The sequence below is a fragment of the Hevea brasiliensis genome, chromosome 6 (genome assembly GCF_030052815.1).
Source record: "Hevea brasiliensis isolate MT/VB/25A 57/8 chromosome 6, ASM3005281v1, whole genome shotgun sequence".
Lineage (NCBI taxonomy): Eukaryota > Viridiplantae > Streptophyta > Magnoliopsida > Malpighiales > Euphorbiaceae > Hevea > Hevea brasiliensis.
In genome coordinates, this window is record NC_079498.1 from 2,048,426 (window position 1) to 2,104,031 (window position 55,606).

The window sequence follows — 55,606 nt, forward strand, 5'->3', positions numbered from 1 at the left end:
CTTGTTAGCTAGAGGTAACAAGAAGTAAACAAGCATAACAGAAGAAAAAGATTTGGTGGTTTTGGGGGTGGCAGTGACAGCTCAAACATCTGATTTGCTTGATACTATTTTCTTGGCAAACTCAACTATTGGTGGACACCTATACCTATAATTAACCCTTAATATCTGCTAAGGGAGGGGGAGTTGTTGCAAAAAGCTTGCTTTTGCATTGCTTGCCCCATTCGCTTAAGAAAATTTAAAAGCTTCCCTTTGAAACTTACGGTTCTATTTGTCAAAAAGCCCACCCCTTAACTTGGGTTTCAAGTCTGAGTCAGTCTTCAACTTTTCAAACCGTTCTGCCTGTGTGGGCCTCAATTCAAGATGTCTCATCAATGGTAAATGCATTGCAATTTCATTTTCATATAATGTATTAAAAGAAATTAAAATTAATTCTCCAATTCGGTCATTAACCCACTAAAGATCGAATTTTTCCTTTTCCTTGTCAAATAATATACAAATAAATAAAAGTTCTTTATTATTATTATTATTATTTAAAAAGAAGGACTGAAAAAAAAATAATAATAGAATAAAAAATTTCTTGGTTGCACACATTGACGAAATATATCTGTATATATAGTGCTTTTTGCCAAGCGGTACGCATAGGATTGGAAACCTTTCATAATTTCTTTCTAAAAAGGATTAGCGGCCAAATAAGAAATAAACGTAATTATTTTTTTTCCTTTTCCTACTATAAATAGGATTTCTCCTGTAAATCTTCAATATTAAATTAAATTAAATTTTTTAATTGTTTAATTAAATTAAAATTTCTAATTTAATTATCAATTAATTAATAAATTAAAAAAATTTTTGTGTCCGTCTTCAATTTGCAATTGAGTTGTAACCTAATGGAAACTAAATTTATATGTTAAATACAGCAATGGATTAGAAACAAATTTTAGAAATGCAAAAAAATGAGTTGCTAATTTTAGCACCAAAAAAATTAACATTAAATTTAAAAATGATTAAAAATAGAACAAAAACAGATTTAATTAAATCCATTTCTAATTAGACACAAAATTTTGAAATCCATTTCTAAAATGTAGAAATAAGAAAAAAGCTCCAAAATTTAAAAATCGACTCAGAAATTTATTTCTAAACTAGAAAGATATTTAAGCTGTTGCTAAATTAAATGTAGAGTAAAAAAAAAACTCTAAAATTTAGAAACGAAAGAGTCTTTCTAATTTAGAAATTGATTTAATTTTATTTTTAATTATAAAAGAATTTTAAAATCTATTTCTGAAATAGAGAAATAGGAAAAAGAAAAACTGCAAAATTTAGAAACGAACTTCAAAATTATTTCTAATTTAGAAACAGATTTAATTCTGTTTCTAAATTTAGAAACGAATTTTGAAATTTGTTTCTAAAATATAGAGATAGAAAAAGAAAAAGACTTTAAATTTTAGAAATATTCCAAAATCCATTTCTAATTTAGATATAAATTTTTGAAATTCATTTCTAAAATGTAAAGATACAAAAAAAAAAAATTACTCCAAAATTTGAAAACCAAATCTAAAATCCGTTTCTAAACTAGAAACATATTTAATTTTGTTTCTAAATTTAGAAATGCAATTCCAAATCTGTTTCCAATGATGAAAAAAGAAAAAAGCTCTCAAATTTAGAAATGAACTCTATTAATTCCATTTATAATTACAAATGAATTTTAAAATTTGTTTCCAAAAAGTAGAGATAGGAAAAATCTGCAAAATTTAAAAACAGATTTAATTCCATTTCTGAATTTAGAAACAGATTTCAAAATCTACTATTAAAATGTAGAGATAAAAATAGGCTCCAAATTTTAGAAATACTCTAAAATCCTTTCTTATTTAGTAATAGATTTTGAAATTCATTTATAAAATTTAGAGATAAAAAAATCCAAAATTTATAAATGGACTCTAAACTTAGAAACAAATGTACTTTTTGAAAAAAAAATCAAAAACAGACTTTGTAATCCATTCCTAAATTTAGAAATGGATTTTAAAATTTCGTTTCCAAATTGTGGATTATGTTTCAAATTTAGAAACAGATTTAAAAATTCGTTTCTAATTTGTGGAGAGAAAAATCCTCTCTTTTTTTTTTTTTCAATTAGAAAAGAATTGCAAAGTCTATTTCTAAATTGTTTATAAATAACCTCCTTTTTACTTTTCTTTATCATTTCACTCATTTTTTTCTTTTTTATTTTTCTCTTGTTTCACTCTTCCCTCCATTTTCTTTCATTTTTTTCATCATTCTCTCCCTTTCATCCTCCATTTCATTTTCTTTTTCATTTTTTTATTAATATTCTTTCCATTTCATTTTTCTCTCTTTTCACTTTTTTCTTTCATTTTCTTCTTCTATCTCTCGATTGGATAGAAATCAAGTCACATTTTGCTATATAAATTAATAGCTTTGTTTCATTGACAGCAAAGCATGGATGAAAACAGAATAAAATTAAGTTTTGAAGGAAATCTCTCTCAATTTTTTGAGTTTAATCCCACCGTCTACACCATAAGTAATCTTGTAATGGCGTATTGCGCATGCAATTTCTTTTGTCACGACAATAAAATTCTTGGAAAGAACTTGTCATTTTAATCTTTTTCTCAAGCCAGGATTCGCCTTCTGAACATATCACAGAGACACCAAAGTTGTTTGTCAAATTGTTAGCGCCAGCCTGAAGTGCAATTTCCAATTTTTCTCCGCTTTCAAATGCACATTGAAATGGTAAAAATGTCACAAAAGAATGATAATCACGACATGCAACAGGGTTGAAGTCAGATGCCATCTCCCATGTTGTGGAACCATTGCTCTTGCATGTAGCTGTAATAACTACATTAGCAGTTGTGTCATGTCTTGCACATTTAATCCACAAAATGAGACCCTTGATGTCGCCTTCTGAAACTGTGGGTACATGAAATGATAACGAAGATCCCTCCCCTCGATAACTTAACCACCCAGGTAACTCTTTGCACTGGAGACAAACGGTTCGTGGCTTACCCTGGGATAGTGCCTGTTTCAATGAGAATTTATTAAGTATATATGTCTATAACTTCTCCGTGTGTGTGTGTGTGAAAGAGAGAGAGAGAGAGAACCTGCCAAAGAAATTTCTTGTAATCATTTGCATAATTGATGCTTTCCGGTGGCATATTAATGATAACTGCTTGCTCTGTATCTTCCAATCCCTGAATCTCGGCTAGTTTTGGGCTGTTACCCAGAAAAATTACATCCAGTAGTTCATTTGATTTTAGTGATATTCTTTCCACTGATGTGCAGTTTATTACAAAAAAAGTCCTCAAACTTGACGGAAGCTCTGAGATTGATTTGAGATTTCTGCAGGAAGTCAGCCCCAATAGAGTAAGCTTAGGAAGATATCCAATACCGATGGGAAGATTAAGTAAGTCGTTTCCTTCCAATTCCAAAAGTCTGAGTGATGATAATCTCCCAAGATCAATGGGAACTACATCCTCAGATAAACTACAGTCGTGAAGAAATAGCTGTGTCAATGAACTCAACCCAGACAAGGAAGTTGGCAGCAAAACATTGGAATTTGATCTTCTTGACAAAAGACATGATGCAAATTGTGATAACCAAGTGACAGATTGTAAGGCATCTTTCGATCCACGCAACAATAATTTTGTAAGGTTTTTCAGATGTCCAATGGAAGAGGGGAGCTGCTTAATGGCAGTTCCTGTTAGAATTTGCTATTTTGTTTTAGTCAATAAATCCCTATTGCTAAGGGATTTTCAAGTTGTTTTGATTTGCTGAATTATTCTACAGATTTTTAGCTTTTGCTGTTTTTGTAAGGCTATATAAAGCCATCTACTGCAATTCAATATATGATCTTTTTCTCTCATCTGTCTTCTATATTTCTTTTCTTTGTTTTTTAACATTTGGTATCAGAGCCTCCTTGAGAGGTTAGAAGTAGCAATCTTCTGAGATCTTATTTTCAACATGACGGAATCGTCTTCTTTTGTCCAACCAGCCATTCCAAAATTTGATGGGCATTATGATCACTGGTCAATGCTTATGGAGAATTTTCTGCGTTCAAAGGAGTACTGGAGTTTGGTGGAGAATGGAGTCCCTGCAGCAGCAGAAGGAGAGACTCTGACAGATGTACAAAAGAAGTCCATTGACGATCAAAAGTTGAAAGATTTGAAGGCAAAGAATTTTCTGTTTCAAGCACTTGATCGTTCTGTTCTGGAAACAATTCTGAAAAAGGATACAGCAAAGGACATATGGGACTCAATGAAGCAGAAATATCAAGGTACAACTCGGGTTAAGCGAGCACAGTTGCAAGCTCTTCGCAAAGAGTTTGAAGTTCTCCAAATGAAAAATGGAGAAACAGTAAATGAATACATTGCCCGAGCTCTTTCCATTGCTAATAAAATGAAAGCAAATGGCGAAGACAAGGGAGATGTTGCTGTGGTTGAGAAAATTTTAAGGTCCATGACTCCTAAATTCAATTATGTTGTTTGTTCCATTGAAGAGTCTAATGATACAAGCAAACTAACCATTGATGAGCTGCAAAGTAGCTTGCTTGTACATGAACAGCGTATGAGCACGCAAATTGATGAGGAACATGCCTTAAAAATTTCTCATGGAGATCAATATGGAGGACGAGGTCGCAGTAGTGGACGAGGTGGTCGCGGAAGAGGACGAGGCCGGCAAAATTTTGACAAATCAACAGTAGAATGCTTCCGGTGCCACAAACTTGGACATTTTCAATGGGAATGTTTGCAGAAGGAAGTGAATTTTGCCGAGGGACAAGAAGAATTGTTGTTGATGGCATATACAACTACAGGTATTGCCAACAATGAAGACACATGGTTTCTTGACTCCGGGTGCAGTAATCACATGTGTGGAAAGAAAGAATATTTCTTTGATTTTGATGCAAATTTCAGAGATTCTGTGAAACTTGGCAACAATTCCAGCTTGCTTGTCAAAGGCAAGGGCAACATACGGTTAGTAATGCATGGAATAGCACAAATCATCACAAGTGTGTTTTTTGTTCCTGAACTGAAAAATAATCTACTGAGCATTGGACAACTACAAGAGAAGGGTCTTGCCATTCTATTTCAACATAACAAATGCAAGGTTTATCACTCTGAAAAAGGCCTAATTATGGACACAACAATGTGCTCCAATCGAATGTTTCTTTTCAATGCAGTCACTCAACCTGTAGACTCTGCTTGCTTCAACACAATTACTGAGGATACAACACAACTTTGGCATCATCGATATGGGCACCTAAGCTTTCAAGGCTTGAATCTTCTTCAACAAAAAGACATGGTTCATGGCTTACCACAGTTCAAAACTCCTTTAAGGCTATGCAAAGATTGTCTAGTGGGCAAGCAACACAGAGATCCATTTCCAAAAAGGAGTAATTGGAGAGCTTCCCGAATTCTACAACTAGTCCATGCTGATATTTGTGGGCCAATCACGCCAATTTCCAACAGCAACAAGAGGTATTTGCTCACTTTTATTGATGATTTCAGCAGAAAATTATGGGTGTATTTTTTGATTGAAAAGTCAGAAGCTCTTGATGTTTTTAAGAAATTTAAAGCTAAGGTTGAAAAAGAAACAAATCAGTTTCTTCAAGGCTTGCGCACTGACCGTGGTGGGGAATTTACATCTCAAGATTTCACTAATTTTTGTGATGTTAATGGTATAAATAGACAATTAACAGCTGCATACTCGCCGCAACAAAACGGAGTCGCTGAACGGAAGAATAGGACCATCATGAACATGGTTCGCAGTATGCTTTCAGGAAAGGATATTCCAAAGAATTTTTGGCCTGAAGCTGTTAATTGGGCAGCACATGTTTTGAACCGGAGTCCAACCTTAGCAGTGAAAAATCAAACACCCGAGGAAGCATGGAGTGGGGTGAAACCTTCAGTTGAGTATTTTAGAGTTTTTGGTTGCATTTCACATGTTCATGTTGCAGATAATAAAAGAACTAAGCTGGACAGCAAGAGTTTTCCTTGCATTTTGTTGGGTGTAAGTGAAGAATCAAAGGCTTACCGCCTTTATGATCCTACTTCAAATAAGATCATTGCAAGCCGTGATGTTGTGTTTGAAGAAGACAAAAGCTGGGAATGGAACAAGAAAAATGAAGAAATTGTTGTACGTGATTTGGAATGGGGCGTTGATGAAGAGGAGCTCAATGATAACACAGAAGCTGATCCTATTTTCAGCACTGCAGAAGGAAGTGAATCTGATCCTAATGATGCAGATTTACTCTCTGATTCAGATCAAGTAAGAGCAAGGGTCCCACCAGTCTGGATGAGAGATTATGAAACAGGTGAAGGACTTTCTGAAGGAGAAGCTGATATGGTCATGTTTACAAGTTCCAATAGCGTTGACCCAATCCATTTTGATGATGCTGTACAAAATGAGAATTGGAAACAAGCTATGGATGCAGAAATGGCAGCAATTAAAAGGAATGATACTTGGGAATTAATAGATTTGCCGAAGGGAGCAAAAACAATTGGGGTTAAATGGGTCTATAAGACAAAATATTCTGAAAATGGAGAAGTTAATAAATACAAGGCCAGACTTGTCGTGAAAGGCTATGCCCAACAACATGGAGTAGATTACAATGAAGTATATGCACCTGTGGCACGAATGGAGACAATTCGATTGATCCTGGCACTTGCAGCTCAAAAAGGGTGGCCCATTTATCAGCTGGACGTGAAATCGGCATTTCTACATGGTGAGTTAAATGAGAATGTTTTTGTAGATCAACCTTGTGGGTATGTGCTGAAGGGAGCTGAACAGAAGGTGTATAAGTTGAAGAAGGCTCTTTACGGGCTAAAACAGGCGCCACGTGCCTGGTACAGTCGAATAGAAGCTTATTTTTTAAAAGAAGGCTTTGCTAAATGTGATTATGAACACACTCTGTTCATCAAAAGGGAGACTAATGGTAAAGTATTGATTGTCAGTTTGTACGTAGATGATCTTATTTTTACCGGAAATGATGACATGATGTTTGAAATTTTCAAAAAATCCATGAAACAAGAGTTTGATATGACAGATCTTGGGAAGATGAGCTATTTTCTTGGTTTGGAAATTTCACAAAGCTTAAGAGGAATTTTCATTAATCAAAGGAAATACGCTCTGGACATTTTACAGAAATTTGGTATGGGTGATAGCAATTCTGTTCTTAATCCCATTGTTCCTGGTTCCAAACTTGTGAAAGATGACGATGGCATCAAAGTGGACAAGACTTATTACAAACAGATTGTCGGTAGTCTTATGTACCTCACAGCGACTCGACCCGATATGATGTTTGTAGTTAGTCTAATTAGCAGGTTCATGGAGAATCCTACACAGCTCCATTTACAAGCTGCAAAGAGGGTGCTGAGATATTTGAAGGGGACAACTGATTTTGGGATTTTTTATAGAAAGGGAGGAGATGATGAGCTTATTTGTTATAGTGACAGTGATTATGCGGGAGACTTGGAAGACAGAAAAAGCACTTCAGGTTATGTTTTTTTATTGAGTTCAGGGGCTGTGTCTTGGTCCTCAAAGAAACAACCTGTTGTCAGTTTATCTACTACCGAAGCGGAATTTATTGCAGCTGCCTCTTGTGCTTGTCAAGCTGTCTGGTTGAAAAGAGTGTTGGAAAATCTGGATTTGGTTCAAGGTAGAACTATTATTGTTCGTTGTGACAATAGTTCTGCAATCAAGCTCTCAAAAAATCCAGTAATGCATGGGCGAAGTAAGCACATTGATGTGCGTTTTCATTTTTTGAGAGAGCTTACTAAAGAAGGCACGGTGAAGCTGGTTCATTGCGATTCAAAAGAACAATTGGCTGATTTAATGACTAAGCCACTCAAGATGGATGCTTTCTTGAAGCTACGTGAGCTCTTAGGAGTTTGCTCCAAGTCTGATATAAACTATAAGCTGTAAGCCTTTAGTTTAAGGGAGGAATTGTTAGAATTTGCTATTTTGTTTTAGTCAATAAATCCCTATTGCTAAGGGATTTTCAAGTTGTTTTGATTTGCTGAATTATTCTACAGATTTTTAGCTTTTGCTGTTTTTGTAAGGCTATATAAAGCCATCTACTGCAATTCAATATATGATCTTTTTCTCTCATCTGTCTTCTATATTTCTTTTCTTTGTTTTTTAACAGTTCCATCTACCAGAAGCTCAGTTAAGGCTTCCATGCTACCCAAGCTCTCGGGCAATCTATCAAGTTTTGAGCAGCTAGAAATGTTGAGAGTTTCAAGAGCTTTCAAGTAACAAATGCTTTCGGGAAGATTCTTTAGGCTTTTGCAGCCCTCCATGTTCAAGAAAACAAGTTTCTTCAAATATCCAATGGACTGGTGGACCTCAACTAAACTTGTGCAGCCTTCAAGAATTAATCTCTCCAGACTGGGGAGTCCTGAGAAGTTTGGTGTTTTAGTGAGGTGTACGCAGTGTCTGAGATCAAGAATCTGCAATTTCTTGAGAACCTATATAAGCACAGATAGAGAAAAAGAAGAGGTGAAGGAAGCTTGAAAAATGAAATACATGTGCCTAGAAAAATTTGAACTTAGATAGAAAAACAAAAGGCTTATCAGAGTATACATACTTTGATCCCCTTCCAGATTTCTCTGATGTTGCTAGACTGCATTTCAAGAACAACTAAATTGTCTAATTGTAAATGTAAACTATGCGATATGGACTTCAGAGGGCATTCTTGCCAACAAAGCCATCTCAACTCTTGGAAAAGATTTTCATGCCCTCCTGTAAGACGGACAGCGTTGATTTGGAGCAATCTCAAATGATTCATCTTAGTAAATGACTCTGTGCTCAGAAATACATCTTTTGAAGCACGTGTATCAAGCATGAGACCCTCAACAACATCTGTCCCCTAAAAACCAACAAAATTGGATCGTTTGAAAACTGCAGCATACACAAGTGCAATTCAGGAACAAATGATGCGGAAATAGATCCACTCCTATGTGTGTTAAGCTATTGGCAATGACAAATTAAGTCTTCAACTTCTAGCCTAGCCCTTAAAATTGTGTGACTTCAAGGATAGAATAATGTGAAATGTATTCAAATTTTAAAGTCATAATAAAATGTTCTTACAGTTGAACTATGAGAACTAAGAAACTGAAATTTTGCAAGCCAAATGGAATTACCTTCGAGACAAGGACAAAAGACACACATGCATATATAACTAACCTATTATAAGCTTTTTAGTTGTTAATTTACCTTGTGGTTCTTGAGTACTCCCAAAGCATCCTCATGAAACCAAAGTCTGCTGCGTTTACCAGGATGGTTTGGTGATGCTACTCGGACAATCTCTCTTCCCATATCCCGCAACAGATCATGCATCACTAATCTATTCCAACAATCAATTTTCACTAGAGACCTTTGGATGAGAACACGAATCCCAATTTCTGGAAAGAAACCGCATCCATCCAGTATTTTAGCTACATGATCTTTATCTACACCAGCAAAGAAGCAAGCAATATCAAGAAATATATCCTTTATTTTATCATCGTCCAATGTATCAAAACTTATTCTAAGCTTTTTATGAATTTGGTGGTGAGGGATTTTTCTTAATTTCTCCACCGCACTTCTCCATTCAGGTATGCTTCTTTTGCACAAATAAGAACCTAAAACTTCGAGGGCTATTGGGAGTCCTCCAACATAATCCACCACTTCATCTGAAATCTTAACATATTCATTTGCTGGATGTATTTGCTTGAAGGCATGCCAGCTGAAAAGCTCAAGGGACTCTTCATGATTCAGTTCTCTGACCTCATATTGTAAGACCACTTGGAGTTGATCTAGCAAATGAGCATTTCTCGTTGTAATGATGATTCGACTTCCGGGGCCAAACCAATTTCGGTCTCCTACCAATGCATCCGCTTGTTTCAATTGATCCAAATCATCAAGAACAACAAAAACTCTTTTGTAACGAAGTCTTTCTTTGATCAAGTGGATGCCACTGTCAATACTACTTATATTCTTGAAATTTTTTAATTTCAATGTATCACGAAGTAGTTGCTTTTGTAATTGAACTAAACCATTAGGCTGTTCTGAGACTTCTCTGACATCGGAAAGAAAACTGCAGCTACCTTGAAATCCATGACAAAGTTGGTTGAATACAGCTTTTGCTATGGTAGTCTTACCGATTCCTCCCATGCCACGGATGCCCACAATGTTGGCATTGCTTGCATCAAGACTGAGCATGAAAATCACATCTTTGACTCGTGAATCAATGCCTACTGGGTGTTTGGCAACGTTCAAGTAATTGCAATTCAATTTCCTCCAAACATCTTCCACTACCTTCTGAATAAAATTTGATTCATACCTGTTCACTCACAGTAAAGTAAATTTGTTGGACTACTTTAAAACTAGTAACCAATGTTAAATCAATGATTAGAGCATTTTTAAGAGCCGCAATTAGCAATTTAAAATTATAACAATAATGTTAAAAATTAACATTTTTAATTGTCACTTTTTGAATATTTTATTGCATATATTTGACTATTAAGGATCTCGTAGTGAGATATTATAATTTGAAAGAATATTAATAACACCTCCCAGCGTAAAGAGTGGTAAGACACGTTTTAACGACCGCGTGCTCATACTAATTACTTCATTAAATGTAGACTCAATAAATATGCACCAACTATTCATTCAGGTTAATAAAGTGAGTCTCAAATTTACTGTAACCACGTCGCAATGCCAGAATTTAAAATTAAAGGGAGTAAACTTTCATAGAAAAATAGGGCAAGTTTCATTTAAATTTTAAAATTAAAATTAGAATAAATATTTTTTTCTTATTGATTAAAAAAAATGGTATTTAATTTCCTTTGAATTACTATAATCGAAATAAATATTAAAATATGAAATTTAATTGAATTCTATAAAATTCATATTTGGTATGATTAACTAATTAAAATATATTTATCTTTATATTTTCTAAAATATCATAAATATTAAAATAATAGTGTCTTTTATCAAATTGTTCGATTGTTATATCAAAAGTTTGAGACAATAATATACTTTTAAAATTGTTTGACTATCAAATTAAAAATTAGTTTTATCCACTCTAAAATTGAAATTGATTAACATGAGTATGATGAAATTATAAATAGTATTTCTTATTAGTATGATAAAGGAAAATCTAACTACAAAAACTAACCTATAAGAATTAATCATGAATTTTAATAATTCTAAGAATCAAATATAATAACAATGATTTATTCAATTGCAATAAACGTATATAAGAATCATGATAATAGCATTCTAATTAAGATCAATATAATTACAAGAAGTTACTTAATCATTAAATTTAATAAAACTTTAAAACTACGATATAAATTATTAATTTTTTATTTTATTATATTTACAATAAAAATTAAAATTATGAGTAGAGAAAATAAATTTTATAAAATAGATTTGGGTACTTATGAAAATACATAAAACAATAATAATTTATATTTTCAAATATCAGAAAATAAAACTATGAAAGAATAAAAAAAAATACAAAAATAAAATTACCCATCTTATTTTCAAAATCCACAACTAAATTTTTTTTTTTTATTATTCACTTTCTTTTTATTTGACTTCGTTGAACTATTTAATTATATCTTTTATTTGTAACACCCCTGATTTTTTTTATATATTATTATTGGGCTTCGTGTAGGTATCCTCAATTCGCAGAAATTCGACAGTTGATCGGGTCTGCAAATTTCGGGCCAGACAGACCCGTTACCGGAAAAGTCTCCGAATTGGGCCGAGGTTTTGGCTAGCCCCCCATTGTCAGACGTCCCGAGCGCGTTCCCGAAGTCGGAATCGGCAAAGGTAAACCCGAACCTTGTTTTTTCATAATTTTCTAGTGCTTAAATAGGATTAAAAATCCATAAAATATTCGTGGTAGCTTAGAAAATTACGATTCTTTTTGCAATAGCTTAGTAATATTGCTAAGGACCGCGGGGCAAAGTTTTATAATTTTTAGAGCTTGTTTGGGCAGTTTCTGCAAAAATGATCAATAATAAGGACTAAATTGAAATTTTGCGTGTTGTGATTGTGTGATATGATTGAACTGTTGATATATGGATTGTGAATATAGAAGTGCGTTTTTAGCCCTTTTGCAGGTTGGGTAGGTCCTAGGTATAGGAGAGACTCTGCCGGATTTTCGGCACGACTTAGGACGTACTTGATATTTTTCTTTGTTTGTATTGAGTCAAATTTATTAAATAGATGTAATGTAATTGTCAGGTGAGCTGACAGCCTTCTTCCTCCGCCCGGCCACACGATAATTTGTCGTCAAGTTTGTGAGTAAAATATTAATTTTAATTATAATTTCGATATTATTATATGTTCAGCATGCCCATGCATCACTTATATGCATATATTTATGTAGTTAAACTCTAGGCACGAATTATGTTGCATTGATAACTGTTAATGTGCCATGAGTGTTGTTGTGGTAATTTGGAGCAGTGTGCGTGCGTTGGCGTGCGTGTGATGTGGTGTGGACTATGGATAGGACGGGTAGACACGGCTTGAGTTCTTCGCTGGGACCCGGTCCTTCGGGGTAGACACGGCTTGAGTTCTTCACTGGGACCCGATTTGGTATTTAAGTGGAAGTCCGAAATGAGTTCTTCGGGCACAGTTGGATTTAAGAGAGTGTATAGGGATCGGCTCCATATACTATGAATGATGTTACAGGGTGTGTGAGTGCTCCAAATTACCTTTTTGATGCTATGATGTGAATATGATGTTGATGTTGCATTTCACTCTACAGGTTGCATTAGTTTCAGATAGTTATAGAGATTATAGTTAAGATTGATATTTTACTCTCTGAGTCGAACGCTCACTCCTGTTCAAAAATTTTTACAGGCCGCAGGAGGATATTTTATTCTGGATTAACCTGCTTTTGTACTTCGCAGGTTGTTTATCAATATTGTGTAATTTTAATTACTCCTAGAATTTCCGCATGTGTTAGCAGTAATTATTTGAATTTGGTCTGTAATATTATATTCATGTTGGACCTGTAAACTTAAATATGTTATGCATGTTGATGGATTGGATGAGGGAGCTGAGCTCCCATTTATTTTTGTTGATGAGTATGTGGAGGGTGAGCTGAGCTCCCCAATTGAGTATTTATTGTGTTTACAGGTCGGGTGAGTCAAAAACTCCCCGTTGGAAAGTCCATTTTATGGCCGGACTCTGTCCGTTTGTTTTCTTGAAATTGGGCCCAAATGGGCCTTAGAGTTGGGTTAATGAATAGTTAAGGCTTACTACGGGCCTCGGGGGCTTTAGGCTGGCCCAGGTCCTAGTGCCGGTCCGGCCCATAGGTTGGGTCGTGACAAGTGTGGTATCAGAGCTTAGGCTCCAGATTCTTAGGGAATGTTGTCTAAAGTGTTGGGAAGAGTCTAATAGGAGTCACATGCGGAGTATAGGATTATGTTTCGTCTTTTCCTGTAATTCTTTATTTCTAAATTCTACGTTATATCTTGGAAAATATAAGATTACCTCAGTTAGTGTCTTGATTTTCGTGGAGTACACAGAAATGTGAAATAGAGTTAGTAGACATGTGAGGTCTATCATGAGGATACATACTCCAGGAAATGATATGTTTCTGTCTATATGGGTTTAAATGGTGTGCCCATTTCGTGCAAGGCACGAGTACATAAAAGTGAGTCTTAAAAGTACAGTTGCCCTAGATAAGGATGAGGATACCACTACTGGCAGTCATCAGTAGATGACCCAGTCAGAATAAGTTTGTGATAATAGAAGATTCAGGAGAGATAAGAAATTAGGAGACCTAGTCTGTCAGGACGTATCGTAGTAACTATACAATGTTCTCGATGTCTGCTCTGTAAGCTGCAGATTACAGTACCGACATGAGATTATTGTGTAGAGCTGCGTGCATCCCCGTGGTGCTCCATAATGAGGGTGTTTGAGATGGCTTCTGTTTTGGTACAGTTATGCCAGAACAGAGTTCTATATTTGCAGAGGAGTTGGGAACTCCTGGTTAAGAGTCTAGAGTTAGAATATTGAAAGGTCACAGTTGGGTGATAACTAGAGTCAGTGACTCAGTTACCCCAGCATGAGCTAGAGTTACATCAAGAGTTGCCGTCAGACCAGAGGTTTCGGACTAGTTGCAAAGTAAATGTGACACTTATAGAGTGAGAATAGTATACCTTGTGTGTATCAGTATGGAATAAAGTACAACTCTACTACCTAGAGAAGGTCGAAACTATGAATTGATGATTTATAGAGCTATGATATGATAAAAGAGTCATTAACTTGACATGGTTCTGGCAAGGTGGTAGATGTAGTACATTTGTTGCAGCAAGTTAGGATATAGTCCTATCTTTTCAGAATGGATCGAAGGTTATTACTGATAATGATGACTTATGGAATAGTGTCCCAGATGGGACTGTAGAGTGTGGTAGAGAGTAGTTGGCTCGGGTATCCTGGAGAGGATACAAGTTCCATTATAGGAATCATATATAATCAGATCACGATGGATGTAAATCCTTTGAATTGGATGACGGGTTTGGGTGCCTGAAATCTTAAGTTTTTGAATTGAGTAAACATGGAAAATAATAATAATAATAATAATAATAATAATAATAAATAAAATTATTGCAGAATCAGTTCTCGAGGTAGTAAGGGTATTATGTAAGCTAAAGGATAAGAATAGAAATCATACGATAAAGGTATGACTGCAATTTCCTGAGTTCCTTTCTGACTTCATATTGTTCAAACAGTAGTATAATCTAATTATAATAGTGTTAAGAGTAATAAATTAGCGAAGATAAATCACAGAAGGCCAGTAGATAGAGAAAGTGTAGAATGAAAATTGGGATAATTGATTACAGATGCAATATAATCTAAGTGCCAGTGGGAGTACTAGCTAGAGTGGTCAAAGGACCAAATCTGAGTAGCACAGACATATGATAACGATAGAGACTCGAAAGATATAGTTAGCAAGTACAATTTGTTATGTTAGGAAGAAGAATGGAACCAGGGATAGAATAGTCAAGTTCTATTTTGGGTAAGACAAAGGAAATAAATGAAAGGACAACCTAAAGAGCGCATAATAAAAGGAACAAAGTTAAGATATAGGATAGGCTAAGTGTTATTCTTGGCAAGGAGAATGACAATGATGGAAAACCCAAAATGGGACCACATTAGTGAGAACAGTGATGGAGGTATGGAATATAATAATAATGAGTAAATGTTAGAAGGTGTGCGATGGTATTGCGGACTACCTAAATAGGTAGAGAAAGAGAAGTTAGTAAGCAGTAAGTTGAATAAAAGTCAGTCTAAGGGATCAAATAGGTATGATGAGAGGAAAAGAATGATAGATAATGACACATAGGTTTTAGGTTAGACTTTTGAGATAGTGAGAAGGTATTTAGAGGTTCGTTATGAATGTCAGGCAAACATTTTTAGTGTGATCAACAGAATCACTTTGTAGTGAAGCAATAAAGACAGAACAATAGTAGGGGTAGAACGAAAAGTGACAAGTCTGGATGGTTATAAATCACTAGAAAGTTCAAGGATCAAATTAATGACCCTAGATAAAGGTGGAATTAGTGTTGGAAGAATTTATTAGTGAGAGAAATCTTTCAGGAATCAACAAAAGTTAAGGGCACAATAAAAACGATGATAGATATGAATCATAGGTCGAGTATAAGTAAAGTTAATAAATTATAAAATATTATGTCAAGAAGGAAAATGGTACGGTAAAGGGTTTGTGCAGATGATGTCTTATAGGTAGAGCACAATTGTGCTAAGAGATGATGAAATTTGAAGAGAAAGACCAAGAAAAATAGGTTAAACGTTATTATATGGACAATTGGCATAGTTGAATATAAGAAGATATTTTTCTTTCTTTTCAAGTTTAGCTTGTGCTTTTGGTTCTAGAAGGTTATATAAGGAATAGAAACTGAGTCAAGGAGACCTAGTTATTGAGAGTTTGGTAGGCACAAATTCATACATAATTTCCTGATATGAGAATGACAGTAAGTGCATACCTAGTATTAAGTATGAAAGGACGAACAGAGTAATGACAGGAGTTAAATTGAGTTAGCTACTAAGGCTTGCACTGTTTTAAACTATGAGCTGGAGGAAATACTAATTGTGGATGAGTTTCAATAGATGAAATTATTGCTAATGGGTAATTTGAGGTTGAAGTTTGGAAAGTTGTGGGCAGTATATGTGATTATATTAAGGAGAATAAACACGTGAAGTATCTTATTTAGAATTAAGGCATGACACACATTTCCCACAGCCGTGTTAGTTCAGATGGAACTTATAGTTTCTGGAGCTCCTATCCATCCAGGATGAGCAATTTCCTACTAAGGCTGGTAGGGAATGATAATGTTCTGATAGTTAAGTTGGGATAGGGGTTACAAAAACGAATTTTCTATGTTTAATTATAAGTGTTACAAAAGGTGAAGAATGTGCTGGCAGGAGTAAGCCGTAAGGTTAGAATTTTCGAAGTAATGGAACTAGTAATCAAGATAAGACTAAGAAATAAAAAGAAAGTTAAAGTTGATGATGGGATAGACGTCTTTGAAGGAAAAGGTGAAAGGATGAGATAGGACTAAAATTAAGGAATAAGTACAGCAGGTTGAAAAGATACCAACAATACAAAAAATAGGAAAAGGGAAGTGGATAAGATGCAAAGGACAGGAAGAGAGCTCGATAGAGTCAGTTATAATGACGAGGATAAGGAGTGTCTAACCACTGCCCCTGTGTTAACACTACCTATGAGCGGTGAAGGATACACCGTAATCGTGACGCCTCCAGAGTTGGCCTAGGGTGTGTTTTGATGCGGAATGGAAAAGTAGTGGCTTATGCTTCAAGGCAGCTGAAGAGGCATGAGCAGAACTATCCCACCCATGATTTGGACATGGCGGTTGTAGTCTTTGCACTAAAAATCTGGAGACACTACCTGTATAGTGAAGTGTGCGAGATATACACCGACCATAAGAGTTTGAAGTACATCTTCCAACAGAGGGATTTAAACTTGAGACAGAGGAGATGGATGGAGCTTCTGGAAGACTATGATTGCACCATCCAGTACCACCCTGGGAAGGCTAATGTAGTAGCAGATGCTTTAAGCAGAAAATCTTCTGGCAGTTTGGCGCACATTTCAGCAGAGAAGAGACCGTTGATTCAGGAAGTACATGAATTGATGGATCAAGGTTTAATCCTAGATCTGTCAGATGAGGGGGTATTGTTGGCTCACTTTTCAGTGAGGCCAGACTTGAGGGACAGAGTTAGAGTTTCCCAGCACAGAGACCAACAATTGATGAAGATCATAGAAAGAGTACAGCAAGGTGAAGGTGGTGAGTTTGGGTTTGCCAATGATGGCGCCCTAGTGCAAGGTTCTAGGATATGTGTGCCCGATGTGGACAACCTCAGGAATGAAATCATGCGAGAGGCACACTATACACTGTACAGTGTCCACCCAGGTTCCACCAAGATGTACCATGATGTGAAAGATAGCTACTGGTGGAATGGCATGAAGAGAGACATAGCAGACTTTGTGTCCAAGTGCTTGACTTGTCAGAAGGTGAAGTTTGAACACCGAGACCGCCGTGAAGCTGCAAGAGCTCCCTATCCCAGAATGGAAGTGGGAAATGATCACTATGGATTTTGTGACTGGGTTGCCTCGTACCACGCGAGGATATGATTCGATATGGGTAATTGTAGACCGCTTGACCAAATCAGCTCACTTCTTACCTGTGAAGACTACATATTCTGTGGCACAGTATGCCCGGCTCTACATTCGAGAAATAGTCAGATTGCATGGGGTTCCGGCTTCCATAATATCTGACAGAGGGCCCCAGTTCACTTCTCGGTTTTGGAGAAAGTTGCAGGAGGCACTTGGCACACAGTTGAACTTCAGTACAGCCTTCCACCCTCAGACAGACGGACAGTCCGAAAGGACAATCCAAACACTGGAAGACATGCTTCGCATGAGTGTCTTGGATTTTGGAGGTCAATGGGATGAGCAGTTAGCTTTGGTGGAGTTTGCCTATAACAACAGTTATCACTCCAGCATAGGGATGGCACCCTATGAGGCACTATATGGAAGAAAGTGTAGGTCTCCTCTGTGTTGGACAGAAATGGGGGAAGCAAGGGTGCATGATGTAGACCTAGTGCAGTACACTTCAGAAGTAGTTCCTTTAATCAGGGAACGACTGAGGACTTTCGATGAGAGTAAGAGTTATGCAGACCCCAGACGGAGGGATGTGGAGTTTGCAGTAGGCGACTATGTATTCCTGAAGGTTTCTCCGATGAAGGGAGTCATGAGATTTGGAAAGAAGGGCAAGTTGGCACCTCCGTATATTGGACCTTTTGAGGTTACTGATAGAGTTGGAGCAGTTGCCTACTGGTTGGAGCTACCACCCAACCTCTCTCACGTTCATCCCGTGTTTCACGTCTCTATGCTCAGGAAATACATTGTCGATCCTTCTCATGTACTGCAGCCGGATGTGATAGAGCTAAAAGAGAACTTGACATTTGAGGAGCAACCTGTAGCCATAGTGGACTACCAAGTGAGACAGCTAAGATCAAAATAGATCCCTATGGTTAAGGTTTTGTGGAGGAGTCAGTCAGTGGAAGAGTGCACCTGGGAGTTAGAACGGGACATGCGTAGCAAGTACCCTTATCTGTTCAATGTGTAATAATGTACTTTATTCTGCCTTGTGTAAAATTCGAGGACGAATTTTCTGTAAGGGGGGAAGAATGTAACACCCCTGATTTTTTTTATATATTATTATTGGGCTTCGTGTAGGTATCCTCAATTCGCAGAAATTCGACAGTTGATCGGGTCTGCAAATTTCGGGCCAGACAGACCCGTTACCGGAAAAGTCTCCGAATTGGGCCGAGGTTTTGGCTAGCCCCCCATTGTCAGACGTCCCGAGCGCGTTCCCGAAGTCGGAATCGGCAAAGGTAAACCCGAACCTTGTTTTTTCATAATTTTCTAGTGCTTAAATAGGATTAAAAATCCATAAAATATTCGTGGTAGCTTAGAAAATTACGATTCTTTTTGCAATAGCTTAGTAATATTGCTAAGGACCGCGGGGCAAAGTTTTATAATTTTTAGAGCTTGTTTGGGCAGTTTCTGCAAAAATGATCAATAATAAGGACTAAATTGAAATTTTGCGTGTTGTGATGGATGATTGATTTGATGGGCCCAGGAGGGGCTGTGTGATATGATTGAACTGTTGATATATGGATTGTGAATATAGAAGTGCGTTTTTAGCCCTTTTGCAGGTTGGGTAGGTCCTAGGTATAGGGGAGACTCTGCCGGATTTTCGGCACGACTTAGGACGTACTTGATATTTTTCTTTGTTTGTATTGAGTCAAATTTATTAAATAGATGTAATGTAATTGTCAGGTGAGCCGGGACAGCCTTCTTCCTCCGCCCAGCCGCCACAGTAATTTGTCGTCAAGTTTGTGAGTAAAATATTAATTTTAATTATAATTTCGATATTATTATATGTTCAGCATGCCCATGCATCACTTATATGCATATATTTATGTAGTTAAACTCTAGGCACGAATTATGTTGCATTGATAACTGTTAATGTGCCATGAGTGTTGTTGTGGTAATTTGGAGCAGTTGGCGTGCGTGTGATGTGGTGTGGACTATGGATATGACGTGTAGACACGGCTTGAGTTCTTCTAGACACGGCTTGAGTTCTTCGCTGGGACCCCGATTTGGTATTTAAGTGGAAGTCCGAGCTGAGTTCTTCGCTGGCACCAGATTGGATTTAAGAGAGCTGTATAGGGGATCAGCTCCCATATACTATGAATGATGTTACAGGGTGTGTGAGTGCTCCAAATTACCTTTTTGATGCTATGATGTGAATATGATGTTGATGTTGCATTTCACTCTACAGGTTGCATTAGTTTCAGATAGTTATAGAGATTATAGTTAAGATTGATATTTTACTCTCTGAGTCGAACGCTCACTCCTGTTCAAAAATTTTTACAGGCCGCAGGAGGATATTTTATTCTGGATTAACCTGCTTTTGTACTTCGCAGGTTGTTTATCAATATTGTGTAATTTTAATTACTCCTAGAATTTCCACATGTGTTAGCAGTAATTATTTGAATTTGGTCTGTAATATTATATTCATGTTGGACCTGTAAACTTAAATATGTTATGCATGTTGATGGTTTGGATGAGGGAGCTGAGCTCCCATTTATTTTTGTTGATGAGTATGTGGAGGGTGAGCTGAGCTCCCCAATTGAGTATTTATTGTGTTTACAGGTCGGGTGAGTCAAAAACTCCCCGTTGGAAAGTCCATTTTATGGCCGGACTCTGTCCGTTTGTTTTCTTGAAATTGGGCCCAAATGGGCCTTAGAGTTGGGTTAATGAATAGTTAAGGCTTACTACGGGCCTCGGGGGCTTTAGGCTGGCCCAGGTCCTAGTGCCGGTCCGGCCCATAGGTTGGGTCGTGACATTATTTATGGGTTATGATTAAAAAAAATTGAAATATATATATATATATATATTTTTTATTTAAGTCAAAATTTAGAGAGGTAGATATTAAATTTTAAGGAGAGAATTTCTATCTTTAATATTTTCGAAAGTAATAATTAAATGATAATGCCAGCCAAATACTTATAGGATACAAGGTATAAATCAAATGTAATTAAATATTTTATAACTAAATATTATTTTAAAAATATTTTATTAAAAAACGTTTTTAAAATATATGAATTAAACAGTATAAAAAATAATTTTTAAGTTAAATATAATTAAGATATTTTAATTATAAAGTTTAGAGAGAAATACCCATTTGCGACATTTTGGAGGTCCCATCCGTCTAGCTCTGCTGCTTCCATAAGTGCTCCTCTCCATTCCTTCAATTTGTCTATTTCTTCCTTAAATTCTTTATATCTATCAAAAGCTTCTCCAAAACTACCGGTTTGTTTTCGCACGTCTGAGGGATCAACATCATAGAATATGGGAATTACAATCTGACCGATCATATTTTTACACTTAATAATCTCTGTAAGTTCAGCAAGACACCACCGAGAAGAAGCGTAGCCTTTAGAAAAGACTATAATAGAAATTCTTGATTCATGAATTGCTTTAAGGAGTTCTGAAGAGATATTTTCTCCTCTAGAAATATCACTATCTCGAAATGTGGATATTCCTGCATGGATTAGAGAAGTATAGAGATGATCAGTGAAGTTTTTACGAGTGTCTTCGCCTCTAAAACTCAAAAACACATCATGACTCCATCTAGGTTTAGAGGAGGAAGAGGAATACGAGAAGACATTAGAAGCAACCATTGAAAAAAAGACAAATTAAGCAGGAAAGAGGGAAGGAGTTGCTTAGTGACAGAAGAGGAGCTGGGCTCCTTACCCTATAAATAGAAGAAGAAAAAGTACTGCGGCAGGAAGAAAAAAAATCTAATGCATATTTTGAAGTGTGAATATTATATATTTTAAATATATATAATTTAAATATTTTATCAAATTATTAATAATAATAAATTTGGGATGAGTAAGTATAGTTTATCATGAATTTTAATAAATCTGATAAAATTAATAATTTAATTTAAATATAATAATTTTATGATACTTTACTTATTTTCATTATTAAATGATGTACATAAATTTCAAAAGCTTTTAAAGTGGAGGGTGCAATCAAAATTTGAAGCCCTGACTTTCTACGTTACCAAACAGTCAGTTGACAGCAATGTGATGAAATATAATTTAGAAAAGGGAAGGAATGCGTGTGAATTTGAACTTTGAATTGCTCAACGTAATTACTTCTTGTATCGTCTAAGTTAATCAAAGTTAATATCAATCAGGCAATCCAATTTCCATTTCTAAGTTTTTAATAATTTTAATAAATAAATAATTTTAATTTATATATTCAATTTTTTAATTTTAATATATAAAAGTAAAATTAATATTTTAAATTTATTATTAATTAATTTATATTTTATTTTTATTACTTTTTATGTAGAAAAACTTTTTATCTCACAATTTTTTAAAGAAGATTTCATAATATTACAAAAATTAAAGAAAATATTATTAATAAAAATAATAAAAAAGCAATATTATAAAGTACAAATTGAAGATATATGGAATATTTGATGTTGATTAAATTATATGATCCTTTTCATCATATTAGAATATAAAATTTTTTACATATTCTTAATATATTATTTAAATATTATCTTTATTAATATTATTTCAAAAAATTACAAATAATCAGAATATTACTCGCCCAAATCTAAGTTAAACAATCAATGCTCTGAATGTGTACTAATTATGTATATTTTAATTAATTTTAAATAAATATGTATATAAATATTTAATTTAAAATTTATAAATTTTTTTTTTATAAAATCAAATTTAAATTAGATATACCCTAAAAAAATAGTTGCTAAAAATTGTTTTTCTCCAAGGGGAGTTGACCTCCAAGTCTGGGGAAAAGAATTTGGTAATTAAGGAATTATGTAAATCTAAATAATTTTTATTTTAATTATAATTTTATTAAGGAAAATAAAATATGAAAACATAATTTTATTTATATAATTTTTCATAAAAATTTGTAAATTTAATTTTTTTTAATTTATATTTATTTATTAGACTTATTATATTAAAAAGATACTATTTTATATTATCATGTGATCATACAAATGCTATCAGAACAAAATTTACCATGAAACCCTTGATGATATTAAATTATTTTCAATGTTGTCCTTACTAAATTTATTAATTTTGCCTCCATAGTTCATTTAATCTTTTATACTGTTTTTTATTGTTCTTGGTTTAAGTAAAAATAATTATTTTAATTTTATTTTTCAAGGGTAGATCATATAATGTATCATAATTTCTTGCAAATCCATTTTTAAAAATTCCAGCTTCTAAATGGGATTTTGTAAAATCCCTTATTTAAAAATTTAAAGTATCCTTTTATATTCTTAAAAGCCAAATAAAGTTAACCATGTATATTTTATATAAAATAACTATTAAATTTTATTAATTTTCAAAACAATATCACCTTAGAGTAATATAATAATTCACAAAAAGGAAAAAATCACATTATAAATACAAATAATTTATTTAATTTAATTCCTTCAAGATTTATTCCTAATTTTCCATTAAACTTTCTTCCAAAATTTTTATAAATTCACTCTCCAATTTCTAATATATCCATAATTATTATTTTTTATTTTATTGTATTTTCAAAAATTGGGGTGTTACGCAGAGAGTTTCAATCTGTTGTATGGGAACACATTCAAGGCCAAATCTAAGTCAAGAATGAAAAGGCTAACTGTTTTGAGTGTGGGGAACAAGGCCACTATAAGAGAGACTGTTCTAAGTTGAAAAATAAAAAAGGAAAGCAATAAGAAAGTTCTATGAATGTGGTTGACAGGTTTAGCGATACTGATGGTGATGACAGTGCTGAGAAAATTTTATCTGTGAGTTTAGATCATGGACTCATGGATAAAATATGAGTGGTAAGGTGTTTCTGAGTAATGTTCGTGCATTACCTGTTGAGGGAATTGGTAACATTAGATTGAGAATGTTTGATAGCATTGCCAAAACTATAGAGTGTTGGCATGTTCCAGGACTAAAAGGAACCTGATTTCTCTTGAGACACTTGACTTTTATGGATTCAGATACCATGCAGAGAATGGAGTTCTAAAAGTGTGCAAGGGCTCTATGGTACTCATGAAGAGCAGTTTGGTTTCAGGATTGTATTTTCTTTAGGGCAATACAGTTTTAGGGGAAGCTACAATCATCCAGAAGTAATAATCAAAATCAGACTCAATTGTAGCATCTTCATCTTAGTCATATGAGTGAAAAAGGGTTATCTGTGTTGAGCAAGCAGGATTTGTTGGACAACCAAAAAAAAAATCTATGGACTTTTGTGAACTTTGTGTGTTTGGCAAACAGACCAAGGTGAAGTTCAACAAAAAGGCAGTGCGCAAGACCAGAGGAATGGTGGATTATATCCATTCAGATCTATAAGGTCCTAATAGAATCCTTCCGGGAGTGGTGCTAAGTACTTCATGACTTTGATTGATGATTACTCTCAGATGGTTTGGGTGTATTTCTTGAAAACAAAAGATCCGCAGCAAAGAAGCAGATAGAAGCAGATAGAAAAGAAGGTCAAGCATACTAAAACTGATAATGGGTTGAAATTTTGCAATCGTGAGTTTGATACATTCTGCAGCAATGAAGGTATAGTGAGACACCGCACTTGTACAAGGACACCACAATAGAATAGTATTGCAAAACACATGAACAGAACACTTTATGACAGAGCATGAAGCATGCTCTCACATTCAGGTTTAAGAAAGGACTACTAGGCTAAAGCAATTAATACAGCCTATTTCTTGGTTAATAGATCTCCATCTACAATTATTGAGTACAAAACTCCTTTTGAGATTTGGTCCGATTCACCTGTTGATTACTCTTAGCTAAAAGTATTTGGTTGTCCTGCTTATGCTCATGTGAGGGGTGGTAAACTTGAGCCGAGAGCAAGAAAATACATATTTCTAAGGTATGCATCTAAGTGAAATGCTACAGGTTGTCTTGCAATGATCTAAAGTCACCAAGATTAATTATCATAGGGGTTATGACATTTAATGAGTTTGCTTCATTGGATAGTCAGAAGGAGAAGTCAATAACAGAATCAGATCACAGTGTTAGAATAGGTGGAGCTTGATATTGATACTTCAGCAGTTCAATCCAGTGATTCAGAGGATGAGGTGCAAAATCTTAATCAACAAGAGGATGCACCTCAACAACAGCAATAGAAATCGTATAGTATTGCAACTGGTAGAGAGAGAAGACAAATTAGACCCCCATAGAGATATACATACACAAATCTAATTGTGTTTGCCTTGTCAATTGCTGAGATAGTTGATGTGCATAAATCTATTTCTTATTCAAATACAGATTAGTGGGTCAGTGTTATAGGTGAAGAAATTGAATCTCTTCACAAGAATCAGACTTAGGAGCTTGTAACATTGCCTAAGGGACAGAAAGTGATAGGCTACAAATGGGTGTTCAAGAAAAAGGAAGCCACTCTAGGGGTTAAAGCATTTCAATATAAGGCACAGTTGGTAGCAAAAAGCTTTACTCAGAATAAGGGGATTGACTTTAATGAAGTTTTTTCTCCAATTGTGAAGCACAGTTCTATCAGGGTCTTACTTACTATAGTTGCTCTTCATGATCTAGAGCTCAAGCAACTAGATGTGAAGACAACATTTTTGCATGGTAAGCTAAAGGAGCAAATTTATATGAGTCAGCCTAAGAGATTCATCATTCTAGGTATGAAAACCATGTTTTCTTGCTTAAAAAATCTTTATATGGTCTAAAATAGTCGCTTAGACAGTGGCGTAAAAGATTTGATACATTCATGGCTCGTAATGGCTTTATTCATAGTTCATATGATAGTTGTGTGTATCATAGAAACCTTTCAGATGATTTCTTTGTCCATTTACTATTGTATGCGGATGACATGCTTATTATTGCTAAAAGCATGTCACAGATTAACATTCTGAAAAAGCAGTTGAGTGATGAGTTTGAGATGAAGGATTTGAGTGCTGCAAAGAAGATATTGGAAATGGAAATTACTAGGGATAAAAGTGTTGGAAAGGTTTTCTTGTCTTAGCAAGCCTATATTGAGAAAGTGCTTAAGTGTTTTAACATGAATAATACTAAACCTGAAACTATTTTGTTTGCTGCCCATTTCAAGTTATCTATAGATATGTCACTAAAAACAGATTAGGAGATGAAGCACATGTTCAGTGTTCCTGATTCGAGTATTGTTAGTAGCATCATGTATGCTATGGTTTGCACTCGACCTAACATTTTACATACAGTTAGTGTTGTGACTAGTTATATAACGTGTCCTGGGAAAGAGCATTGGTAGGCAGTGAAATAGATTCAAAGGTATTTAAAGGGTACTATAGATATTGGTCTAACATTTGATAGGGCTAAGATGAGTGATACAGTTATTGGCTATGTGGATTCAGATTTCGTAGGGGACTTAGATAAAAGGAGATCTCTGAATACTCTCTCTGGAAGTGCTATCAGTTGGAAGGCAACATTGTAAGCTACAGTTGCTTTGTCCACCATAGAGGCTAAATATATGGCTTTAGCAGAGGAAGTAAAGGAAGCTTTATGTTTAAAGGATTTAGCAAGTAATCTTGGGTTGATACAGAATAAGCCAACAATGTTTTGTGACAATTAGAGTATAATACATCTTACAAAAAATCAGATGTACTATGCGAACTAAATACATTGATATCAGATATCACTTTATTTGGGACATTGTATCTCAGGAGATTGTAGTTGTACAGAAAGTCTCTACACATGATAATCCAGCAGATATGATGACCAAGGGAGTTTCAGTCAGCAAGTTTAGGCTTTGCCTAGACTTGGTTGGTGTTTATAGCTCTTATTAGTGCCCTTGCGAGGGCATATGGAAAGACAAAGTTATTGTGGTGATTTTGTTGATGATGGCGAGAATTCAAGTCAAGGAAAATAATTATTATTTTTATGTGGCTTGAATTTTGGATGTCTTTATGGACCCAACTTGAAAGCTTTCCGTTGTGATCTAATTGGGATAAAAAGTGAGATCTGTGGTGGTAGCAAAGGGCACAGGCTGATAGAGTTGTGAGATATTTGAGAAATACACTAGGGCTAGGTTTTGAGAGTTTTGAGTGATTGTATCTTGCTTTTTCATCATAGTGAAACTTTTTCTCTTGTTTTGCTCGTATCTGTATACTTTATAGTCGAACCATGTTAAATCCTATGTTATTCTTCTTCTCTTTTCTATATTGTGTAATTATACGATTTATTGTGTGCCTTAGATTTGCATGCCTACTGTAACAAACTAGTATCAAAGCTGATGGTTCTGTAAGGACGAGTATGGAAACGGTGGTCAGTAATTCTCATAGTGCTCTGAAACATGCATGAAAGAGTCGGGAGACCCTTACTAGGCCCAATGAAGTAGGAAAGCACTCTTTTGGAGAAAAGCAAACTGATGGAGTAAAGACTCTTGGTACACGTGGTGGTGGAACATGTGATGGCTCTGCCGTGGTCCTTAGAGGTGCATGCTCGAGTGGGTTTGGGGGAGCAATTGAGACTATTTGTAACACCCCAAAATTTTAAATAATTATTTTATATGTAAAATTATAATATTTTAATGTATTAAATATTATGGTGTTTAATTTGAATTTTCTGAGTTTTCAAAATCGAGTTTGATTTCTTAAGATAATTAATTTTATCAATTTTTAAAAATTAATTTAAAGACCACGTGACAAGGTTAAAAATATATATAGACTTCACAAATTTTTTTTATTTTTTTGTAATTTTTTTTAGAGTTTTCGAGCCTTATTTTGGGTCCCAAAGCAAAGTAAAAATCGAATTTTAGGTCCCCTAAATCAAACCAGCCAAATCAAATTAGATTGAATTAGACGGATCGAATTGGACTGATTGAATTGGACCGGCCTTCTTTTTTCCTCCACCTTCCTTTCCCCGCACGTCACCTTCCTCCTCCCTTTTTTCTTCTCTTTTCTTTCTCTCCTCCCTCCCCCACCGTCAGCTGGCCACCCCCCAGCCTTCCCCACACGCCAATGCTCCATCAGCTGCCCTTCCCCTCCACTGTCGCCTCCTTTTTTGGTCAAAATTGCCACCCAAAAACTCCCCCTTTTAAGGCATGTTGTTTTATCTTCTCTCCCTGAATCCAGCCAATCCGACCACCAACTGGACCAAGTCCAGCCCCCAATGTGTTCTACTCTTCGAGAGCTTTCCAAAAACACCTAAAACATCAATTTTCATTAAGCGATTTGTCTAAATTAAGCCTAGGAAGTTTTAGCCAATTTCAATTTTTGGGCTAGGTTTCTCCCAAATCGGGAACTCCACGGCGATTCCGAGACTATTAGCACGCTCTACTCAGCGAGAGCTTCGCAACAACATAAATTTCAAATCTTTTTGGCATCGAAAATTCAATGGGTCTCATGAGCTTTGCAGTGTTATTTTGAGTCTTTAATGAGCTTGATTAATTAAATAAAAATTATTTTCTAACTCCTGATGTTGTGGGCTTTGCTTAGGTATTATCGTTTTGCGAAAATTCCACCAGTGACTAGGACCGCATTTTCTACCGGACCCACTTCAGAAGTAGGTCAATATTACAGTCCTTCTCACCATTTTTAGATGCTCCAGATGCCTTCCAATGTCAGAATTGGCATAAATAGACCCAAACTTTAAGTTGCTCTTTTTGCGTGATGCTGAGTTTAGAAGAAAATTCATAAAATATTTGTGAGTTGCCAGAAATTTATAATTCTTTTTGCAATAGCCTTATAGTATTGTTAAGGACTATGGAGCATATTTATAGAATTTTTGAAGCTGGTTTGGATGGTTTTTGAAAAATATTAGTTTTAAGCTTTATAGCTAAATTGTATGATTGTTTGAGTTTTGTCTGATTTGGTAGGCCCAAGAGGGGCCATATGATGTTGTTGAAATGTGGGCTTGAGGCTTTTGGTTGTAGAAGTGTTGTTTGGATTACTTTGTAGGTTGATTAGGCCCTACATGCAGGAAAAATTTTACTGAAATTCTGGCATAAATTAGGGTCTCTTTGCCTCTTTAGATTCTTGTTTTGGGTTAGTAATAATAAATTCATAATATAATTATTTAGGTGATCAGAGTCAACCTTCTTCTTCCACCTAACTACCACAGTGATATCTGGTGGATCTCCAAGTAGATGTTGATTTTATTTATAATTTTTATACTATTATATATTCAAGGCTTACCCATGCATTTACTTATAAATATATGTATATAGTTAATTACTAGGCACGCCTTGTATTACATATCTATATGATGAAATTATTATGAATGTCACCTTAAGATAATTTCAAGCTGTGTGAGCATGTCTGCATGCGTGTGGTGTGATTATGAATATGGGTAGGACGAGTAGTTACGGCTGGAGCTTAACTCACTAGAACTCGATCCGTTTCGTGAATAAGTCGAGATGAGTGCGGCTTTAAATTGATCTCACTGACCCCTGTATTTAGATTATTAAGCGAAAGTCTGACTAGAGTTGATCTCATTGTCAGGTGTTGGAATTAAGAGAGTTGTATAGGGGATCAGCTCCCATATATGTACATACATTGATGTGTCACACGAGTGTGTGAGTGCTCCAAATTATCTTTTGTGTGAATATTATTTGATTTGTTTGGATTTATGTGTGTATGTTGCATTTCATAATTAAGAATATATTAGACTTAGATAATTATAGAAATTATATTTAAAATCAATATCTTACTCTATGAGTCGAATGCTCACTCTTATTTTTCATATTTTTTCCAGGCAATAGAAGGATCTCTTTTGAGAATAACCTACCATCTTTCTCGTAGATTTAGTCAAAGAAGTTTAATCAAAAAAGTTTATTTGTATTCTTATTTTTCCTTATTTCCATTTTAGAACTCTGCATGTATCAATAGTGTAATATTTATCTGGGTTTGTAATAACTAAATTTTGGAGTTGTAATATTATTTATGTGAATGTGCATGGGTACAAGAGATAGATTATTCTGTGGATGAGGGAGCTGAACTCTCATTTGATTATTTATATGTTTGAGGATTGTGAGTGTGAACTGAGCTCTCTAAATTGAGATATTTTATGTATTATAGGTCGGTGAGTTATTGCTCCCTGTTAGATAGTTTAATTTATGATCAGACTTTATCCGTTTATTTTCTCAAAATTGGGTTTTAATTATGGGTCTCATTGGTGGGCTAGAAATAGTAGGCTTACTACAGGCTTTGAGGGCTTTATACTGACCCAAGTCCTAGGGCTAGTTCGGCCCAGAATTTAAGTCATGACAAAGTTGGTATCAAAGCTTAGGCTATAGGTTCATAAGAAGGTGTGTACCTAGAATCTTCAGAAGAGTCTTTTAGGAGGTCACATGCAGAGTATTGGGTCCATATTCGTCCTTGCTTTGTTATCCTTGCATCTAGTTTATGCCTGGTGTACCTGTGTGTGTTTATGAATATGTAAATATGTATGATAAGTTGTTTTGGTTTTATGGGCTAATACTATTGAATTTCACGAAGTATGCGTAGAGGTAGAAGAGCAGCCATGGCACCAGAGCTGGAAGTGCCGAATGAGATATAGGCACAGGATGAGGCACTTGCCCCAAGAAGGCATGGTGGGAGACCCAGGGCTGTTCAGGTGGAAGAGCAGCCAAAACCTCAGGAACAGTCATTTATGGCCCAAGGCCCTATAGATTCAATGGTTGCCACCCTGGCGAGTCTACAGAGGACCATAAACATGATGGCCCAATATATATTCAACCCTCCATAGTAGCAGCCCCCAGTTCAGAGAGCCAAACCCTATAAATAGATAATTAATTTTAAAAAGTTGGTGCCTAGAACTTATAATACTACAGAAGATGTATATCAATTTTTAGACTCTTACAGATAGGTAGGAGTGGAGCTACAACTGACAGACAGAAGACTGATAGAGTGTGTGTAGCATGTGATGGGACTTGTGCCGAGAAAGTGGATGACCAATTATGTACTCTCTCGGATTGAGGGTCTATGTTGGGCATAGTTTGTAAAACTGTTTATTAATAGATTTGTGCCAGAGAGCTTTAGGGACCAGAAGCAGTAGGCCTTTGAAGTTTTGAGACAGAATAGGAGGTCAGTGGATGAGCATGCTCTGGAGTTTTTAGAGCTGAGCAGGTATGGTCCTACTACCATGGCCACAGAAAACATGAAGGTGAAGGGATTCCTGAAAGGGCTGGACAGGAAGTATGCATACCTGGCCATGTTGTCAGACCAGCCTTTTAATTTAGTAGTAGATAGGGCCCGACAGATAAAATTAGTTACACGGGTAATGATGGAGGTAGAGCAAAGAAGAATAAAGCTGAAGGGTCATCTAGTACACCCTATATGAGCACTATGGGTGGTGGCAGCCAGAGCCACTACAGTGGCAAGGTTAGAGGTAACAAGAAGGGAGGTCTCAGACACGGATCTAGAGGGTTTATATGGGGATATGGTTCTAGTAGTGGTCAAAGCTCAAGCTACAGCAATTTTGGATATGGTTTAAGGTCCTTTTTTGCATCTTGTATCCAATGTGGGAGAGTACATTTAGGGCCTTGCTTGATAAGTTCAGTTGAATTCTTCAGATATGGCCAGTTGAGTCATTTTGCCAAGGAATGTCCTATGTTTAGTGAGCATCAGATGGGGTCTCAGGGTTCTATTGCTAATGCACCGCGCCAGCTACACCCTGGTACTTCGAGTATGACAGGTAGCCAGTTTAGTGGCCAGCAGGGTCGTGGTCAGGGAGGACACAGCTTTGGAGGCAGATCTGGTATTGGAGTCAGTTCCAGGGTTCTGCATCTCATGGAAAAGGCCAGGCTCAGATTTTCACTTTGATGCACCAGGATACTCAGGCTTCAAATGTAATGGTGGCAAGTATTCTTCCAGTTTGTTCTTTCGAGACACGTGTTTTAATAGACCCGAGTACTACGCACTCATTTGTTTCCCCTGTGTATGCCTTGAGATTGGGTAGAAATTTTGTTACTTTAGAGTGTCCCCTATCTGTAGCTAACCCTCTTAATGATAATATAGATGTGGGCATGGCTTTTTTAGGGAGTCCAGTGGTAATAGAAGGAAGGATCCTCCCGGCAAATTTAATTCTCTCACCGGTGATGGACTTTGATGTGATCTTAGGCATGGATTGATTATCAACTCATTATGCCACATTGGATTACAGAAATAAAAAGGTATATTTCCATATCCCTAGGATAGAAGAGTTTAGTTTTGCTGGTGACAAAAGTGTGGCTCCATACAACTTAGTGTCAGCCATCAGCGCTCAAAAGATGTTGAGGTCTGATTGTCAAGGTTATTTGGCGCTAGTGAGGGACACATCGGTAGTAGGTACTGATGTGTAGAATGTATCTATTGTTAAGGAATTTACTCAAATTAACAAGCTTTATACGGTCTGAAACAAGCACCCAAGGCGTCGTATACTCATATTGACTCCTATTTTCTTGATCATAGTTTTCATAAGTGTCAGTATGAACATACATTGTATGTCAAGACCAACAAGGATAGAGAAACTACCATTGTTTGTTTGTATGTGGATGATTTGATCTTCACTGACAACAATTCAAAGTCGTTGTCAAAATTCAGGGAAGCTATGATTGCTAAGTTTGAGATGACAGATATAGACTTGATATCTTACTTTCTTGGTATTGAGGTGAAGCAAATAAATGAAGGTATTCCTGCTTGAATTAGAGCAGTATAGAAATGATCAGTGAAGTTCTTACAAGTGTCTTCGCCTCTAAAACTTAAAAACACGTTGTGACTCCATCCTGGTTTAGAGAAGGAACAGTAAGAGGATTTTGAGAAGGTTTTGGAAGAAGCCATTGAAAGACAAATTGAGCAGGAAGTCGTTGCTTAATGACTGAAGAGGGGCCTCCTCACCCTATAAATCTCAGGAGAAAATGTATCATGGAGGAAAAAGAAATTCTAATTTATGCCTCAAAATATTATTATTTTTATTCATTTAATTTGACTGATTCTAACTTGAAACCTTACCCTAATGAAAACTATAATTCCAGGGGAATGAAATCATGCAATCATCAAAATTTCATTTTCCAGGCTAAATTTTCAAACGTTTACTTGAATTTCAATTTCTTACATTAGTTGACAACAATGATGTATGAATTAATGTAAGATAATTTGAACTTTGAAATGTTGCGTTACAGGACAGAGTACCGACTACATATTAAACTAAATGGAAATTGAATTTCAACTGAATTACTTCATTGACAAATTAAATGACAGTGAATATCAGGCAACTCAATTTGAATTTCAAAGTCTTCAATACAGGTCTGGAGAGGTTTAAAGAAACAGGTGCTGAGAATAGGCTTTATTGGAGGATGAAGAATTTGGTCATTAAGTGATTGCCTACGTCAGTTACTAATATCTTGTTTGGTGCAAATGGTATATTTTTTGAAGGAGTAATCTAATTAAATTAAGTAAATTAAAAGCCTTATTTCTCAGAAAATTAAGGGTAATAAACAACCATGCAAATCGAATTTTAACATTGTCTGAATTTATTCATGTTCAAATGTATCAAATTTTTCAAAAGACTAATTTTTTTTTAATTTTTTAAAATTTAATTAATATTTTAAAAATAGTTTAAAATTATTTTCTATTATTTTCGTTTATAATACAAGTATCGTTTTTCAACTGTTAACTTCTGGGTGTGCTTGTTATGGCTGCAGTTTCTTGTTTTTTATTTTTTTTTTCAAAATTAAATAAAAAATTTGTTCAGTTGCTTGTTTCCATTTCATTTTTTAACAACCTCTTTTCTTAAAACGTTTCAAAAGCAAGAAACAAAAGATGGTTTGCACTTCTTTATTGACAGTTTTCACGAGAACCCACTGTTGTCTTTACCCCTTTTTTTATCCTTTTAATTCTTTCTTATGAATTTCTTATCATTATCTATTAAAATCATACTTTTTACATCTTAAACTTGTATCCTTTCTTATAATCTAGAGAGCTCTTATAATGGTTGCATACTGAGTTCCACCATCGAAAAGTCATTGTTCTTTATCAGTGTATTCACCTTGCTATAGATGATTAACATCTCTTTCCATCTTTATCTTTTTTCCCCCTAATTTTTCTGCTTTTTATTTCCGAAGTTTTTATAAAAGATGGCCAGAAAATTTATAACATCTATTCATTCATTCTCTTTTTCTGGACTGCAATGCCAAAGAAATTAGTTCAATTATTTCTTTCTTGTAAATGATTTTTCAATCCCATATCCACCATCAAGACATTATCTCATCGCTGAATAATATTTGAAAATAATTTGTGAAGGCCATTTTGGATTTCATTTTCTATGACAACTATAAGAAAAGTTGAAGATGCTTTATAGAAAAAAAAAAAAAACGTTATAAGAAACGAAAACAGAAAATAGTTTTTAGTTTTCTAGAAATGAAAAACAAAAAACCTACAAACACACCCTTAGTTTTCTATAATCCAACTTAAATACTTTTCTATAATCACACTTATACTACAACTTCCACTTTTCATAATTAAAATTAAATATTTATTTAAAAAATATTTATAAATATTTATCTATTATAATAAAAAATTAATTATATTTTTATAAAATAAATTAATAGCACCTATTAAAATAATTTTAACGATAAAATGTTTTTAAAATATATTTTTTAATAATTTATTTCTTTAAATTTAAAAAATATGAATATTGACGACGTGATCACGTTTTTCTTTTTTTTTTTCCTTTGTTTTTTTATAAAAACAAAATTAAAATTTTCTTAAAATATAGAAAATAGAAAATTGTGGAACAGACTCTACAATTCCTAAGTTAACCCAAGTGTGTAATTACAACTATTATACAGTTGACATTTAAGCGCAACACTAAATTAAAGCTAAAAATATTAGGGAATTGATTCAGTGGCAATGGAAAAAACTCGATCAGCCTAAACTCAGAGGCTTAAGTTCCAGGCCGCGCCTGAACGGAAAATTCCGATTCTTCTCCGCCTTCCAATGCACATGCAAGGATGTGAATTGATATGTATCTCGCAAAAGGACGATCTCCACCAGAGTTGAAGACAAATGCCAACTTCCATGAATAAGATGCATAAGACAAATAACTATATTTGCAGGCTTAAAAAAATCTCTTACATCAATGATTGCATAAATAATCCATTAGAAAAATAACCTGATTCCATTTTGGTACAATTCCTAGTAAAAACATAGAATCCAATAAAAATAAAAATCATAAGAAAAGAACAAAAAGCTCATCAGAAATATGTCCAGAATCCAATCTTATTCTAACTCTTATAAACATTAATCCAAAAGGTACATGACAGTGGAAAAAAGGCCAAGAAAAACAAGTAGTAGTCCAACATAACAGCAACAGGTTGCTATTACAGCTCCTAACCTGCAGCAAGACCACACGCCAGCAAATCCTAAAACTACTGCCCGAGCAATTCAGTTGGATCAGCTTTTGAAATGTAATCTGACAGATCCTGTAAATCCACCTCTGACAGCACCCCCAACCCAACAACCTGTACACAGATTTCATTAGGCTCTATTAGAACAAAACTCGGTCTTGTGAAGCAGGGATACCTGAACCTGCAAAACTCATTAAAAATGTAAGCTCTCAACTGATTCTGGTTGATTTTTTGTAAAATAATATCATCAAAGCTGGCAAAGGAGAGTTCACCAAAAAACACATCCAATACAGAATGGAAAATTTATTGATTACCAGCCTGAATGTGTGGTGATCACAGAATCCCAGTGTAATGCTCACACATGTTAAAAACAAGCACACAATGAGAAAAAAAAGAATTTCAAACATCCATGCAATCAACAGTAACAATTCAAATTAGCCACATTTTCATTCTTGGAGAACACAGTTACTGCTAACACTAGTACGGTAGTATAGTTACAAAGAAAAGCTTCAATCAATCACCAAACATTTAAACAGCTAGTAAAACTGAAAGCATTTGCCCAAATCAGAACACTTGATCTTGAAAAGATTTTAGTTTCAAATGACAACTGTTATAGTCCATTATGGATTGTTAGTTTGTTATAGTCACTGACACAAGTTAATAAAAAACTTGGCCAAGAAAATTCAAGGGGTGCCATCATGCATTCAAGCACACAATCAAGCAAAATATGAATGCAGATAACAGATGCAAAAGACATTTCACATTCCATATGACAGAACTGTGAACCTGTACACCACCTGCACAGTGGAAAATGCGCTGTAAGCTATATTTTTACTGAATGGATGATATTTGCTGGAGAAAAATAAAAAAATCCTACAGGAGCGGCTAAATCACAAAAATAGAGTGAGGGGGGACTAACTAGACATCTAAACTGGATCAATATCAATATACTCCTTGCAGCGGTAGAGACCGCCAATATCCATGATCCTGATTGCCATTTTGCATATAGCCATTATCACCACCTTCATGGTTATTGTAGCCACTGTCAGTTTTGACCTTGTTTGCATTTTCCTGTTGTTGTTCCCTTTCCCTGTTCCATTGGGCAATTTTCGCACGCCTCTCCTCACTGCCTTCTCTAACAGGGCTTCTATCATGCCTTCTCCCAAGGCTTCTACTTCGTCCTCTATGGTGGTCAGGGCTTATACTCCTGTGCCTTCTACTCCGACTTTCATAATAACGATCCCGGTCATCATACCTTCTACCAGAACCACGACCACCATAATAGTACTGTTCATGGCTACGATGCCTATAAGGGCTTCTGCTTCGGCTTTGATACCTATAAGGGCTTCTGCTTCGGCTGCGACTAGACCTTTGTCGGTACCTCCCAAATAATTGACGCCTCAACTCCCTAGAATGTAAGATACAACACAAATTCAGACTTTAATACAAGCATTACACATCACAGCAAAATGTGCATTAAAAATAAAAAAAAATAAAAACCTGCTGATCCTTTTGAGATGCATGAAATTGCAATAGCCACCACGGTTGCATGAGTTCTCTTCATATTGCCTGCAGGTGGCTTCACGGAAGTCCGTCACCGGGGAGAAATCAACAATGATGGGACGACCTGAAACCATTTTGATATCCCAACTGATAATGTACTAACATATATAGAACATGCAAACCATAAAAGCAACATGAAACTGAAATTCAAATACAAAACAAATAATACAGGAAGAAGAATGCAAACCAGCATAAAATCTCCCGCTGAGGCTCTGAAGTGCTTTTGCAGCATCCTCATCCTCTCTAAACTGAACATACACATTCCCCACCTGTTCATGGATATTAAAAATGAGTTTAAACCAGTCATAGAATTAAAAAGAAGAAAATGGCCAAAAGGATGAGAAACTTTCAGTTTTAGAAAATATACCATGTGGTCGGCAAGGTTGTCACAGACATTCAGGCTCTCAATTTCACCGTATTTGCTTAGTTCCTCAAATAGATCCTCATAGAAATCCTGCAATTTAAAATAAACAACTGCATTTTAAGTCCAAACAGAATTTTCTGGTGAAAGATAACAAACCAAATTGATCACCTTTACAACAACAAAGTAAATATTATCAGAACTAAACCACCATTAACAGAATGCAAATACAATCAAAATAAACCAAGTCACCAAAACCATTTTGGCCTAAAATTGGTAAACACACACTCAAAAATGGAACCACAAAACTATAAAATCAATTACATTAGCTTCTGTCTTGGTGTAAACACACAATTCACACATATATCAATTACTACTAAAACAACAGAACAAACCAAAAGATGATGCTGGGAAATTAAACCAATTATAAAAAAAAAGGGTAAACTACAATTTAGTCCCTATGTTTGCTTAACCAACAACTTAGTGGCTTTAATTTTAAACCAAGCCTGACATTTTAATAAACTTGCAAGTTAGTCCATATCGTTAGAATCTCAATTAAGTTTCCATTAATTTAACAAAAATACCAAGTGCCTTTAACTATATTTTTAATCAGAAAATAATTTAGTCTATGAAGTTTTATTTTATAGACAATTTTGAAATATGGCGAAACCTAAAACTTAATCCTCTAATTTTAATGCCGAGCAATTTAGTCCTTCAAATTTTAATAGACATACAATTTAGTCCCTGCATTAATTCCCCATTAAATCTAACAAAAATATCAAAATGTCTTTAACTCTATCTTCGATCCAAAAATAATTTAGCATGATATTTTATTTTATTAACAATTTCATTCAAATTCATATTTTATTTTTTTATATATATAAAAATGTTAAAAACTAATATATATATATATATATATATATATATATATATATATATATATATAATATAACATAATAATGACAAATAGAATTCTACAAAAGTATAAGAGCTTATAATATTTAATGCTTAAATTGTAAAATATGTAGATGATTTTATAATTAACCAAAACTTTTTATTGATATTAAAATAATTAATCCATAATTTTAAAAATCATAATTTAAATTTAAAATAATTTAATGATACCCATTTTAAAAATACAAAAGACTAAATCTTTAATAAAACAAAGTCTCATAGAGCCTAAAATAAAACACAAAACACAGGGACTAGGAATATATTGTTTTTGTTTTCATATTGAAAACAGAGTTAGGACATTTTGGTCAGGACAAAATTGCTCGATTTTGTAATTTTAAGCAAAACTCAGTACTAAATTGTGTTTACCCCAAAAAAAAAATTAAAAGAAAAGAACCATCCAGACAACAAAATCAAAAAACAATCAACCAACGAAGGACAAAAATCAATAAGCGATTCCCATTAGAATTCACTTCTGGAATCCACCCTAACTTCAAATTTTGAAATGTAAGGAGTTAAAAAAAAAAAAAAAAAGGGGGGGGGGGGGGGGGGAAGCTAGACCTCGAAGTGCTCCTGGATCTTGCGGGGATCGATGGGGTTGCCCTGAGCATCAACGCCAGGAGTAATCATGTCAGGCCGCTGATACATATTCGAAAGCAAAAGCGTAGGGCTAATGGTTGGCTTGTTATGGAGTCTAGAGCATTGGTCTCCATGCCTGCATGCACCGATCTTGAAGTAAAAGGGGCAATTCACCCTGTCCTTCTCCGTCCCAAAAATCGACGCCAAATGCTCAGCCATTTTTGATCTGATCGCTCCTAAGGAGAATCGCTAAAAAAATAAAGCTGCGAGCTGCAGAAGAATTTTTCGAATCAGAAAGAGAGAAGCAAACGGAAATGGTTGTTTATATCAGCTACGAGGCGGTTTTGATGTCTTTGTCTAAGTTCTGGTTGTGTGATTTGATCTCAGCCGTTGGATTTGCTTTAGTAAATCTTCTAGATGGTTCCTTTGGAATCGTATAGAATATAAAATGGATATTAATATTTGTTCAGAAAAAGAGAAAATCGGGGCTGGTTTGCCCGAGAGGTTAAGGGGGAAGACTTAAGATCTTCTGTGCATAAGCACGCGTGGGTTCGAACCCCACAGCCAGCAAAATAAAATTTAAATTTTTTTCTAAATTAAATTTTGAAATATAAAATATTACTAATATTACGTAACAATCTTAAACTTCTTTGAAACCAATTATAATTTGAAATTTAATAGCAAAATAATAGGGGATTAAAATTAAAAAAAAAAAAAGCATATATTGCTCATAATTATTTTTATTTATATAAATAAAATTTAATTGTAGTAAAAATATAAACTTCTTATACTATTTTACATGTTAATTTAAATATTTTAATTTTGATATTTTTAGCTAAAATTTTGAAATCAAGTGTAATATTATCTATCTCATCAAATTATTAAAATTTTAATTAAAAAAAATTTATTCATAAAAATATAATTATCTTTGTCATATATTATTTTTATCTTTCTATCCATCATTTGCTGTGATAAATATTTAAATTATATCCATAAGTAAATAACAACTATTAAAATAAAACAGCTATGTGATTATATTTTCCCAACATATACAAATTATTACCATAAATATATATAAATTATTGTTATTATAATAATTTTAATAGTAATTTTGACTAAAACTTTTGACATAAATTAATTGCAATGATTTTTAAACGTCACAAAACTTTTTGCATTATATGCATGAAGGCCTATTAATATTTAAATAATATTAAGAGTTCGAGTTTTAATGAATATTCATTCCTATTAAATAAAAGAGTTCAAATTTTAGTAAAAATTAAATCTAAAGAAGAGTTTTTTTTTTCCCTAAGAGAGGATCAATAATGATATAATAGTCTATAATTAATTTAAAAAATAAAAAATAATATAATAGTAAATAATATTAAAATTTAGGAGTATTTTTAGATATTCATAAATTTACCCTTAATTTATGATTGTTTAAAATTAATTTGAATAATAAAAAATAATATAATTACAAATAATATTAAAAATTAAAAATATCTTTGTCTATTTATAAATTTGCCCATTATTCATACTTTTATATGTAGATTATAAATATAAATAAATTATAGATAAATAGATCAATCTGTATATAAATTTATTTTTTAATAAATATAATAAATTTAAATTTCTATCATAACAACTAAAAAATAATAAAAAATTAAAACTAAAATTATCGAAGGTGCGTGAACAATGCGTTTGCCGGGAGTCGAACCCGGGTCTATTGCTTGGAAGGCAATTATCCTAACCGTTGGACTACAAACGCTCGACGAAACTCGTGCTCTTCCGAATCGTATTAATGAAAATGTATTCTAAAATATTTTTGCACCTATGGCTGTAAGCACAGAATCATTTGCTTGAGATTGCTCCAAATCAATGGTTTAAATTCTGCTGGGAGTTGTGAAAATCTTTTTGAGGAGTTGAAATGGCTTTACTGACAAGAATTATAATGCCCTTTGAATTCTTGAAATGCAGTTCAGCAACAACAGAGAAATCTGCAAAGGAATCAAAATATGCTGTCAATGTCATAACCCTTTTCTTTGTTTTCCCTGGCTGAATCGAAATTGTCCATAAAGTTACATTATTTCAATTTTTCATGCTTATTTACTTATCCTTTTTTTTTTTTCTCTTTGCTTAAGTAGGTTCTTGAGAAGCTCAAGATCTTTGATTTCTCAGCCATTGTAAGCACCTTGCTAAAACACCAGCTTCTCAGGACTCCCTAGTTTGGAGAAATTTAATGCTTCAAGGTTGCCCAAGTTTGGTTGAGATCACCAATCTATTGGACATTTGAAGAAACTTGTTCGTTGAATTTGATAGGCTGCAAGAAGCTAAAAATCTTCCTGAAAGCATTTGTTGCTTCTAATCTCTTGAAACTCTGAAAACTTCCAGCTGCTCAAAACTTGATAGGTTGCCAGAAAAGTTGGAAAACATGGAACCGTTAACTGAGCTTCGAGCAAACAGAATTGCCATTAAGCAGCTTGCCTCTATACCATTGGACATTTGAAGAAGAATTCTTGAAACTGTTTCTTTATTGCAACAAAGCTAAATTACTGATAACACCAGAGAATTCTCAATTCTTTTATATTAGTAGACAGAAGGTGGCAATTTCCCAAATGCCTTGGCATTACATGGTCAAATCTGCAATTTTATATCAATAAATAGTAATAGCAGCTTAATGCACTTGCAAGTACTGTCTTATTTTATTCATAGTTAATGTCGCAATGAGCTTGTTAATTTCCTCGCCGGAAAGATAGTGAGGTCACCCAGCAAATAGGAAAATTGCAGCAATGGCCTCTTCTTGAAGCAGCTGCTCGCCATTTCTGCCTTTTAACTTCTGGGCTACTCCAAGAGCCCAAACTTTTATTCAAACATGGACGGGCTTGTTAAGTTCTAGCCTCATTTAAGTCCTGAATTAAACCACTTGGGCCTCACTCTATAACATAATCGAAGCCTATGCAAGAACACAAGCATTCCATTTTTCAACTGGGGTTAACCCCATTAGCCCACAATATCTATACAATATTTTTCTTTGGAAATTATAATATTTTATTAAATCAGAACCAGAAAAACTTAACCTAAGTCACTAGACCACCCGAATACACCACTGGCCCACCATACACACAATAAAAATTTATTATCATTATTGTTGGCCAATTAAATAATTAATGACAAATTTTCTATGTAACACTCTGAATTTTTAAATAATTAGTTTATATGTAAATTATAATATTTTATTATATTAAATATTATAGAAATTAAATTAGAATTTTTTAGATTTTCAAAATTGAGTTTGATTTTCTTGAGATAATAAACTTTATTAATTTTTAAAAATTAATTTAAAGATCATGTGATAAATTTAAAAATATATTTAGACTTCATAAATTTTTTTAGAATTTTTTGGTCTCCTTTTAGGTTTCAGGGCAGAGTAAAAATTGATTTTTCAGATATCCTGAATCGAACCATCCAAATGGAATCGGACTAGATTGGATCTATCGAATCAAATCGGTCCCATTTCTCATTTTCTTCCCTCCCTCACATGTTCTGCCTATCTCCCCTTTGCCTTCCATTTTCTCTCTTCTCTCTCTCTCTCTCTCTCCCCATGACCACCACCCCCTCCCCATATGTCGGCACCCCCTTAAGGTCCCTTCCCAGCTGCCGACTACTGTCTAGATCACTGAAAAACGTGCCAAAAAAAACTCCCTCCCTCATCTCACGACTTTTTGACTTCCAAAGCTGATTCTGACTAATCCGGGCACCAATCAGACCGAGTCCAGTCCCAATCATTTTCTACTCTTCAAGAGCTTTCCAAAAACACAAAAAACACAAATTTTTGTTGAGCGGTTTGTCCGAATCAAGCTCAGGAAGTTTTAGCTCATTTCAATTTTTAGGCTAAATTTCTCTCAAACCGGAAATTCCATGGAAATTCCCGGTTTGGCCACCGACATGCTCCACTCAACGAGAGCTTCGCAACGACGTAAATTTTAAATTTTTTCGACACTAAAATTTCAGTGGGTCCCATCAAATTTGTAGTATTTTTTCAAGCCTTTATTGAGCTTGTTTAATTAAATAATAATTATATTTTAACTCTCGGTATTGTGGGCTTCACGTAGGTATTCTCATTTCATAAAAATTCTACCGACGATCGGTACTGCATTTTCGGGTCCGACAAAAGAGCTGTTGGACCCACTTCAGAAGTGGGTCAAGATTATAGTCCATCCCATCATTTTTAGACGCCCCGGACGCATTTCAAGAATCAAAATCAGTATAGATAAAACCAAAACTTCAAATTGCCTTATTTGCCTAGTGCCCGATTTAGAATAAAAATCTATAAAATATTTGTGGGTAGCTAAAAAATTATAATTCCTTTTGCAATAGTATAATAGTATTGTTAAGGACTGTGGGGCATGATTATAGAATTTTTTAAGTTAGTTTAACTAGTTTTTGCAAAATGTTAGTTTTAAGCCCTATAACTGAATTGTGTAATTATTGGGATTTGTCTGGTTTTGCAAGCCCAGAAGGAGCTGTGTGATATTGTTGAGATGTGAGCCTAAGGCCTTTGATTATAGAAATGTTATTTGAGCTACTTTGCAGGTTGAGTAGGTCCTAGGTACAGGAAAAACTCTATCAGATTTTCAACGTAATTTAAGGCATCTTTTGACTCTTTAAACTCTTATTTTGTACTAGTGCTACTAAAATTCATAATATAATTGTTTAGGTGATCAGGGTCAGCCTTCTTCTTCCATCCAGCCCCACAGTAATTATTGGTTGATCTGTAAGTAGATATTAATTTTATTTATAATTTTAATATTATTATACATTCAAGGCATGTCCATACATTCACTTATAAATATATGTATATTGTTAAATCTTAGGCACGGTTTGTATTGCATCTTTAATTGACAAACTTATTATCGGTGTCGCTTTAAGGTAATTTGGAGCTGTGTGCATATGTCGACGTGCGTGCGGTATGATATTGGATATGGGTAGGACGGGTAAAAAGGCTGGAGCTTGACTTGTTGGGACCCGATCCTTTATGTGGATAAGTTGGGATGAGTATGATTTTAAACTGATCTCGCTGACCCCTGCATTCAGATTATTAAGAGAAAGTTCAGCTCGAGTTAATCTCGCGAGCAAGAATTGGATTAAGAGAGTTGTATAGGATATCAACTCCCATATTTATATACAATGATGTGACACACGGGTGTGTGAGTGCTCCAAATTATATTTTGTGCGAGTATTATTTGAATTTGGTTGAATATATTTATATTTATTGCATTTCATACTTAGAAATACATTAGCCTTAGATAGTTATAGAAATTATATTTAAAATCAATATCTTACTATATGAGTCGAACGCTCACTCCTGTTCAACTATTTTTCCCAAGTGACAGGAGGATTCTTTGAGATTAACTTGCTTCTTTTCTTACAAGTTTAGCAGCTGCCGTTTTATTGTATTTTCCTTTCCTTGTTTTCAATCTAGAAGCTCTGCATGTGCTAGAAATGTTTTAATCTTGTTTGGACTGTAATAATTCATTTCTTTTGAAGTTGTAAATCTATTATATGGACATGTGAGATGTGTGAAATGGATATATACTCTAGATGAGGGAGCTGAGCTCCTATTTGAGTATTTTGTCTGCTTGAGGATTGTGAGCATGAGTTAAGCTCTCCAAATTAAAATGATTTGTGATTAAAGGTCGAGTGAGTTGAGATCTCCCCGTTAGATAGTCCAATTTACGATCGGACTCTGTCTGTTTATTTCTTTGAAATTGGACTATAATTATGGGCCTTAGAGTTGGGTTAGGAATAGTTAGGCTTAATACGGATTTTGGGAGCCTTATGCTGACCCAAGTTCTAGTATCGGTCCGGCTCAAAATTCGGGTTGTGACATTATATATATATATATATATATATATATATATATATATATATATATATATATATATATATATATATATATAACAAAAAGATATTTCCACTACATGGCATTCTACTTTATGGTATTGCCATGTGATGTTGGTCTATTATATTGCTGCGTGACTTTCTTTATTAAATTTTTCCTATTTTTACTTATTTATTTATTTAATTACTTTAAATTATAATTAAGTTATTAATTTCCAAATTGTATAATAGTTATCCTCTTAATATTATAATAAATAGTTATTATTCTAAGATAAGTTACAATATATTAATATATATTAATTACATGTATATATATAAAGCAGAAAGATATTTCCACTATATGACATTCTACTTTATTGTATTGCCACATGACGTTGGTCTATCGTATTGCTAAGTGACTTTCTTTATTAATTTTTTCCTATTTTTACTTAATTATTTATTTAATTACTTTAAATTATAATTAAGTTATTAATTTCCAAATTGTATAATAGTTACTCTCTTAATACTATAATAAGTAGTCATTATTATAAGATAAGTTACAATTTATCGATATATATTAATTACATATATTTATATATTTATACTTATTACGTATATTTATATATACATATATGTCAGTCTAGCAAGAAACAATTAGAGGGTTTAAATTATATATATAGATAAATTTTATTTATTTCTATTATGAAATTATATAATAATCACAAACTTGCGTCAGTGACTATAATAATCCATAATTGACTATAACATTTGAAACTTAAAATCTTTTCAAGTGTTCTGATTTCGGCAAGTGCTTTTAGTTTTACTTGCTGTTTAAATGTTTAGCAATTGATTGAAGCTTTTCTTTTTAACTATAGTACTGTACCAGTGTTAGTAGTTACTGTGTTCTCCAAGAATGAAAATGTGGCAGATTTGAATTGTTATTGTTAATAGCATGAATGTTTGAAATTCTTTTGTTTTCTCATTTGGTGCACGCTTTTAATGTGTGAGAATTACAGTCTAGTGACCAATCAATTCTCCATTCTGAATTGGATTTTTCTTTTCGGTGAACTCTCTTTTTCCACCTTTGATTATATTATTTTACAAAAAATCAACAAGAATCAGTTGATAGCTTTACATATTTTAGTGAGTTTTGCAGGTTCAGGTATCCCTGCTTCACAAGACTGAGTTTTGTTTTAATAGAGCCTACTGTGAAATTTGTGTTAGTAGTATGCCCTAGAGTATATCATTTTGTATATATCTTGTATATATTTTATTAATAAAAATACATTTTCACTTTTCGGTTTACATAAACTATTTATGTGTAATTGAAAAGGTCCATTGATATTTTGTTAGAAATCTTATTCTTAAGTTGTTAAGAATATGAGTGACAATATTTCTAGTACAAAGTATCATAAACCAGTTCACAATCGAGGATATTTCACAAATGACATAACTTATCCAGAAAGATTGTAATCATGTTTGTTTCCAAAGATATTTATATGAGATATAAATAAGGTGGAGTAGTGATTCTCATGCCACATAACAAACATGATAGGCACTTATACATGATAAGTAGGCCGAACCAGTGACGCATATGACAAGCACATGGAGTTTACTCTTGTCAATGCATTGTCATATATCATATCAGTACATATAATCTTTAGACCTGAAATAATACAGTTATCTTGTATATAAGTAGTTTGAGTTTGATACTGCTTTCATACTTGTACTGTGTATGGGTATATGGATATGTGTTGGCTCCTACTAGTTATATATGGAGATAGGTGTTGATCAAGATAGAATCCGTTACCCTAAGTAAATAGGAATAAAATCCTATGTTCATTTAATTGTTCTTGATGTTTCAAGTTCCTGGTCAGGACAGACAGATTTAGTCAGAAAAGAGTTTATGATAAGAAAATCTAATTAATCAAGAACTGTAATTAAAAGAGAACATAATGTTTATAGCAAATGGAGTTTGACATTAACCATGACTCCAGCTCGAATTAGGATTTTACAACGAAGAGATTCTAGTGCATGGTAACATATGATTAAAGGTTCATTTAAGGTATTTCTTATTACTGATTGGGTGACCATGGCATACTATGCTAGATGTCAACTATGGTCTATGAGATGCCTGAAATAATTTAGAGAAATCATTTACGGTAAGAAAGAGTTGTAATGATATTAAGAGTTAATATCATTTCTCATTACCAATAAGTAATGAGCCTAGTAAGTCACACATCTACACAAGCTAATCACTATTTAAAATGTGATTTAATTGATTAATGAAATAGTTTAATTAATTAATTAAATAGGTTTGGTTTGTAATAAGATTGCAAAGTCTCTAGCATGACTTGAAATCAAATCTAGGTTATTGGATGTATAGTATAAATTCAATTTATATTTAATTTAATTAAATATGAATTTAATTATGAGAAATTAATTAATAGAGATTAATTAATTAATTAATTTATATTTGATATAAATTGATTTAAAGAAAAGAAATTATAATTTTGGGTTGAGAACTCTAATTAAAAAGTAAGGGCAAATTGGTCTTTTCACATGGTGACATGTGGCACTATGAGATGGTGACACATGGCACCATAAGATGGTGACACATGGCACCATATGATCTTGCCTCTTATCTTCCTATGATGGAAGACTACATGTCATTATTTAAATGGAGCTTAACACTTGGCTTCATAGGATTAAATCAAATAATAACAAGATGTGATCTTGTGATGACAAGTGGCAAGAGAGTTAGGGTTTGACCTAAGTATATAAATAAAAGTTAAAAAGAAAAAATCAATCACTCCTCTCTTCTCTCTTATGTTAGATGGCAACATGGAGTTCTCTTCTCCTCTTCAATTTCTCAATTGAATTAAATTATTAGAAAGTGTTTCTAACACTCAATACATTCATACAACCTTCACAAAGCATAAATCTTATCTCAAAATTGGTTGACAAGGTTTGAGAAGCTAATCTAGGGGCTGCCATTGCAACTTTGGTGTGCTTGTGATGGACAAATTAGAGGAACAATATTTGGAATCCTAAGTACATCCTAAAAAGACTTTAATTGTGCATCAAGAGGTTAGTACCTAAAAATCCCTCTTTTAGTTAGGATTTAATTGAATTAAATGTTAATTCACAATTTTTAATGGCAAATGAAATTTTAATACATGTTAAAATATGTTTTAATATGCAATTGGACATTGAAAATTGATTAGAATCATAAGACACTTGATATGGTATATGTAACCTTAGAAATAATTTTTTTTAAATTCAAGATTCTAATGCCTTTTAATCCACGCTTCCACTCATTCAATTTGTGTACAGTTTGTTGGGGCTGGAGTATGCTGTCAGGGTATGGATTTACAGGATCTGTCAAGAGTTTTGTTTTGGGCCTTTTTTTCCTTTGTCATGTGAGACCCTTTTGGATTATTGTTTATAAAAGTTTGAATAATATTGGATTCTGGACATAATTCTGAATAAGCTTTTTGTTCTCTTCTTTTGATTTTTTTTTTGAGGTATGATGATATCAATCAGGGCTGTGCGTGGTTTCGAATCAAATTTATTTTAAGGTGTTGATTCGGTCATGCATTTTTACTAAATCATGTAGTTTTTAAAAAATATCATCAACTTTCAATATGACTCTATATTTATATCCAATTAAAATTAATATATATATATATATATATAATCTAACATTTTTTTTTATCTTTTCTTAATTATTTGAATTATAAAAATTTTATAATTCTTAATTATAAGATTTTATTATATATGTATCTAATAGTAAATTTAAAAATCGTTAAAAGGTAAATTGATTAATTGGTATCAATAATTAATTTTAAAGATTAAATGTTAACTAAGTATGATTATTTTTTTAATAATTATATAAAATTATTTTAAGAATCAAATCACAAATCAAATTATATCAAATTGAATTAAAATTAAAGAATCATGAATCAAATTGAAATAAAATATTAAAAAATAAATTAAAATTGAAATAAAATTTAATTTGCCCTCTATATTTATTGAGAATGCTTAATTTAGTTTATTTTTAATTTTTAGTCTAATTTAATCCTTTTAGTTTTGGTTTAAGTTCAAATTAGTCTAATTTCTCTCCATTGACTTGCATGCACCATTGTCTTAATATTTTGTTATTATTTTTTATTTTTTAATATTAAAATGTTATTTTTATTTTTTATAATTAATTAAATTAAATAGCAAAAATATTATTTTTATTATTTAATATTATTACTTAAAATGAAAGTATGAAAAAAATATTATTTACATATATTCATATAATTAATTAAAATTAAAAATTATGATTATAATTAATTTTAATTATTTAAATAAAAAAATATTATTTTACATTTAATTATTTTATATTTTCATGTTTTTAATTAAAATTAAAAAAATTATAATCAAATAAAATTAAAAAAAAAAACTAAAACTAAAAGAACCTAATTGGAGCAAAAGTTAAAAATAGATTAAATTGGACATATCTAATAAGTATAGAAAATAAATTAAACTTTATTTTAATCATTACTGATATATTGCTTTTATGTTGATATCGCAACTTCTTTTATAATATCAATTTATACGGTCCTTCATGATTATATATATATATATATATATATATATATATATATATATATATATGTTAAAAATGATAAAAAATAATTTTTTTTTAAAAAATAAATTTAAATCATAATATCAAATAAACTTTTAATAATTTTAAATTATTACGTCTTCAAACGACAATTTCAAAGTCGCTTTAGTCTGCTGACTTGACTAAAGGCCAAACACTTCTAGAACTTCAACATTTCCGTTTATCGTTGACAACCCAAATTAACTCAACTAAGCATTTATCCCAAAAATTTGGAGTCGGCTATATGGATTCGCTTTCTTCACTCTAAACTATTTTGAGTTAAATCCTCAGAGATGTGTAATGCTTCTAGGTCATGTTGTACTACTCTCCTCCAAGTCAATTTAGGTCTATCCCTTTTTTTCTTTCTATCCTCTAACCTAATGTGCTCTACTTGTCTAACTGGAGCCTCCATATGTTTATGCTTCACATGACCAAACCACCTCAATCTCCCTTCTCTCAACTTATCTTCAATTAGCACCACTCCTACCTTTTCTCTAATACTCTCATTACGGACTTTATCTAGTCTAGTATGGCCACTCATCTATCTTAACATTCTCATCTCTGCAACTTTTATCTTAGACGCATACGACTCTTTCAGTGCCCAACACTCACTACCATATAACATAGCCGGTCGTATGGCTGTACGGTAAAATTTTCCTTTCAACTTATTGGGAATCTTACGATCACATAAAACTCCCGTGACACGTCTCCACTTCAACCATCCGGCTTTAATCATATGACTAACATCCTCCTCACATCCCCCATCTACTTGAAGGACTGAGCCTAGATATTTAAAGTGATTACTTTGGGACAGTACCACTCCATTCAAACTAACTCCTTCCCTATCACCAGTTTGGCCTTCACTGAACTTGCAATGCATGTATTCTGTCTTTGTTCTACTTAACTTAAAACCCTTTGACTCTAGAGCACTTCTCCAAAGCTCTAGCTTTCTATTGACTCCTTCTCGTGTCTCATCTATGAGAACAATATCATCTGCAAACATCATGCACCAAGGAATACTCTCTTGTATATGTTTCGTCAATTCATCTAAAACTAATGTAAAAAGGTAAGAGCTTATGGCTGATCCTTAGTGTAATCCAATTAAGATCAGAAAATCTCTTGTGTCCCCTCCCACCGTACGCATAATAGTAGTTGCTCCTTCATACATATCTTTCAACACTTGTATGTACCTAATAGATACCCTCTTTTGTTCTAACACATTCCATAAGACATTTCTTGGAACACTATCATAAGCCTTCTCCAAATCAATAAAAACCATGTGTAGATCTTTCTTCACATCTTTATATTTCTCCATCAAGCTTCTAATGAGAAAAATCGCTTCCATAGTTGAACGACCGGGCATGAAACCAAATTGATTAAGAGAGATAGAAGTATCATGACGTAGTCGATGCTCCACAACTCTCTCCCACAACTTCATAGTATGGCTCATGAGTTTAATTCCCCTATAGTTTCAGCAACTCTGTATGTCTCCCTTTTTCTTTAAAATAGGTACTAAGATACTCCTCATCCATTCATCAGACATTTTCTTTGAGTTTAGAATCTTATTAAATAATTTAGTTAACCATGCCACTCCCATATCTCCCAAACACTTCCACACTTCAATTGGTATTTCATCGGGTCCACAGGCTTTACCCACTTTCATTCTCTTAAGTGCTTCCTTTACTTCTAAAGATCTAATCCTTCTAGTATAATTCACATTCTTTTCTATTGTTCTATAATCTACATTCACACTATTACCATTTTGACTATTATTGAAGAGATCATTAAAATAATTTCTCCATCTTTCTTTAATGTCCTCATCTTTCACCAACACTTTTCCTTCTTTATCCTTAATGCACCTAACTTGATTGAGATCTTGACATTTCCTTTCTCTCCTCCTTGCTAATCTATAAATATCTTTCTCCCCTTCTTTAGTTCCAAGTTTCTCATATAACTTTTCAAAGGCCTGTGCTCTTGCTTGACTAACTGCCTTTTTTGCCTCTTTCTTTGATATCTTGTATTGTTCATATGCCTCATTATTATCACATTTAGGTAATTTCTTATACCATTCTCTTTTTCTCTTCATTGCCTTTTGTACTTCCTCATTCCACCACCATCTCTCTTTTGAGGGTGGTCCATGTCTTTTAGACTCTCCAAGTACTTTTCTAGCTACTTCTCTAATCTTTGATGCCATCTGTATCCACATATCATTGGCCTCCATATCCAGCTTCCATACTTCGGACTCGAGAAGCTCATTTTTGAACTTCACTTGCTTTACTCCTCTGAACTCCCACCACTTTGTTCGAGCTACACTATTTCTTCTGACCTTACTTGACTTGTTCCTAAACTTGACATCCAAGACCACCAACCGATGTTGACTTGTTAAAGCCTCTCCTGGAATGACCTTGCAATCCTTGCATAGAGCTCTATTTGTCTTCCTGGTTAAGAGGAAGTCGATTTGGCTTCTATGTTGCCCACTTTTGAAAGTCACTAAATGTGACTCTCTTTTTATAAAGTAGGTATTAGCTAGTATTAGGTCGTATGCCATAGCAAAATCCAGGATGCTTTTTCCCTCCTCATTTCGACTTCCAAAACCAAAACCTCCATGAACATTCTCATAACCTTGTCTATCACTTCCTACATTTCTATTCAAATCTCCACCAATGAAAACATTCTCTTCATTTGGTATGCTTTGCATTAAATCATCCATATCTTCCCAAAACCTTTGTTTACTCTCACTGTCTAGTCCTATTTGTGGGGCATAAGCACTAACTATATTTATTGTTTCTCCTTTTAGTACTAGCTTTACTAGTATAATTCTATCTCCTACTCTTTTCACAGCTATTACTGCGTCTTTCAATGTCTTATCTATAATTATGCCCACTCCGTTCTTATTTTTCTCCTTTCCGATAAACCACAGTTTGTACCCTGAATTACCCACTTCCTTACTTTTCTCTCCTACCCATTTAGTCTCCTGAATGCAAGCAATATTCACCCTTCTCCTTTCCAAGGTATCCACAAGCTCCATTAATTTTCCTGTAAGTGATCCAACATTCCAAGTACCAACCCTGATCCTCCTCCTAACCTGCTCATTCCTAATTGGTCTCTTTCTATGATATCTTCTATTGTTGTCTATGTCTATCTTGTGTTCTGTTCTACTATTTGTTCTACTATCTGTCCTATGGACTAACTTCTTTACCCACACCCGTCCATGATGTGGGAACCCTTGCTCACTTAACACCACACCCGGCGCCAAAGATGGCGCTGCCGCTTCGGTGAATGCCCTACACCCTTGCATATTTCTCACTACACCCGGGCTCCGATATAGCACGTCGTTAGTAGAGGACGCCCAAACATATATATCATTTGAATCCATATCATAAGGTGTGACGAAATTTTTACGCTGGTTGTCACCTATCGCAACCCTCCTCCTTTATCCGGGCTTGGGACCGACTAAGCGCAAACTACTTAGGCGGAGTTCCGTTTATCATTGACAGTTGATGTGAAAACAGTGCCCAGATAAGCGAAACGTTTGGAAGTTTGAAAAAGCTAAATGACGAGGGCCGTTTTGACAACGTGAAGTTGAAGTGTATCTTGGATAGATTTTCAACATTTTATTGATTTTCCCTTTTTGGCCAGAAAAAAAATAAAATTTGAATAAAACCAATAAATAATTAACGAGTACGGTAATATTTTACTGAAATTATAATTAGTAATCTAAATCTTTACTTCATTTATAAAAAATTATAATTTTTTTTTCATTTGATTATAATTAAAATTTAAATTTAAAATCTTATAATTTTAAAAACAAATCTAATACTATTAAATTAATGTTGATATTGATAATAATAGTATTTCTTAATAGAATCTATGTTACATAATATTATATTATCCTTAAATAAAAAATTATAAGTTAAATAAAAATTATTTAAATATAACTAATGGATGTAATAATAATTTTTATTTTAATATTTAATTTTTTATAATCTTAATAATAAGTGGTAACAGTTATAATGATTGGTAATTGAATTGCAATGGTGGCTAAGTGGTAGTAGTAGTAGTGGCGACAACAGTAATTAAATTGTGATGGTGGTGGCAAGGTGAGGTAGTAGTGGTTATAATGGTCCGGTGGTGATAGAGGTGACAATAGCTAATTGATAATAATAGTAGTCAAGTAATTGTGGTAACAGGATGATGATGGTGGTGGTGGTGGTAGTAGTTGTGGTTGTGATGATAATGGTGACAGAGTATGAGTAATTGTTACAGTAGCAGTGATATCTGAGAAGCAGTGGTGACGATATTATTGATAATAAATAAAAAAATCAAAATAAATAATTATGATTATATTTATTTCTGTGTGTAATGACAATTACGTTACTTGCAGTATAATTAATTACATTACGTAATTATCATTTTATTATATTAATTTTTTTATGTTATCGAATAATTAAATATATAATATAATCGCATTACAATTTTATGTATATTATTATAAATATATATATTATATTTATTTAATTATTAATATAAATAGATATGAATAATAGCTGTATCAAACACATAAAATTTGAATTCAACTAAAGCCTAATATGAATATCTAATATTTATGAAAGCTAAGCTTTCAAAAATGCCTTAAAAGAATAAGCCATTTGACTTCTTAAAAATTTCTCAAATAGCATTTTAAAGAATTAAATTAATATAATTTAAAAAGTAATAAAAATTGACAAGTGGCATATTAAAAGACTTAACTTAATATAATTAAGAACAATAATAAAAATAATCTATTAATTAACTTATTATAAAATTTAAAATTAAATGACATATATCTATGATATTAATTTTTTTTATATTTTTATAAAAATATAAAAATATAGAATTACCATTGCATTGAACTGGGATTCCCTGCATGTTACAAACACTAGGAAGGGAGATGGCTAACGATCTACTGATTGGAATCTGGAAGGGAACACTTCCAATAACAATGAGGCACAAACAGTCCATGCCATTACTTGTGAGGTTCTTAAGTGAACTGCAACAATCTTGAGTTGGGGAAGTGCCATTGGCGCTGCTATTTGTAAGAAAATTCATACAAGGGGTGAAGCTAGAAAGCAACGAAGGGGTGCATGGGGAATTGATTTGGCCATGAGTAGCAGGGATTATCAAGACTACCAAAGCTATTGCTATTACTGGAGCCATTCTTGGAAAAGGCACAAAAAGTTCCATATGGGGTTTAAAAGAACGTTTAGAATGAGTGTTCTTGCGGGAAGCTAAGATTTGTTGAAGTTTAAAAAACTTGCAGATGATTGGATTTTGAAGACTGGTGTGATTGGAAGGGAGAGAGATTAGGGAATTGATAGTGAGTTTTACGTAGGGAAGTGAGGGAAACAGGGATAGATTTGTTGGTTTTGAAGCTCAACTACCTTAATTAACTTGTGTTTAAAAAAGAAGTTTGAATTAGCCACGTGGCTTATCTTCTGGACCCTATATTTGACTTGGCATTTTGGTTGACCGGGTGGCCCTTGATTAGGCCTATCCTGATTTAATAACTTTTCTTGTTTGAGAGATAGGTCTGCCCTTATTTAGGGTCAACTACAATACAATTGGCCATCTTCCCAAGCCAGAGGTTATGATCTCAGCCAACGAGATCACCTCATCTAAAGACCTCTTACAATCCATCATTTTCTTTGCCAATTACCATGCATGTACAATACTGAGAAGTAGTTAAGCCATTCCAGAAGAAGAAAGATTAGAAAAATAGATGCCCCATGTCAGAGAAGTTTGTATTTAGTATTATTGAGGTCCAAGTCTTAATTAGTTACTAATTTTCTTCTTTAAATGGGCATCTTAATTTTTTACAACTACAGGAAATCTCACTTCTAGAAACGACAAATTTATATCAGAAGATATTATCAAATACAGAATTACATCAGTTGTTATAAAAATATATGATATTAATTTTTTTTATATTTTTATAAAAAAATATTTTAAAAAAATCATTTAAGAAATAAAATTTGATTTAATTTTAATGTACATATATGTAATTTTTCAAATTTTAATATAAATTTAAATTGCTTTTAACATAATTAATTAAAAATTTTAGTATATTTAAAAAATATAAAATATAAAAAATAAATATTAAATTAGTTATTAAAATAAAATAAAAAAATAATTCATACAGCAAATAAATAATATGACTAGTCATTTTTTAGATTCAAACTTTTTCAAAATCTAATTATATATTATTTAAATTAATTTTAATAGACTTCAATTAATTAAATATATGAAAATACAAAATACATCGTGATCCTAACATCATTTACTTAATGAAAGTGACCCATTAAATGCTTTATAATTTATTTTATGGTAAATTTACTTAAATTATAATCAAATGATAACCCAAATCTTGACTTCATTTATAATAGTTAAAAATAGATTTACGTAGAAAAAATTTAATTGTTCCTAAAATGTTTCTTAGAAACTATTAATTAGATAATATGTATATATATACACACTTAAAGGCTTTCTTTTTATTTTCTAAATAAAATTAAAATTGAAAATTGAAAATTGCCTCTTATCTACCAAACACAATACAAGAATGAATTATCTGGTTTTATTTTAATTTTGTTTCTTT

General features: G+C 33.4%; 2 protein-coding genes, 1 long non-coding RNA gene and 2 other non-coding genes across 8 annotated transcripts; 2 read left to right on the forward strand and 3 right to left on the reverse strand.

Annotated features, from left to right (window-relative positions):
• Positions 1–2,461: 2,461 nt before the first annotated feature.
• LOC110649956 (disease resistance protein RPV1) lies at positions 2,462–21,409 on the reverse strand. 2 transcript variants are annotated; one of them, XM_058148170.1, is made up of 5 exons: positions 20,801–21,402; positions 9,217–10,324; positions 8,145–8,468; positions 3,105–3,713; positions 2,462–3,022 (listed from the first exon to the last, which is right to left on the reverse strand). In XM_058148170.1, the coding sequence occupies exons 1-5, from the start codon at positions 21,301–21,303 to the stop codon at positions 2,504–2,506; spliced, it is 3,063 nt and encodes a 1,020-aa protein (XP_058004153.1). In that variant the 5' UTR covers positions 21,304–21,402; the 3' UTR covers positions 2,462–2,503. The 2 variants fall into 2 exon arrangements, with proteins under 2 accessions (XP_058004153.1, XP_058004152.1); XM_058148169.1 differs by lacking the exons at positions 2,462–3,022; positions 3,105–3,713 and having other exon boundaries at positions 8,331–8,869; positions 20,801–21,409.
• LOC131180724 (uncharacterized) lies at positions 18,780–20,256 on the forward strand. The gene is made up of 3 exons (XR_009149349.1): positions 18,780–18,945; positions 19,394–19,452; positions 19,994–20,256. It is a non-coding gene; the product is annotated as an uncharacterized LOC131180724 (long non-coding RNA).
• Positions 21,410–34,844: 13,435 nt separating the features above from the next.
• On the reverse strand, positions 34,845–38,784 carry LOC110649957 (splicing factor U2af small subunit B). Of its 3 annotated transcripts, none has more exons than XM_058148171.1 (6): positions 38,427–38,784; positions 36,921–37,007; positions 36,741–36,822; positions 36,491–36,617; positions 35,910–36,398; positions 34,845–35,787 (listed from the first exon to the last, which is right to left on the reverse strand). In XM_058148171.1, exons 1-5 carry the CDS (start codon positions 38,661–38,663, stop codon positions 35,933–35,935), a joined length of 999 nt encoding a protein of 332 aa, XP_058004154.1. In that variant the 5' UTR covers positions 38,664–38,784; the 3' UTR covers positions 34,845–35,787; positions 35,910–35,932. The 3 variants fall into 3 exon arrangements, with proteins under 3 accessions (XP_058004154.1, XP_058004156.1, XP_058004155.1); XM_058148173.1 differs by having other exon boundaries at positions 34,845–35,104; positions 38,427–38,770; XM_058148172.1 differs by having other exon boundaries at positions 34,845–36,398; positions 38,427–38,771.
• Positions 38,785–38,931: 147 nt separating this feature from the next.
• TRNAL-UAA (transfer RNA leucine (anticodon UAA)) lies at positions 38,932–39,014 on the forward strand. The gene has a single exon. It is a non-coding gene; the product is annotated as a tRNA-Leu (tRNA).
• Positions 39,015–40,137: 1,123 nt separating this feature from the next.
• TRNAG-UCC (transfer RNA glycine (anticodon UCC)) lies at positions 40,138–40,209 on the reverse strand. Its single transcript has one exon. It is a non-coding gene; the product is annotated as a tRNA-Gly (tRNA).
• Positions 40,210–55,606: the final 15,397 nt, after the last annotated feature.

Bases quoted from the DNA above. Each gene is read 5' to 3' on its own strand.
- LOC110649957 (XM_058148171.1), bottom strand. From the start codon at position 38,663: ATGGCTGAGCATTTGGCGTCGATTTTTGGGACGGAGAAGGACAGGGTG. The intron at 36,823-36,920 runs GTATATTTTCTA...ATCCATGAACAG, and splicing joins ACAACCTTGCCGACCACATG to GTGGGGAATGTGTATGTTCA. The intron at 36,399-36,490 runs GTTTTTATTTTT...CTTACATTCTAG, and splicing joins CATCTCAAAAGGATCAGCAG to GGAGTTGAGGCGTCAATTAT.
- LOC110649956 (XM_058148170.1), bottom strand. From the start codon at position 21,303: ATGGTTGCTTCTAATGTCTTCTCGTATTCCTCTTCCTCCTCTAAACCT. The intron at 8,469-9,216 runs GTAAATTAACAA...GTGCTTATATAG, and splicing joins GAGTACTCAAGAACCACAAG to GTTCTCAAGAAATTGCAGAT. The intron at 3,714-8,144 runs GTTAAAAAACAA...AAAACAAAATAG, and splicing joins AGCTTCTGGTAGATGGAACT to CAAATTCTAACAGGAACTGC.